The 72,089-nt window shown below is 42.7% G+C and overlaps 1 long non-coding RNA gene across 3 annotated transcripts; it reads left to right on the forward strand.

The window, feature by feature from the left end:
* Positions 1–22,753: 22,753 nt before the first annotated feature.
* Positions 22,754–58,481, forward strand: LOC134911689 (uncharacterized). Of its 3 annotated transcripts, none has more exons than XR_010176768.1 (5): positions 22,972–23,196; positions 24,859–24,921; positions 54,313–54,392; positions 54,486–54,522; positions 57,939–58,481. It is a non-coding gene; the product is annotated as an uncharacterized LOC134911689 (long non-coding RNA). The 3 variants fall into 3 exon arrangements; XR_010176766.1 differs by lacking the exons at positions 54,313–54,392; positions 54,486–54,522; positions 57,939–58,481 and adding exons at positions 24,998–25,055; positions 25,238–25,374; positions 35,820–36,028; XR_010176767.1 differs by lacking the exons at positions 22,972–23,196; positions 54,313–54,392; positions 54,486–54,522; positions 57,939–58,481 and adding exons at positions 22,754–22,851; positions 24,998–25,055; positions 25,238–25,494.
* The last annotated feature ends 13,608 nt before the right edge of the window (positions 58,482–72,089 follow it).

Here is a 72,089-nt window from a genome sequence, read left to right on the forward strand (position 1 = left end):
GGTCTTACGCAGAAACAAATATAAGGCGGAGCCGCGTAGTGATTCGGTGAGGCCGATGATGTACAAATTGTTCTCCAGGTCATCCAGCTTAGGCCACATCTGGGCATCAGTTTTCTGGAGCTTCTCAGTGGTATCCTTTAAGTCAGCAATATCTTGAAAATTAACACCAACTGTGTGTTCTATTTGTGTAATTTGCTTATCCAGATGTAGTGTGCTGGGATGAGGAGACACATGCGGGTCAGCATCTGAGGAAGCAGTGGTGGCCATCTTTGGACCAGCAGGGCGCTCTGAGGCAGAACGGGAGTGGGGATTTTTTCCAGCCATTCCTGCTGTTAGGTAGTGGCCCATGCGCCATGGAGCGTGGGTGTTGCTGAGGGGGTTGCAGAGAGAGATTGGGGTTGAGCAGGGTCGCCCTGGTAGGGCAATTAGCAGGGTTTATGGCAGCTGGCACCGGAGCTCTGGCGGGACATGGCTACTCCATGCAGCACCGAACTGGTTTTGCCTTTTAAATAATTGCCACAGACTTATCAGAACTGCACCCTTGTCTGTATTTTGCAAGCTATTACATAAGCCCCTTAGTTCTAAGTATGCAAAGCAGGAACTATTGCAATTGACTTGATTAGATCTCTGCATTGGCTTCTTCACAGTAATAAGTTCCAACAAAAAAACAGATTAAAATACTTAAATCTGGATAGTGATCTTCATCAGCATATGAGTGGTAATAATTGCAGCAGTTTTGCAGTACAGGTATGATATACTGTAGTGGTTTTGCTTTTCAAAAAAGTTTGCAATAACACATGCAGCCTATTTTTTTTTAACTTGTACTACTGCATGCTAAATAGAAAAGGAATGCATACATGCTTATTTTTTGTCTGCAAGGTTGGAGGTGCAGGGGGAGGGGGTAGGGTGTGGTGTAGAGAAGTGGGCAATGCCAGGAAATGGTGCTGCTATTGCATCATCATGACCTCTCCCCCTATTATTAATTGCTGTGATTATAGGCATTGGACCACAATGACCCGATTCTGCATAAATTTCATTATCAAACCCACCCAACCACCCACTTCTGTTGAACTCCATAATGAGTTTGTAAGGGAAGTGAACATGCTTACTTCTTTGATGTGCAGTGCTGCTTATATATGGATCTGTGCCTTGACATTTCACACAAGAATTTTAATCAGTTACTACAGTAACAACCAGACAGTCAGATAGTACAGATGGAGCCACGCTAATTGTGGCTCCATCTGCATCATAGACCTCCCCCCCAGTGTGGCCAATAGTACCAATGGCATCACCAGAGATACTGGGCTGCCCCCATGGACTTGTGCCTGCAATGCCAGCTCCTTCTCAGTGACAGGAGCCGGTTGCTGCAGGATAATGTCACACTACAGTACCCGGCTCCTGTCACTGCACGGAAGCTGGCACTTTGGTGTCACCCCCTACAAGGCTGACACCCTGGAGAGCCCCTTCCACCACCCTTGTGATGCCTGTGGCATAACCAATACTAAAGTTAAGATAGTACTTATGATATTGAATCCTATGGCTGCCCTGGATTTCTGCACTAGCAAGTCACTTGCTCTGCTTCCTTTATTTAGCAAATTGGTGGCTCCATGGAGTTATATATATTTTCTGTCTTGGGCTGCTGCAAAATGTATTGCTTGCTTACAAGTTACTTGGAGCTGCTGGTACTAAGTAACTTGTGGTTTTTCAGAATTATAAACCTTAGTCTGTGCAATGAAAATAAAGTGACTAAACCAAAGAAGTTTCTTTCAAAAATGACACTTAGATAAAAACATTGTGAAAATATGCACATTGCCACAAAGTCATTTTGGCAGCCTCCTCTGTATTTTACAAGCTAATTTACAGCATTAAGAATTATCCAGCCATATGCTGTGCATATAATTTTTAATGTGTTTGCCAAATCGAAAGTGCTTAATTTCAAACATTGAAACATTCTTCATGCTTCTTTGAGCAGTTGCAAATTAACTTTTGAAGGAGAATACACAAGAAGAAAAAGTATTTTCATTAAATTCTTATAGCAAAAAACGGATGCAGCGTAATTCACCATAACAAAAATAACACAAAACATACTGTAACAAATATTAGACAAGTAATAATCAATGACTCTTTGGATCTACTGTAACATCAACTAAGGCATCTGTGTGAAGTGGAAATGGCTGCCAAATATTGCAATTTATAGATATTTAAGTAATCCTCTCAATATAGACTATAGCAGAGGTTCTCAAACTCGGTCCTCGTGACCCCACACAGTGCATGTTTTGCAGGTAACCCAGCAGGTGCACAGGTGTATTAATTAATCACTGACACATTTTAAAAGGTCCACAGGTGGAGTTAATTATGTCACTTGTGATTCTGTGAGGAGACCTGCAAAACGTGCACCGTGTGGGGTCCTGAGGACCGAGTTTGAGAACCAGTGGACTATAGTATCAATGTAATCAGGAGCTGGTTTACTGGAGCCTACATGGGGAATGGATTCATTTCTACAAGTCAATCTGCTAACCTGAACAAATTTATACTGTATGTATAGGTATTTACCGACCCTGATGTTACTGTACCTGTTTGTAGCATTTCATCAGGGATTCAATAAGGTCATCGATCATTTGTTTTACCCCTTCCGGTGTGATTTGCAACAGGGTAGACACACCGGGAGGGGTAAAACAAGTGATTGATGACCTAGCTAGGCTTGAGAAATGGTCAAGAATGTGGCAACTACAGTTTAATGCTAAAACATTTAAAATCATGCACTTGGGTCTCAAAAACCCAAAGACTAAATATAGTATCAAGGGTACTATAATGGAAACTACTGAGGAGGAAAGGGATTTAGGAGTCACTATTTCAAGTGACTTAAAGGCAGGAATGCAATGCAACAAAGCAATGTGAAAGGCAAGTCAAATGCTTGGTTGCATAGCAAATGGAATCATTAGCAGGAAAAAAGAAGTAATAATGCCACTGTATAGGTCATTGGTACGGCCTCATCTGGAATACTGTGTCCAGTTCTGGAGACCATATCTCCATAAAAATATAAATACATTAGAGAGTGTACAAAGAAGGGCAACTAAAATGGTGCATGGCCCACATCACAAGAGTGACCCGGAAAGGCTAAAAGATCTTAATATGTATAGTTTGGAGGAGAGAAGGGAAAAGGGGTACATGATAGAAACTTTCAAATATACCAACGGTTTTAACAAAGTTCAGGAGGGAAACATTCTTCAAAGGAAGAGGAGTATTAGAACTCGAGGACACATACTGAAACTGGAGGGAGGCAGGTTCAGGGGAAATTTAATAAAAAGTACTTCACAGAAAGGGTAATGGACAAGTGAAATAGCCTCCATCAGAGGTGGTAGAGGCTAAGACTGTACAGCAATTTAAACATGCTTGGGATAGGCATATGAATATCATTACAAAGAGTTAAGGTTCAAAAGGGGATGAGATTACCTACAGGATTAAAAAAATGGGCAGACTAGATGGGCCAAGTGGTACTTATCTGCCGTCAAATTCTATGTTTCTATGTTTCTATGTTAAATGAATATTCTGGTACTCATTGTGGAAATGAGAATATGCTCATTTGTTCTTACTCTCATTCTTGCTTATGACGCCTTCCAATCCACAGGAGAGGGGCAAGGGTACCCATCTGCAATCATAATAAATGTACAACCAGCAAATTAGTTACTTTTACTTTATAGAAGTTGAACCCATAAGGATGGATAAACTTGGCCACTTTATTTAAATAGGTATTTAATAGGTATTCTCTTGGTATTGAGTTTCAACGAAGTTTTAAACAACTGCTTCAAAAACATGTACAGTAATGATCAGTAAACATAAATTCATGCTTGCTTTAACAATTATTATTAACAATATAACTATTTTTACATGGAAATGTACCCACAATTATTCCAAAACAATGCAGACTTATGCTCCCCCTATCAACTTAATAACTATTAGCTTATGAGGGAATTTAAAATTCTACAATCCAACTAATTCTGAATAATACTGTACTTGAAGTCCAACAAACTAGCATGATGGATGCATAATAAGGAATATGTCTCTTCAGAAATGCTTAAAAAACACTCTGATGTCATAGGAACCCCCTGTATCTGACTTTATGTTGGAAATCCTCGTTGCTTAAGAGTCTTTGTGTGCATACCGTTTTACATTATTACTGCTTTAAAACATTGGGCAGGCTCAATGGAATTGTGCTGATGCCTGCATCCCGAAGGTTATTACATCCGTCCTCCCTGTCTTTTAACAACTTGTATGGTCATACTCCTGCACCTACAATATTAAGGAGTCTATCAGGGAAAGCTCTAATACTTCAGCATCTGAAAGCGTTTAGTACCTGCTGAGGTAAAGTACTTAATTGGAGTATAAGAAATGGAGATGTGCGCCAGAACATTTTTGCTGGTTTTGGTTTTGATTCTAATTCATCATCTGGTCTTGGTTCTGGATTTCAGCCATGACTGGTTTTGAATTTTTTCCAATCATTGGCAAAAAAAAGCTAAAATCACATAATTTGGTCCTTTTTTTGGTTCCTAGGATACTAATAACCTAAATAAAATTAATTTCCAATCATTTCCCATAAATTTTGACCACCTCACAGCTCACAATATTGTATTTATCTGCTTTAGGCCAAAGGCTGCACAGCGAGCTGGATGATTACTAAGTGATAGAGCAGTGGCACAAGGCAGTTTATAGCACTTCTATGAAAAATTGCCACAGCTTAATAGAGAACAGTGCATAGAACAGTACAAACAACAGATCGAGCGATCAATCGATTGATCTCTCTCTCTCTCTCTCTCTATCTATCATGTTTATTTTTTTAACTCACATCTCGGTCCACACATTGTGGAGTCACAGTGCTTTGAACAAAGCACACTGGGGTAAAGCCACAAAAACAGTGCAATCAATAGATCTACCTATCTATCCTAAATATATAGTGGCACCCACTTTAAAGAAAAGTACTGCTATATATATATATATATATATATATATATATATTTAACTTGCAGCTCCGATCAAACAGCGAGAGTCACAGTACTTATATATGCACTGGAACAAAGTGCAGTAGGGTAAAGCACACCAAACTGTACAAACAATAGAAAAATATCAGAGAGTGAGTCACACATTACAGATGGACAAGGCACAGCCAATTTACAGCACAGTGCAGCGTGCCCCCTGTACACTGACTGTATACAGAGCATAGCCACTTGTAAGTCTGGAATCTTGCAAATCAGCGTGCCCCCTGTACACTGACTGTATACAGAGCATAGCCACTTGTAAGTCTGGAATCTGGCAAAGCACAACCAATACAGCAGAGAACAGTGCAGCATACAGCGGCGTGCCTGAGAGTGAAATGGCTCCGAGTCCCGGTCGTGGTGCCTTACATAGAATCTCAAACCTGTGAGAATCTGAAGCCAGGAGGATGACATTTTGCCTTGGAGTGGAATCCATGTCTGGTGAGAAAGCCTGAGCTGCATCTCAGGAAGACATAGATCCTGGAAGTACGGACTGATTCGGATTTCATAGAATCCAAACTGCTAATCTCTAATAGGAATACCCCCTTTAAAGAAAAGTACTGCTAATATCAAATACTTAGGTGGAGTAAAGTCTGAGGAGAGCTAAGGATCCATAAAGAAACTTTGACATACACACTTAGGGCCAGATTCAGGTCCTGACGCAAGTGGCTCATTGGATGCAAAGTTCTGATGTTTGGTAGATCCATACTGCAGTTCCTGTGTCATCAGATGTACTGCAGCTGCAAATATCAGGTGATTGAAGTAAACAGCTGTTTGGGGGAGGGGGCAGCATAGCAATGGCAGACTCTGGTTTATCGAAGTGCCAAGGCAATGATCTTCTCCCAACGAAGATTACCTGGCCTCTTGGATGGAGCTGAGGAGTCACTCTGTTAGCTGATGGTGTTGCAAGTGGTCCAATGCTGCATCCTCGGATGTAGCACTGGATCACACATGTATGCAGGAGGCCTCTACATATACCACATGCATCCTGCTGCATCAACATATTTGAGCATTGCTGCTGCTTCCAGCAGTGATGCTCACTCCATCACACATCTGAATCAGACTCTTAAAGCAGCATCCAACAGGTCTGCAATGTTTATATTCTAACAGTTCTGTTAGAATTAGAAGACATCTCCGACAGATAACAAGACTTGGCTAGTCAATTATACAGTGAACCCATCAGGGCATCAATTAACTGCTGGAATTACAAAGGTCAATAAGTAATATATAGAAATACATAAATGTAATTGATATACCACAAAATTAAATAGCAACAAGCAGTTCCCTGCAAAGGAGTTACTATTTACCTAAATTAGGGACAGTTATTGATACAGATATCTTCTATTTATATACATACTAACTGGAGTACCCGGCATTGCCCAGGATTTTAAGAATGTCTGTTTACAAAAATAAATGTAAATATTAAACACACAGTATAAATAACATTGTAGATAGCTGAATACCCGTGCTTTGCTACGGGATGAGGATGGTAAATGCAAATGATAGTTGTTTGTTAATTTACGTTGGTTGGAGATCTAGTATATAATAGCGATGAGCGGGTTCGGTTTCTCGGAAACCGAACCCCCCCGAACTTCACCTTGTTTACACGGGTCCGAGGCAGGTTCAAACCTTCCCGCCTTGCTCGGCTAACCCGAGCGCGCAGAACGTCATCATCCCGCTGTCGGATTCTCGCGAGATTCGGATTCTATATAAGCAGCCGCATTGGAGATGATAGGGAGAGGACGTGGCTGGCGTCCTCTCCGTTTATTGTAGAAGACAGTTGATTGGTTGTTTATTGCTTAATTGTGGGGAGGATTGGGGAGCAGCTGTTAGGAGTACAGTGCAGAGTTTTGCTGATAAGTGACCACCAGTTTTTATCCGTTCTCTGCCTGAAAAAAACGCTCCATACCATATCTGTGCTCAGTGTGCTGCATAATATATCTGTGCTGAGTGCTCACACTGCTTAATTGTGGGGACTGGGGAGCAGCTATAGCAGGAGTACAGTGCAGAGTTTTGCTGACAGTGACCACCAGTATACATTGTTTGAAAAACACTCCATATCTGTGCTCAGTGTGCTGCTTTATTGTGGGGACTGGGGACCACCAGTATAATTAATATTATATAGGATGAGTACAGTGCAGAGTGCACTGCTGTACCTACCTCTGTGTCATCATCCATTAAGTATACTATCCATCTACATTCTATACCTGTGGTGCATTTTAGTTTTGCAGTTTGCTGACAGTGTCCACCAGTATACTATATATAGCAGTACGGTAGGCCACTGCTGTGTACACACCTCTGTGTCGTCACTCGTCATCCATTAAGTATACTATCCATCTATATTCTATACCTGTGGTGCATTTTAGTTTTGCAGTTTGCTGACAGTGTCCACCAGTATACTATATATAGCAGTACGGTAGGCCACTGCTGTACCTACCTCAGTGTCGTCACTCGTCATCCATTAAGTATACTATCCATCTACATTCTATACCTGTGGTGCATTTTAGTTTTGCAGTTTGCTGACAGTGTCCACCAGTATACTATATATAGCAGTACGTTAGGCCACTGCTGTACCTACCTCTGTGTCGTCACTCGTCATCCATTAAGTATACTATCCATCTACATTCTATACCTGTGGTGCATTTTAGTTTTGCAGTTTGCAGTGTCCACCAGTATACTATATATAGCAGTACGGTAGGCAACTGCTGTGTACCAACCTCTGTGTCGTCACTCATCATCCATTAAGTATACTATCCATCTACATTCTATACCTGTGGTGCATTTTAGTTTTGCAGTTTGCTGACAGTGTCCACCAGTATACTATATATAGCAGTACGGTAGGCCACTGCTGTACCTACCTCTGTGTCGTCATCCATTAAGTATACTATCCATCTACATTCTATACCTGTGGTGCATTTTAGTTTTGCAGTTTGCTGACAGTGTCCACCAGTATACTATATATAGCAGTACGGTAGGCCACTGCTGTACCTACCTCTGTGTCGTCACTCGTCATCCATTAAGTATACTATCCATCTACATTCTATACCTGTGGTGCATTTTAGTTTTGCAGTTTGCTGACAGTGTCCACCAGTATACTTTATATAGCAGTACGGTAGGCCACTGCTGTGTACACACCTCTGTGTCGTCACTCGTCATCCATTAAGTATACTATCCATCTATATTCTATACCTGTGGTGCATTTTAGTTTTGCAGTTTGCTGACAGTGTCCACCAGTATACTATATATAGCAGTACGGTAGGCCACTGCTGTACCTACCTCAGTGTCGTCACTCGTCATCCATTAAGTATACTATCCATCTACATTCTATACCTGTGGTGCATTTTAGTTTTGCAGTTTGCTGACAGTGTCCACCAGTATACTATATATAGCAGTACGTTAGGCCACTGCTGTACCTACCTCTGTGTCGTCACTCGTCATCCATTAAGTATACTATCCATCTACATTCTATACCTGTGGTGCATTTTAGTTTTGCAGTTTGCAGACAGTGTCCACCAGTATACTATATATAGCAGTACGGTAGGCCACTGCTGTGTACCAACCTCTGTGTCGTCACTCATCATCCATTAAGTATACTATCCATCTACATTCTATACCTGTGGTGCATTTTAGTTTTGCAGTTTGCTGACAGTGTCCACCAGTATACTATATATAGCAGTACGGTAGGCCACTGCTGTACCTACCTCTGTGTCGTCATCCATTAAGTATACTATCCATCTACATTCTATACCTGTGGTGCATTTTAGTTTTGCAGTTTGCTGACAGTGTCCACCAGTATACTATATATAGCAGTACGGTAGGCCACTGCTGTACCTACCTCTGTGTCGTCACTCGTCATCCATTAAGTATACTATCCATCTACATTCTATACCTGTGGTGCATTTTAGTTTTGCAGTTTGCTGACAGTGTCCACCAGTATACTATATATAGCAGTACGGTAGGCCACTGCTGTGTACCTACCTCGGTGTCGTCACTCGTCATCCATTAAGTATACTATCCATCTACATTCTATACCTGTGGTGCATTTTAGTTTTGCAGTTTGCTGACAGTGTCCACCAGTATACTATATATAGCAGTATGGTAGGCCACTGCTGTGTACCTACCTCTGTGTCATCATCCATTAAGTATACTATCCATCTACATTCTATACCTGTGGTGCATTTTAGTTTTGCAGTTTGCTGACAGTGTCCACCAGTATACTATATATAGCAGTACGGTAGGCCACTGCTGTACCTACCTCTGTGTCGTCACTCGTCATCCATTAAGTATACTATCCATCTACATTCTATACCTGTGGTGCATTTTAGTTTTGCGCAGTAAATATAGTAGTAGGCCATTGCTATTGATAAGGGCATATAATTCCACACATTAAAAAATGGAGAACAAAAATGTGGAGGTTAAAATAGGGAAAGATCAAGATCCACTTCCATCTCGTGCTGAAGCTGCTGCCACTAGTCATGGCCGAGACGTTGAAATGCCATCAACGTCGTCTGCCAAGGCCGATGCCCAATGTCATAGTAGAGAGCATGTAAAATCCAAAACACAAAAGTTCAGTAAAATGACCCAAAAATCAAAATTAAAAGCGTCTGAGGAGAAGCGTAAACTTGCCAATATGCAATATGCATATTTACGACACGGAGTGGCAAGGAACGGCTGAGGCCCTGGCCTATGTTCATGGCTAGTGGTTCAGCTTCACATGAGGATGGAAGCACTCATCCTCTCGCTAGAAAAAAGAAAAGACAAGCTGGCAAAAGCACAGCAAAGAACTGTGCGTTCTTCTAAATCACAAATCCCCAAGGAGAGTCCAATTGTGTCGGTTGCGATGCCTGACCTTCCCAACACTGGACGGGAAGAGCTTGCGCCTTCCACCATTTGCACGCCCCCTGCAAGTGCTGGAAGGAGCACCCGCAGTCCAGTTCCTGATAGTCAAATTGAAGATGTCACTGTTGAAGTACACCAGGATGAGGATATGGGTGTTGCTGGCGCTGGGGAGGAAATTGACAAGGAGGATTCTGATGGTGAGGTGGTTTGTTTAAGTCAGGCACCCGGGGAGACACCTGTAGCCCGTGGGAGGAATATGGCCATTGACATGCCTGTTCAAAATACAAAAAAAATTAGCTCTTCGGTGTGGAATTATTTCAACACAAATGCAGACAACAAGTGTCAAGCCGTGTGTTGCCTTTGTCAAGCTGTAATAAGTAGGGGTAAGGACGTTAACTACCTCGGAACATCCTTCCTTATACGTCACCTGCAGCGCATTCATCATAAGTCAGTGACAAGTTCAAAAACTTTGGGTGACAGCGGAAGCAGTCCACTGACCAGTAAATCCCTTCCTCTTGTAACCAAGCTCCTGCAAACCACACCACCAACTCCCTCAGTGTCAATATCCACCTTACCCAGGAAAGCCAATAGTCCTGCAGGCCATGTCACTGGCAAGTCTGATGAGTCCTCTCCTGCCTGGGATTCCTCCGATGCATCCTTGAGTGTTACGCCTACTGCTGCTGGCGCTGCTGTTGTTGCTGCTAGGAGTCGATCGTCATCCCAGAGGGGAAGTCGGAAGACCACTTGTACTACTTCCAGTAAGCAATTGACTGTCCAACAGTCCTTTGCGAGGAAGATGAAATATCACAGCAGTCATCCTGCTGCAAAGCAGATAACTCAGGCTTTGGCAGCCTGGGCGGTGAGAAACGTGGTTCCGGTATCCATCGTTAATTCAGAGGCAACTATAGACTTGATTGAGGTACTGTGCCCCCGGTACCAAATACCATCTAGGTTCCATTTCTCTAGGCAGGCAATACCGAAAATGTACACAGACCTCAGAAAAAGACTCACCAGTGTCCTAAAAAATGCAGTTGTACCCAATGTCCACTTAACCACGGACATGTGGACAAGTGGAGCAGGGCAGACTCAGGACTATATGACTGTGACAGCCCACTGGGTAGATGTATTGCCTCCCGCAGCAAGAACAGCAGCGGTGGCACCAGTAGCAGCATCTCGCAAACGCCAACTCGTTCCTAGGCAGGCTACGCTTTGTATCACCGCTTTCCAGAATAGGCACACAGCTGACAATCTCTTACGGCAACTGAGGAAGATCATCGCAGAATGGCTTACCCCAATTGGACTCTCCTGGGGATTTGTGACATCGGACAACGCCAGCAATATTGTGCGTGCATTACATCTGGGCAAATTCCATCACGTCCCATGTTTTGCACATACCTTGAATTTGGTGGTGCAGAATTATTTAAAAAAACGACAGGGGCATGCAAGAGATGCTGTCGGGGGCCCGAAGAATTGCGGGCCACTTTCGGCATTCAGGTACCGTGTACAGAAGACTGGAGCACCACCAAACATTCCTGAACCTGCCCTGCCATCATCTGAAGCAAGAGGTGGTAACGAGGTGGAATTCAAACCTCTATATGCTTCAGAGGATGGAGGAGCAGCAAAAGGCCATTCAAGCCTATACATCTGGCCACGACATAGGCAAAGTAGGTGGAATACACCTGACTCAAGCGCAGTGGAAAATGATTTCAACGTTGTGCAAGGTTCTGCAACCCTTTGAACTTGCCACACGTGAAGTCAGTTCAGACACTGCCAGCCTGAGTCAGGTCATTCCCCTCATCAGGCTTTTGCAGAAGAAGCTGGAGACATTGAAGGAGGAGCTAAAACAGAGCGATTCCGCTAGGCATGTGGGACTTGTGGATGGAGCCCTTAATTCGCTTAACCAGGATTCACGGGTGGTCAATCTGTTGAAATCAGAGCACTACATTTTGGCCACCGTGCTCGATCCTAGATTTAAAACCTACGTTGTATCTCTCTTTCCGGCAGACACAAGTCTGCAGAGGTTCAAAGACCTGCTGGTGAGAAAATTGTCAAGTCAAGCAGAACGTGACCCGTCACCATCTCCTCCTTCACATTCTCCCGCAACTGGGGGTGCGAGGAAAAGGCTAAGAATTCCGAGCCCACCCACTGGCGGTGATGCAGGGCAGTCTGCAGCGAGTGCTGACATCTGGTCCGGACTGAAGGACCTGCCAACGATTACTGACATGTCGTCTACTGTCACTGCATATGATTCTGTCACCATTGAAAGAATGGTGGAGGATTATATGAGTGACCGCATCCAAGGAGGCACGTCAGACAGTCCGTACGTATACTGGCAGGAAAAAGAGACAATTTGGAGGCCCTTGCACAAACTGGCTTTATTCTACCTAAGTTGCCCTCCCTCCAGTGTGTACTCCGAAAGAGTGTTTAGTGCAGCCGCTCACCTTGTCAGCAATCGGCGTACGAGGTTACTTCCAGAAAATGTGGAGAAGATGATGTTCATTAAAATGAATTATAATCAATTCCTCCGTGGAGACATTCACCAGCAGCAATTGCCTCCAGAAAGTACACGGGGACCTGAGATGGTAGATTCCAGTGGGGACGAATTAATAATCTGTGAGGAGGGGGATGTACACAGTGAAAGGGGTGAGGAATCGGAGGATGATGATGAGGTGGACATCTTGCCTCTGTAGAGCCAGTTTGTGCAAGGAGAGATTGATTGCTTCTTTTTTGGTGGGGGCCCAAACCAACCAGTCATTTCAGTCACAGTCGTGTGGCAGACCCTGTCACTGAAATAATGGGTTCGTTAAAGTGTGCATGTCCTGTTTATACAACATAAGGCTGGGTAGGAGGGCCCAAGGACAATTCCATCTTGCACCTCTTTTTTCTTTCATTTTTCTTTGCATCATGTGCTGTTTGGGGACTATTTTTTTGAAGTGCCATCCTGTCTGACACTGCAGTGCCACTCCTAGATGGGCCAGGTGTTTGTGTCGGCCACTTGTGTCGCTTAGCTTAGTCACACAGCGACCTTGGTGCGCCTCTTTTTTTCTTTGCATCATGTGCTGTTTGGGGACTATTTTTTTGAAGTGCTATCCTGCCTGACACTGCAGTGCCACTCCTAGATGGGCCAGGTGTTTGTGTCGGCCACTTGTGTCGCTTAGCTTAGTCACACAGCGACCTTGGTGCGCCTCTTTTTTTCTTTGCATCATGTGCTGTTTGGGGACTATTTTTTTGAAGTGCTATCCTGCCTGACACTGCAGTGCCACTCCTAGATGGGCCAGGTGTTTGTGTCGGCCACTTGTGTCGCTTAGCTTAGTCACACAGCGACCTTGGTGTGCCTCTTTTTTTTCTTTGCATCATGTGCTGTTTGGGGACAATTTTTTTGAAGGGCCATCCTGTCTGACACTGCAGTGCCACTCCTAGATGGGCCAGGTGTTTGTGTCGGCCACTTGTGTCGCTTAGCTTAGCCATCCAGCGACCTCGGTGCAAATTTTAGGACTAAAAATAATATTGTGAGGTGTTAGGTGTTCAGAATAGACTGGAAATGAGTGGAAATTATGGTTATTGAGGTTAATAATACTATGGGATCAAAATGACCCCCAAATTCTATGATTTAAGCTGTTCTTTAGGGTTTTTTTAAAAAAACACCCGAATCCAAAACACACCCGAATCCGACAAAACATTTTCGGTGAGGTTTTGCCAAAACGCATCCGAATCCAAAACACGCCTGCGGAACCGAACCCAAAACCAAAACACAAAACCCGAAAAATTTCCGGTGCACATCACTAGTATATAAGCATATCTTGCTTCCCTGTCGCACTATGTGTAGTGGCCGGTCCCGTTTTTGGTCCCCCAAGGGACCCTGCTCTTCCCACTATACAACTCTCAGTCTGTGGCTTCCTGCTGCCTCCATTCCCCTCCTCACATCATGTCAATGCCCCTGTGAAATGTGTGCTAGGGGTGTCTAACACCCACAGAGTTTGTTCCCAGATTGTAAGTAAGATGTGTACCAAGTTTGGTGTAAAGTACTACAGGCCTTCCACAGTTATGCTGTCTGCATACATACTCTGTGCTGCTGCCTCCCCCCCAGGGGTGCTAGGGGTGTCTCACCCCCACAGTGTTTGTTTCTTGAGTAAAAGTCATATGTGTACCAAGTTTGGTGTAAACTGCTGCAGGCATTCCAGAGTTATGCTGTCTGCTGAAGTACTCAGTGCTGCTGCCTCACCCCTAGAGGTGCTAGGGGTGTCTTCTCCCCACAGTGTTTGTTTCCAGAGTGTAAGGCAGATGTGTACCAATTTTTGAGTACATGGGTCTAACAATTCCGGAGTTTAGCTGTCTCCTGATATACTCTGTGCTGCTGTCCTACCCCCTAGGAGTGCTAGGGATTTATATTTGTTTTAGTTGCCTCCGGCGTGTTTTAATATGCTTGTATGTCAAATTTCACGATCTTCACTTGTAAACTGTGGATTTGTATAGAAAGACAGACAGAAGGACAAATTTTCACTTTTATATGGTAGCTTAGATGTCATACAAGCTTCAGCAAAAAGCAAACAAACATGGGTTTGCACCATTCAAATGTTCCCCATAGCAATGTCACCTGTTACTGCTAATACTCAACTTTTGTAAATACCTGGGAAAAGAAATAAACAATATGTGCACCAATGATTTAAGAATACCTGGTCAGTAGGTAATACTTTCTGTAAGGGAACTAATATTGTGCAGCATTTATCTTAATTTTTAATTAACCTTCTGTGACCATAGCTTTCTCATGTACCCCTTCTAAGCTCATTTACTTTAAACCTGTGTCAGCTGCTTCTGTGGTTGCAATTTAGAAACTGTGTTGGTGACTGTCTCACCTTTAAAAGCCATAACTTAGGGGGTAATTCCAAGTTGATCGCAGCAGGAATTTTGTTAGCAGTTGGACAAAACCATGGTGGTCATTCCGAGTTGTTCGCTCGCAAGCTGCTTTTAGCAGCTTTGCACACGCTAAGCCGCCGCCTACTGGGAGTGAATCTTAGCTTATCAAAATTGCGAACGAAAGATTAGCAAAATTGCGAATAGACACTTCTTAGCAGTTTCTGAGTAGCTTCAAACTTACTCGGCATCTGCGATCAGTTCAGTGCTTGTCGTTCCTGGTTTGACGTCATAAACACACCCAGCGTTCGCCCAGACACTCCTCCGTTTCTCCAGCCACTCCCGCGTTTTTCCCAGAAACTGTAGCGTTTTTTCACACACTCCCATAAAACGGCCTGTTTCCGCCCAGAAACATCCACTTCCTGTCAATCACACTCAGATCACCAGAACGAAGAAAAAAACCTCATAATGCCGTGAGTAAAATACCTAACTGCATAGCAAATTTACTTGGCGCAGACGCAGTGCGAACATTGCGCATGCGCAGTTAGCGGAAAATCGCTGCGATGCGAAGAAAAATACAGAGCGAACAACTCGGAATGAGCACCCATGTGCACTGCAGGGGAGGCAGATTTAACATGTGCAGAGAGAATTAGATTTGGGTGTGGTGTGTTCAATCTGCAATCTAAATTGCAGTGTAAAAATAAAGCAGCCAGTATTTACCCTGCACAGAAATAAAATAACCCACCCAAATTGAACTCTTTCTGCACATGTTATATCTGCCTCCCCTGCAGTGCACATGGTTTTGCCCAACTGCTAACAAAATTCCTGCTGTGATCAACTTGGACTTACCCCCTAAGTTGGCAGGTGAGCTTTAAACCTGGAAGCATATTTTCAATTTAACTCTGATTTGATAGCAGTCCTCAACTTAACACTGCTATATATCACCAAACGGGGTGTCACATTTGTAAATTTTTTATGGTGAGTGGCACTTTGATATTTATTATGTTATCATTGTATAACTAGGATCAATTGGTTGGCACACATGAGATTGTGTGTATTATTTTAAAGTCAGTGCATTTTCATTTTGATGTGTCCCTGATGAAAGCAACACATTGTTGTAACAGTGGAATATTCTCCTTGGATATATTTGTGAGTCATTAGACTTAGTGCCACCTATTCTTTCTCTGTGCTAGTATTTTGTTGTTTTAATAATTATTACCTGATACAAAGCCTGAGTAGGAAATAACTCTCTACTAGCAACATAACTATATACACCTGTAGAAAGGGGCTACTCAACAAGACATTGGCCCTCATTCCGAGTTGATTGCTCACTGCCAATTTTCGCAGTGCAGTGATCAGGTATAAAAACGGCAAAACTGCGCATGCGTACGGGCCGCAGGGCGCACGCGCGACGTACTTTCACACAAAACTATGCAGTTTTACACAAGGTCTAGCGACTCTTTTTCGTCGCTCTGTTGATCAGTGAGTGATTGACAGGAAGTGGGTGTTTCTGGGTGGTAACTGTCCGTTTTCCGGGAGAGTGCTAAAAAACGCAGGCGTGTCAGGTGAAAACGCAGGCGTGCCTGGGGAAACGGGGGAGTGGCTGGCCGAACGCAGGGCATGTTTGTGACGTCAAAGCAGGAACTAAACAGACTGAAGTGATCGCAAGGAAGGAGTAAGTTTCGAGCTGCTCAGAAAATACACAATCTTTTATGTAGCAGTTCTGCTGTCCTTTCGTTCGCACTTCTGTTAAGCTAAGATACACTCCCAGAGAGCAGCGGCCTAGCATTTGCACTGCTGCTAAAAGCAGCTAGCGAGCAATCAACTCGGAAAGAGGGCCCTTAATACATACAATAAGCAGAGGCAGAACTCTGGGAGGCAACGGAATCATCTGCCACCGGGCTCCTGCTCTAGAGGGGGGCACCTCTCCTCCCATTCTGTGACACCAGTGAATTCAGTTAATTGATATCTGTCGCTGTCTTTTCAGTGGCCGACTTCCTCACTGGTTCCTGCACCTTACAAATCACACCCTCTTTATTATACTAAATATACACATTTTACAAGTGTCATACCCAGGATTAGAAACCACAACCTATTACACTGGAAGCAGACACCTTACTGATGAAGCTGTTTGCTCCTGTATAGGAAATATGAGATTTCTAACTACTTGAAGTTACTTCTCTGACAATTACACATAACTTCATATAGTTAGAATTCTCATGCTTCCTCTACAGGAGCAAATAACTCCATCAGTAAAGTGTCTGCTGTTAGTGTAATAGGTCATGGGTTCTAATCCTGGGTATGACTGCTAAGAAATGTGTGATTTAAAATAAAAGACAATGAAATGTATAAATACAGTATATCATTTTTTTCAGAACACTCCATACATACAGATTATATATATATATATATATATATATATATATATATATACACACGCACACACATACATACATATATTTATCTTAATATAGGAAATAGGGGGGCACCAATATTTATCTTGCCTCCGGGCAACTGTGACGAACTTACGCCACTGACAATAAGAGTTATTTGGAAGGGGAAGTGTGGTTGTAGAGTGTCTATTTATATCTATATATATTATTGGAGACAGAGCAGAACTATCAGTTTCCACTCTGTGGAACACTGCTGCAAGAAACAAGCCTTGCCAATCAACAAGGTATGCTGTGAGGCTGCACTGAATTTTTTCAGCTAGGTATATTTATGTCCAGATTTTGAAGTTACTATTTTTTAAAGCTCCTAATTAATTACTTAAAGTTCCTAATTACTGTATTCAAATAAAAAAAAAAAAACTAAGTTTCAGACAATGGACCTTCCTTCTCCACCCATAATGGGCATGCAGAGGGTGATGGGGAGAGACAGTGGGTTAAAAGGGGAAGTAGAAGGGTGGGTGATGGGTTGAGGCAGGTGGTGACAAGGAGACAGGCAGTGGGTGACTGGGAGAGATAGAGGGTGACTGGGGGAGAACAAGGAAAGGCAATGGATGATGGGGAGAGGCAGGGGTGATGCAGAGGGGACAGGAAAAGTCAGTGGATAATGGGGAGAGGCAGAAGGTGACAGGGAGAGGACAGAGAGAGGCAGTTTCTTATTGATAGAGGCAGAGGGTAGTGAGACGTTAGAGGGTGATCGGGAGTGAACAGAGAGAGGCAGAGGGTGACGGAGAGAGGCAGAGGGTGACGGAGAGAAGCTTTGGGTGACAAGGAAAGGTAGATCATATATATCTGTACTGTACCCCTGACAATATAAGACTGTATTGGAGCACCCCAAGAGTACACTTAGACTATGTCTGGTCTTTGGTGGTTGCTTCCAATTCTGGCAAAGACAAGCTTTATAGCTTCAGTAAATATCCCTTCAGTACACAAGCATTACAGCAACAGCTCAGCAATGTCTGGTTCCCCCAAATGGGCTGACCTCTTTTGCTGCTGGAGCTTCATTACCCTGAGTGACTCCAAAGTAAGACTAGCTCAGAAAGGAGGCACTGACTGGCAGAGATGAAGTCACAAAGATACTGAGAGAGATAAGGTGGCGCCTCTTCCTCCTCTCCTCTGGCCGGCCTGTCTCCCTTTTTTGTTGCAGCCCATAGTGCAGCATGGTGGCATGCTACAATGAATCAGTTTGATGCAAATACTGTAGCCAGCCATGGGCCCCCTTATTTCAGGCAGGCCCATGTTCATTGAACCAGCTGCACCACTAGCACTTCCACTTTTGGTTTTAGGTCAACATAGCCAACCATATAATTTAGGTACTGGCTCTATTTCAAGATTTTCAATGCCCCCCTCAAGCTATGACCCGTTGGCAAGGTGTATGCACAATTATTGCATTATAGTAGAAATATATAGCATACTTCTAATCTCAAACAAAATTTGTATCAGCAGAGAATCTTGCACCTCCTGTCCTCTCTCACAGACCGATACAAAGATAAACATGACTGCCACACACATTTTAATTATTTTTTTGTTGTTGTTGCAGATTGTGCTACAGCAACAGTTACTTGTTGAAAATTACTGTATGCACATTTTCCAATCTAATTACAGCCACTTTCATAATAAATGATTAATGAAAACAAAGTGCAGAATGTTCCTGACAGATTACAACTGTTCGCATCTTTTGATATTCAAAACATTAATTTTTATCCTGATTTCATAGTTTTGTTGCTTCAAGAAGTAAAAATTAAGGTTAGCATGACCCCCCGTCCTTGACAAACTCCAGTGTTACATACAGTACAATGGGCAAAAGCTACAAAAGGGATCTCCCTGAAATCATGAAAATCACCCCAGACCACTCAGAACAGCTCTAAAAAAGAGTAGCATGCCGCCCTCCCAAATGTCTGTGAGCCTAGAGCTGAAAAGTACTAGACCTTTCCTGATTCCGCCTGGAGTCAGAGCCGTATTAAGGGGGGGGCCCAGGGGGTACATTACCCTGGGCCCCGCTGTCTTAGGGGCCCCCATCCCTGCTGTCCCCTACAGGCAGTTTGAATGCATGTTTTTTTTAAATGAAGTTAGCTGCTAAGGGTCCCTCAGCATATATCCGCCCATGCACAGCTGAGCACCCAGCGCTATGGTCACCGATCTACTGTATAGCTGCCATCGGAGACCATCACATGCAGAGAAGCAGTAGCCTCACAGAATGCAGCGGCACCATAGCAAGAGACTCTCCTGTTGGACCCGTCCTGTGCCACCTATACCCGGCGGGCTCAGATGGTGCCTGCTGCAAGGTAGAGGTTTTTTTTGTAAGTTGCAATTGTAAAGGGGGCGTGGTCAAATGGTCCAGATTAGGCCACTCCTCCAACTTTACCGGGATTCGTCTTATCCTTTTGTGTCTGGCTCCTGTGGTCTTGCCAGCATTCTGCAGCGACTTCAGACTTGGAGGTGAGGGGTAACTACTTTAGGGGGAGGAGGGAGGAAGGTGTGTGTGTGTGTGTGTGTGTGTATGTGTTGCAATGTACAGTACTCTTGTGTTTGTGTGTGTTAACCAAATGTGTGTGTGTGTGTGTGTGTGTGTGTATGATCCAAAGATACATGTTACCAAGGGACTTAAATTGACATCACCAAATAGTATTTGTCATATATATATATATATATATATATATATATACATACATACATACATACATACAAGTAGATCCTGCACCTTCATCTCATTGGTTCACACGTGGCGGGTGCTCCTAATAACAATGACAGTCGACAGGAAATAACAATGTTCTCCACGAAGTGGAAGGTGCACTCACGCGAATATATAAACCAGTCCAAATATAAAAGCATAAGCTTTATTGTGATCAATAGATAGCCTCAATGTCGACGTTTCGGTTCAGTTGCGAACCTTTCTGAAGACCAGCAATACATGATCATAGTATCAACATCAAATTTTCATAGGCTTGAAAAACTGTATAACAAGAACAAAAAAATGCATATTAGGAGACTCAGTCTCCCAGGCCTTATAACACTCAAATCATACCATGCCATCTATGTGTGAGACATATGCATGCTAGTATCCACATCCTAGCCCATCACCACCTACGTCAGTGGTGAAAAACTGTAAAACCAACATGGTGACACACCACCTCCACCTGCGGTAATCAATTCGCCTCCATGGGGCCTGACTCACCTAAGGTAGACATGACCACAATAAGAAGAAGGTAAAATAAGTTGATGTGTGTTCCAAACCAATCTCATACTTAGAAGGTATACATATATGTCTAGAACAATGGAGACAATAGAATTAACTTAATGACTGAGAATGGTATAATGTGGGGTCAAATCACTTTATAGTGCTCACACATCACATACCTCTAAGTCCAGCTGCGATTACCCAGATGCAGCAACAGGGTATAAACCGATGCATACACTAAATAATCAATGCAAAAACATGGTAAACATCTGCTTCAAATGGATAAACCATGCCCCTTAAGGGTATTACTTACTGTGCTATAGAGGATCTGTGGCGTCCCTGTGCTGCATACCTGTTGCCAGCCACAGGGTCTCTATTTAAAGCTCCCGGACCGGAAATAGCCGGAAATCCTGGGAGCACCCAAAAAAATAGTGTATTCTAAACCTTTGTACATAAATAGATGTAATGGCCAATGTACCAACTCAGCCTCTAATCGAACACAATGGGGTCGATTAGCCCACCGAAGATACTCCCCCCGCATATAGCGGTGAAGGAGCTAGCGCCGCTGCTGCCGGTCCAGAGCCGCATGCGTTCCACCAGACCAGAAGTCATGCGTTCCACCGGACCGGAAGTCACAGGCGCGCGGACGAGGACCTAGTAGTTAGTAGGGAATACGACAGGGTATCTTGAACTCACACATAATGTACCTATGGGTCACCAAACCATAGGTACCTATCAAAGCCACCTCCATAAGAACAAATGGGGTCCCTAATAATACAGTAACCGTGTGGAGGAGCTGTGCGTTCCATTAGGCCAAAAAAAGAGGCGGGGTATGCATTTCACAAGCAGGGAAAGCCTCTCAAGGTGAGGCAATGTGTGGTGGGTGATGTCGCCACAGTAACATAAATACTTATATACTATTAGTAATGTTTAGGGTGAGAGGGGTCGTATTAGTCAAAATATTGATGTGGATATCTGGAAAGCACGCTGTTATATGTATTCAACAAGGCTCTGGAGTTCATATATCTGAATAAATGCATGTCCTCAAGGACAACTAACGTGAATACTACTCATATATTATCCGTGTTATTCATGGATATAGGGTGTCTAGGCCTGGGAGATAGCTCACCTGCGTATCAGTCATGAACAAATATGGGCTACATAATGATAAACCTGTATAGAGACACATGTTCTTTTAATCCATGTGCCTCCAGTACAGACCTATCAGACAATGTTACAAAATAAATAAAATACAAAACATTAAACAAATAATAGTGCACAAAAAATAAAAAACAAAACATAATCATCAAGGATATAATTGACAAAAGATGCCAAACAAGTATATGGTAAACCACACCAAATCTGTGATCTGGTGACTTGCCAACACCCAAAAATGGGTGGGATAACCCTTTTTCAAGATTAGAGAAAAACATTGAATGGGTTAGACTTGTTGAGCCCTCTTGGTGCCACCGTATCCATCCGGTATATCCAGTAACTTTCTCGTCTTTTTAACAAAAGTGACCGGTCCCCCGGGGGTATCCAGTCAATTAATTTGCACTTTAAACTAGCGACTTGATGCTTAGCTGCTACGAAATGTCTTGCCACTGGTTTATCAGATCACAGATCTGGTGTGGATTACCATATACTTGTTTGGCATCTTTTGTCAATTATATCCTTGATGATTATGTTTTGTTTTTTATTTTTTGTGCACTATTATTTGTTTAATGTTTTGTATTTTATTTATTTTGTAACATTGTCTGATAGGTCTGTACTGGAGGCACATGGATTAAAAGAACATGTGTCTCTATACAGGTTTATCATTATGTAGCCCATATTTGTTCGTGACTGATACACAGGTGAGCTATCTCCCAGGCCTAAACACCCTATATCCGTGAATAACATGGATAATATATGAGTAGTATTCACGTTAGTTGTCCATGAGGACATGCATTTATTCAGATATATGTACTCCAGAGCCTTGTTGAATACATATAACAGCGTGCTTTCCAGATATCCACATCAATATTTTGACTAATACAACCCCTCTCACCCTAAGCATCACTAATAGTATATAAGTATTTATGTTACTGTGGCGACATCACCCACCACACATTGCCTCACCTTGAGAGGCTTTCTCTGCTTGTGGAATGCATACCCCGCCCCTTTTTTGGCCTAATGGAACGCACAGCTCCTCCACACGGTTACTGTGTTATTAGGGACCCCATTTGTTCTTATGGAGGTGGCTTTGATAGGTACCTATGGTTTGGTGACCCAAAGGTACATTATGTGTGAGTTCAAGATACCCTGTCGTATTCCCTACTAACTACTAGGTCCTCGTCCGCGTGCCTGTGACTTCCGGTCCGGTGGAACGCATGACTTCCGGTCTGGTGGAACGCATGCGGCTCTGGACCGGCGGCAGCGGCGCTAGCTCCTACACCGCTATATGCGGGGGGAGTATCTTCGGTGGGCTAATCGACCCCATTGTGTTCGATTAGAGGCTGAGTTGGTACATTGGCCATTACATCTATTTATGTACAAAGGTTTAGAATACACAATTTTTTTGGGTGCTCCCAGGATTTCCGGCTATTTCCGGTCCGGGAGCTTTAAATAGAGACCCTGTGGCTAGCAACCATAGTTGCCAATTCAGCTTATAACAAGCGGAATTGGGCTTGTTTTTTCTTCTGGTTGCTTATTTTTTTGGGTGGTTGCTTGTTGCTTGTTTTTGGGCTTATATTTTTTTATGCTGCTTGTTTTTGGGCTTCTTTTGTTTTTAGGTATCACTGACACCGACTTTTAGAGATAATTAGTCATTCATCCATATAACACAGATCCTCACACAGACATACTGTAGGTGAGACGTTGTGGATGAATAGAGTCTTAAAGAAATGATAATGAGTCATTCATTATGTCTATTGTTGCCGACTGCCGGTTGTGTGTATTCAGTAGGGCTAATTTGTTTTTAACAATGACAACAACAAAGACACTGACCAGACACACAACAGTGAAGCAATTCAGGACCACTTTATGTGGTATTCTTTATGTCAGATATGGTTTAAGACGCTTGGGTATTTGTTGCAAGGATTTTAAACCAACTACCAATATGCTTCAGCGCTTCAACTCAGGAATGTATAACATGGAAGCTTCTATAGACAATAGAGACAGCTCAGATGAATTTGCTTATATCCATTTTACATAAAACCTTTGTAATTCAGTGTGCTATGTACTTTACCTCACAGTATGCCATCTGCAATGCACTTTACTTCACACAGTGTGCCATGCACTTTACCTCACACAGTGGGGGTCATTCCGAGTTGTTCGCTCGCTAGCTGCTTTTAGCAGCATTGCACACGCTAGGCCGCCGCCCTCTGGGAGTGTATCTTCGCTTAGCAGAATTGCGAATGAAAGATTAGCAGAATTGCGAATAAATAATTCTTAGCAGTTTCTGAGTAGCTCGAGACTTACTCCTACACTGCGAATAGCTCAGCCCGTTTCGTTCCTGGTTTGAAGTCACAAACACGCCCTGCGTTCGGCCAGCCACTCCCCCGTTTCTCCAGACACTCCTGCGTTTTATCCTGGCACGCCTGCGTTTTTCCGCACACTCCCAGAAAACTGTAAATTTCCGCCCAGAAACACCCACTTCCTGTCAATCACACTCCGATCACTTCAACGATGAAAATTCTTCGTTCGGACGTGAGTAAATCTACTAAGTTTTGTGCTAAATTACTTAGCGCATGCGCACTGCGTACCATGCGCATGCGCATTTTTGCCTTAATCGCTCCGTTGCGAAAATCGGCAACGAGCGAACAACTCGGAATGACCCCCAGTGTGCTATCTGCAATGCACTATACTTCACACAGTGTGCCATGCACTTTACCTCACATAGTATGCCATCTGCAATGCACTTTGCTTCACACAGTGTGCCATGCACTTTACCTCACAGTGTGCCATCTGCAATGCACTTTACCTCTCAGTAATTCCTTTGTTATTTATTGAATTGAGTTACTATTTAATATTTATATATGCATTTATTATTTTGAATTGTCTTAATAATCTTTTGTTTTTGTTACCTTGATTTGGCCTCTTTATTTATTTAATAGAAGTACAAAGTTGGATGTTGTAAGATTATTTGTTTTATCTTTCCATCGAATAAATATTTCACAGTGAATACAAATGACCACAGATACAGTATATACAGTTGGCAATTTTCACTTGAGATTTTTCTTTAGAGGAAACATGAAAGTATAGTATCTTAAATTCACAACTCTAACTATAATATTTATAAAAATTCCAGTATTCTTTAAAAGCCAGTTTTGTGCTGATAAGTATCATTGTAAAGACCTTAAAGGCAGATTATATAAATAATTATATGTATTTTAATAAGACAAACAATAATGTTTGTTTTTATATAAAAAAAAAAAAACTTGAGTTGGGCTTTTTTTTGGGCTTTTTAGGATTGGTTTGGGCTTGTTTTGGGCTTATTTTTCAGTCATCGGTTGCTTGTTTTTCATTTCAGAGTTGGCAACACTGCTAGCAACAGGTATGCAGCACAGGGACGCCACAGATCCTCTATAGCACAGTAAGTAATACCCTTAAGGGGTATGGTTTATCCATTTGAAGCAGATGTTTACCATGTTTTTGCATTGATTATTTAGTGTACGCATCGGTTTATACCCTGTTGCTGCATCTCGGTAATCGCAGCTGGACTTAGAGGTATGTGATATGTGAGCACTATAAGGTGATTTGACCCCACATTATACCATTCTCGGTCATTAGGTTGACTATATGGTCTCCATTGTTCTAGACATATATGTATACCTTCTAAGTATGAGATTGGTTTGGAGCACACATCAGCTTATTTTACCTTCTTCTTATTGTGGTCATGTCTACCTTAGGTGAGTCAGGCCCCATGGAGGCGAATTGATTACCGCAGGTGGAGATGGTGTGTCACCATGTTGGTTTTACAGTTTTTCACCACTGACGTAGGTGGTGGGATGTGGATACGAGCATGCATATGTCTCACACATAAATGGTATGGTATGATTTGAGTTTTATAAGGCCTGGGAGACTGAGTCTCCTAATATGCATTTTTTTGTTCTTGTTATACATTTTTTCAAGCCTATGAAAATTTGATGTTGATACTATGATCATGTATTGCCGGTCTTCAGAAAGGTTCGCAACTAAACCGAAACGTCGACATTGAGGCTATCTATTGATCACAATAAAGCTTATGCTTTTATATTTGGACTGATTTATATATTCGCGTGAGTGCACCTTCCACTTCGTGGAAAACATTGTTAAATATATATATATATATATATTTCACATACATCCCCACCGAATCTGTGAGTGCCGCTCATCTTTGTATCTGTTAAATATATATATATGTATATACAGCAGAAGAAAACGGGTGGCACTCCTCAGGAATTTCCCAATAATGAAAACAGCAGACAGCTTGTATTAACTTCAACGTTTCAGGCGCTCTTTATTGGCGCCTTTCGTCAGGACAAAGAACCATTAACAGACACATACCTTTATAGTAGTCAGTGCAATATCCCCCTCCCGGCATCTCCCGCATTTCCGGACCTAAACGTCATCACGTTACACCTTGCCCTACGAGCGGACGGGCTGGAGGGGCGGGACCGGCAACCATGGTGACTATGCACCAATCACTGCAAGCATGCACTGGTGTCCGTGTCTTAGCCAATCCAGTGCGGGTAGGCGGGATAGTATCCTTAACAACCCGTGATACCAAAACAATAGCGCACATACAAACATATATCAAATGCCACGTTACCTACCTAATGCAAGTATAGATTAACTGAATGCTGATCTATTAGACCTATGCAGACTTCCTTTAAGCATAGTGTAGAGTCAATCCTTACCACTTTTAAGCACTTTTTGACAGTAGCAGACGTATTATAAATCGGCATATAGATAAAATCTGTACCATATAGATAAACAACCAGTTCGACTACCAAATCTGAAACCTGATGTCTATATATTACAAATTACCAGATATACGTAACAATCTGATAAAAATATTGCACAAAGCCAGAAACCTACATCTAATGCAATTTACATAATGCTAAGTTTTGATTAACCAACCACTATACACTCATACCATCTTTTGGCAAACTACAGAAAGCAAGTTAAAGAAACATTTTCATTCAACCCAGCTGGGGAAACAGTGTTCATATCAAAAATCCATTTGGATTCGAGCTGAATTAATTTCTTGTTTCTATCGCCACCTCTACTCAGGGGTGGAACATGGTCCACCAGTTTATAACGCAATGTCGCCATCGAGTGGCCCGCTTCCTTAAAATGTCTCGCCACAGGCTGATCAATCGCTTTCCCTTCATGTGCATGTCTGACGGCCGACCTATGTTGAGCTGGTCTCTCTCTAAATGAACACGTCGTTTTCCCGATGTATGCTAGTCCACAAGGACACTTGATGACATAGATAACATATTTCGTCGTACATGTAAGAACATGTCTAATCTTGATCTTTTTCCCAGAAAAAGCGAAGGGAAAGCGATTGATTACGTATATCAGGTAATTTGTAATATATAGACATCAGGTTTCAGATTTGGTAGTCGAACTGGTTGTTTATCTATATGGTAAAGATTTTATCTATATGCAGATTTATAGTACGTCTGCTATTGTCAAAAAGTGCTTAAAAGTGGTAAGGATTGACTCTACACTATGCTTAAAGGTAGTCTGTATTAGAGATGAGCGGGTTCGGTTCCTCGGAATCCGAACCCCCCCGAACTTCAGCCTTTTTACACGGGTCCGAGGCAGACTCGGATCTTCCCGCCTTGCTCGGGTAACCCGAGCGCGCCCGAACGTCATCATCCCGCTGTCGGATTCTCGCGAGGCTCGTATTCTATCGCGAGACTCGGATTCTATATAAGGAGCCGCGCGTCGCCGCCATTTTCACACGTGCATTGAGATTGATAGGGAGAGGACGTTGCTGGCGTCCTCTCCGTTAGAATAGATAGAGACACTTGAGTTGATTTACTACTAACTTAGTAATTTTGGGGAGCATTAGGAGTACTCAGAGTGCAGAGTTTTGCTGATAGTTACTAGTGACCACCACCAGTTTTATTTATTATTTAATATAATCCGTTCTCTGCCTGAAAAAAAACGATACACAGTCACATACCATATCTGTGCTCAGCCTCAGTGTGCTGCATGATAATATCATCTATGTATATCTGACTGTGCTGAGTGCTCACTGCTCACACAGCTGAATTGTGGGGGAGACTGGGGTGCAGTTATAGCAGGAGTACAGTGCACACTTTTGCTGCCAGTGTGACTGACCAGTGACCACCAGTATATTGTCTGCCTGAAAAAGTTAAACACTCCTGTGGTGTTTTTTATTTTTATTCTATAAACGCATTCTGCTGACAGTGTCCAGCAGGTCCGTCATTCATTATATTATATAAATATTTACCTGCAGTAGTGTTATATTTTTTTTTGTTCATCTCTATCATCTTTATCATCTCTATACTAGCAGACGCAGTACGGTAGTCCACGGCTGTAGCTACCTCTGTGTCGTCAGTGCTCGTCCATAATTGTATACCTTCCTGTGGTGGGGTTTTTTTTTCTATCTTCTTCATACTAGTAGTTTAGGAGTCTGCTGACAGTGTCCAGCAGGTCCGTCATTATATTATATATACCTGCAGTAGTGATATATATATATTTTTTATATCATTATCATCTCTATACTAGCAGACGCAGTACGGTAGTCCACGGCTGAAGCTACCTCTGTGTCGTCAGTGCTTGTCCATAATTGTAAACCTACCTGTGGTGGGTTTTTTTTTTCTATCTTCTTCATACTAGTAGTTTAGGAGTCTGCTGACAGTGTCCAGCAGGTCCGTCATTATATTATATATACCTGCAGTAGTGATATATATATATTTTTTATATCATTATCTCTATACTAGCAGACGCAGTACGGTAGTCCACGGCTGTAGCTACCTCTGTGTCGTCAGTGCTCGTCCATAATTGTATACCTACCTGTGGTGGGTTTTTTTTTTTCTATCTTCTTCATACTAGTAGTTTAGGAGTCTGCTGACAGTGTCCAGCAGGTCCGTCATTATATTATATATACCTGCAGTAGTGATATATATATATTTTTTATATCATTATCATCTCTATACTAGCAGACGCAGTACGGTAGTCCACGGCTGTAGCTACCTCTGTGTCGTCAGTGCTTGTCCATAATTGTAAACCTACCTGTGGTGGGTTTTTTTTTTCTATCTTCTTCATACTAGTAGTTTAGGAGTCTGCTGACAGTGTCCAGCAGGTCCGTCATTATATTATATATACCTGCAGTAGTGATATATATATATTTTTTATATCATTATCTCTATACTAGCAGACGCAGTACGGTAGTCCACGGCTGTAGCTACCTCTGTGTCGTCAGTGCTCGTCCATAATTGTATACCTACCTGTGGTGGTTTTTTTTTTTTCTATCTTCTTCATACTAGTAGTTTAGGAGTCTGCTGACAGTGTCCAGCAGGTCCGTCATTATATTATATATACCTGCAGTAGTGATATATATATATATTTTTTATATCATTATCATCTCTATACTAGCAGACGCAGTACGGTAGTCCACGGCTGTAGCTACCTCTGTGTCGTCAGTGCTCGTCCATAATTGTATACCTACCTGTGGTGGTTTTTTTTTTTCTATCTTCTTCATACTAGTAGTTTAGGAGTCTGCTGACAGTGTCCAGCAGGTCCGTCATTATATTATATATACCTGCAGTAGTGATATATATATATTTTTTATATCATTATCATCTCTATACTAGCAGACGCAGTACGGTAGTCCACGGCTGTAGCTACCTCTGTGTCGTCAGTGCTCGTCCATAATTGTATACCTTCCTGTGGTGGGGTTTTTTTTTCTATCTTCTTCATACTAGTAGTTTAGGAGTCTGCTGACAGTGTCCAGCAGGTCCGTCATTATATTATATATACCTGCAGTAGTGATATATATATATTTTTTATATCATTATCATCTCTATACTAGCAGACGCAGTACGGTAGTCCACGGCTGTAGCTACCTCTGTGTCGTCAGTTCTCGTCCATAATTGTATACCTACCTGTGGTGGGTTTTTTTTTTCTATCTTCTTCATACTAGTAGTTTAGGAGTCTGCTGACAGTGTCCAGCAGGTCCGTCATTATATATATATATATATATATATATATACAGAAAGTTATATATATATAGATGGGCCAGGTGTTTGTGTCGGCCACTAGGGTCGCTTATCTTAGTCACACAGCTACCTCATTGCGCCTCTTTTTTTTCTTCTTTGCGTCATGTGCTGTTTGGAGAGTATTTTTTGGAAGGGCCATCCTGCGTGACACTGCAGTGCCACTCCTAGATGGGCCAGGTGTTTGTGTCGGCCACTAGGGTCACTTATCTTAGTCACACAGCTACCTCATTGCGCCTCTTTTTTTTCTTCTTTGCGTCATGTGCTGTTTGTGGAGTATTTTTTGGAAGGGCCATCCGGCCTGACACTGCAGTGCCACTCCTAGATGGGCCAGGTGTTTGTGTCGGCCACTAGGGTCGCTTAGCTTACTCACACAGCTACCTCATTGCGCCTCTTTTTTTTCTTTGCGTCATGTGCTGTTTGGGGAGTGTTTTTGGAAGGGCCATCCTGCGTGACACTGCAGTGCCACTCCTAGATGGGCCAGGTGTTTGTGTCGGCCACTTGGGTCGCTGAGCTTAGTCACACAGTTACCTCATTGCGCCTCTTTTTTTTCTTTGCATCATGTGCTGTTTGGGGAGTGTTTTTTGGAAGGGCCATCCTGCGTGACACTGCAGTGCCACTCCTAGATGGGCCAGGTGTTTGTGTCGGCCACTTGGGTCGCTGAGCTTAGTCATCCAGCGACCTCGGTGCAAATTTTAGGACTAAAAATAATATTGTGAGGTGTGAGGTGTTCAGAATAGACTGAAAATGAGTGGAAATTATGGTTATTGAGGTTAATAATACTTTGGGATCAAAATGACCCCCAAATTCTATGATTTAAGCTGTTTTTTAGGGTTTTTTGAAAAAAACACCCGAATCCAAAACACACCCGAATCCGACAAAAAAAATTCGGTGAGGTTTTGCAAAAACGCGTTCGAACCCAAAACACGGCCACGGAACCGAACCCAAAACCAAAACACAAAACCCGAAAAAATTCCGGCGCACATCTCTAGTCTGTATAGGTCTAATAGATCAGAATTCAGTTAATCTATACTTGCAATAGGTAGGCAACGTGGCATTTGAAATATGTTTGTATTTGCGCTATTGTTTTGGTATCACGGGTTGTTATGGATACTATCCTGCCTACCCGCACCGGATTGGCTAAGACACGGACACCAGTGCATGCTTGCAGATTGATTGCTGGAGACGGAGAGAGGCAGTGATTGGTGCATAGTCACCATGGTTGCCGGTCCCACCCCTCCAGCCCGTCCGCTCGTAGGGCAAGGTGTAACGTGATGACGTTTAGGTCCGTAAATGCGGGAGATGCCGGGAGGGGGATATTGCACTGACTACTATAAAGGTATGTGTCTGTTAATGGTTCATTGTCCTGACGAAAGGCGCCAATAAAGAGTGCCTGAAACGTTGAAGTTAATACAAGCTGTCCGCTGTTTTCATTATTGGGAAATTCCTGAGGAGTGCCACCCATTTTCTTCTGCTGTACATAGTCCCTCACAGGTCATTGAGAGGGCACCCAGGTGCTATTTTCTTTATTTGTGGAGTGCCGGTCAAAATACGTTTCTATGTATAATATATTTAAATATATATATATATATATATATATATATATATATATATATATATATATATATATATATATATATATATATATCAAACAGACCGGTACCCTCCTTCCTATAATGCATCTGCCATGGTGCAATACATGATCATAGCTACCAAATTCCAAAGGATTGCACCCAACGGACTTCACAAGGAGAGACTGAATGACACCAGCACAGTGTAGCTAAGCTACACTATGCTGGTGTCATTCAGTCTCTCCTTGTGAAGTCCGTTTGGTGCAATCCTTTGGAATTTGATATATATATATATATATATATATATATATATATATATATATATATATATATATATATATATATATATATATACACATATATATACACATCCTTTATTTTAGTCCATAGGGAGCCCCCTGCTCTTTAGTGCCCCAGGCCTCCCGGGGCCTTAATCCGACTCTGCCTTGAGTGACAACTTTAATACAGTATAATGGGAAAAGGGCCCTAAAAACCCTGTACAATATACTAGAAGAGTACAAATAAGTCACATGATTTTATCAAAATAGTAAAATTAAGAACCATTGCTTTACCAAAGCCCTATACACAGTATATTTGTCTTCATAAAAGAGGTTATACTCTGAAACGCTGCATCAGCTGTAACTTATTCATTCTTTGGGTCTCTGAGTGCTTTTTATACCTGGTCATATATAAGTCCCAAGTTGTCTGACACTCACAATACTACAGATAGCCAGCTCTGTGCCTGTACTATAGCATATGTATATATCCCGAAAACGGAATGGCACTCCAGGTCTCATTCACAAATAAATTAAAAGTGACACTATCTGTACAGTACAGAGTCACCTGCTTAGTAGCATTCACCACCTCAAAATGACCAAAGCAGGAAAAAAAAGCAAGCTTTTGCTAGAGTAGCAGCTTGTGATTGTCTGGCATTGAAAGTGAGCTCTAGGGACTTCTGGCTTTAAGTCATTGTGTCACTCAACCCAACTGTCATAGGTAAGGGTATGGTTCGGTCCATACCCAGCATCTACAATAGATATCCTACTGCACTCCATACTGTACTGTATCTCTCCAGCAGAAAGAAAACCTAATCTGTAAATACAGCTTTGGATATAGTTAAACTCATGTATATTGCCATTTTGAATCTTTAAAACAAATTCAACAAGAAACTGTGCTCATAGTGAAAATGTTTGGATGATACTGCCTGGAGCATTTGACAGTTATACTTAGTGTTATCTAAGTAATTTGTCCATCTTGCTAAAATGTAATGCCAATGCAATAAGTTCTGACGTTATGTTAGTGTTTTATCTCTTTGTGTTTGCCAAAAACGTCCATGTTTTCTGATCTGCAATTACTATTGAAGCAGTAAGCAATCAGAGTTTTTGCTGGAGAATTTGTAGTAACCTTTATATACATTTTCCATTGACATTGGAGACCAGCAGAAACCTGAGAATGACATTCAGGGTTTACAGTTACTGTATATAATTCCCCTGAAACTAAAGGGGGCAAAAGAAAGTACATACAGAATCAGTACTCATCATTAAATCATGGGGCCACATAGCAACAATTTAACGCCTTTGCCAGTGAGGCTTTGTTTTCACTTAATAAACCTTGTTTATTTTTTATCAGAAGATGTGCGTCGGGCACTTTTCGTGTTTCGTGTTTTGGTTTTGGATCTGGATCCCCTCTTGTGTTTTGGATCTGGATTGGTTTTGCCAAAACCACCCTTTCAGGGTTTTGGTTTTGGATCTGGATGATTAAAAAAAACAAACATAAAAACAGTTAAAATCACAGAACTTGGGGGTAATTTTGATCCTACGGTATAATTAACCTCAATAACATTAATTTCCACTCATTTCCAGTCTATTCTGAACACCTCATACCTCACAATATTGTTTCTAGGCCAAAAGGTTGCACCAAGGTCGCTGGATGACTAAGCTAAACGACCAAAGTGGGCGGCACAAACACCTGGCCCATCTCGGAGTGGCACTGCAGTGGCAGACAGGATGGCAGATTTAAAAAATAGGCCCCAAACAGCAAATCATGCAAAAAAGAAAAAGAGGTGCAATGTGGTAGCTGTATGACTAAGCTAAGCGACACAAGTGTGCGGCACAAACACCTGGCCCATCTAGGAGGGGCACTGCAGTGTCAGACAGGATGGCACTTAAAAAATCTAGTCTCCAAACAGCACATGATGCAAAGAAGAAAAAGAGGTGCACCGAGGTTGCTGTATGACTAAGCTAAGCGACACAAGTGTGCGGCACAAGCACCTGGCCCATCTAGGAGTGGCACGCAGTGGCTGAATGTCGAAAGTGGCCCACAATTTTTTGGGACACAGACAGCATCTCCTGCATGCCCCTGTCATTTCTCAAAAAATTCTGCACCGCCAAATTAATTGTATGTGCAAAACATGGGACGTGCTGAAATTTGCCCAGATGTAATATATGCACAATATTGATGGCATAGGAGAGTGTACCCCTAAACCACACACACGGCAAAGCCTGTAAAAATAATTTGGATAATAATAACCCTTTTATTTGGACGGAGTTATATAACAATATGCGGCACAGAAGAGCATATCCCTAAACCACACACACATGACAAAGCCTGTAAAAATAATTTGGATAATGATAACCCTTTTATTTGGACGGAGTTATATAACAATATGCGGCACAGAAGAGTGTACCCCTAAACCCCACAGGTCAAACCCTGTAAAAATTATTTGATTTAAATATTTTTCCTTGGTAGGTGATGTGGATAGTCCAAAAAACGACGGATACTGCAGTGGAAGTGTCCCAAATTTGCATAGGAGTGACCAATAATCGCCAGTGATAGTGGTGGAGTCCAGACAGGTATGTCGAGATAGCGCAATGTGTTTTGCTGGTATGCTTAACCCAGCTTCCTCAGGAGCATGTAAAGAGTGGCTGGTAAGAATCCTTTTTATACCTGGTTTAAGTGGCATGATTCATTGCACCTGACAGGCATCATAATGAATTGAAAAAACAAGCCGTTCGTAAATTCTATTAAAATATATAGTTAGAGAGTCACAATTGGACCCCAAAATACATGGACAATAAATAGCATTAAAACTATTATGTAAACTGTAATATACATAACATATATAACATAAATAAACATGTTTAATTACAGTTTACATAATCGTTTTAATGCTATTTATTGTCTATGTATTTTGGAGACCAATTGTGAGCTATCTCCACATACCTGTCTGGACTCCACCGCTATCACTGGCGATTATTGGTCACTCATATGCAAATTTGGGACACTTCTACTGCAGTATCCACCGTTTTTTGGACTATCCACATCACCTACCAAGGAAAAGTTCATCAGCTGCTAACAAGGTGGACATTATCTTCATCTGGATCACTGGTAAATACTGTACCTCATAATTGCAACTATCAGATTTATGCCAAACAACTGATTATTGATGGTCTTAGCCAGTGACACTAACCCTTTCTGAGTGAATCCTAGCCAGCATTGTGGAATTTTAATCAGTGAAACTAATCATTCCATACAGGCATTTATGTGGCTACCTTTAATTATTTTATAACTATTTTACTATATTTCACTAATATATGTTATTAATTAATGTTTTTTTTTTAAACAAGCCTTTCATATATACATATTTACTCTATTCTCTTGATCAGCCAGCGCTGGTAAATTTTTTCTTTTCCATGATTTGCCTCTACTGTTCATCATACCAGGCTGTGTGGAGGGAGATGAGACTCTAAAACATTATATGAGTCACACTCTGTGTAGTTAAAACTATGAGCAGTTCCAAATATATAGCGTACCCAAGGACAGGTATAGTAGTCAAATTCCTGACTTAGGGCATATTCATTCTGACTATTGGGGGGAACATCATCTAAATAAGGCCATGTAGAAAGGAAGGCGGCATCCTTTATTCCTACCAATTGCTTGAACCACTGGCAACCCCCCTACTGGCCGTCGTATTAATTCCCTATTGGATATTTTATCCCAATAAGATTAGTTTGACAAGAAACTTCTGGAAAACAGACACCCACTTTAATATTACTTCTTTTAGCATGTAGCAAAATCACCAGATAAAGTAACTGAGATGATCAAAGCCTGTAAAAAAACACTCAAGGCTCTATTTTTTAAGTGATAGGTTTTCCAAGAAGCTGATTTTCCTTGAGATTTGAAAAGGCAATAATATTAAATGTAATGGTTATACAATGAATATTAATGTCATTTTTAAACTCGCGGAATGGCGGCTTTAAAAACTCAACACCTATTAAATATAATCCTTGACCTGCAACCATGTCACCTAATATATATATATCACATACAGTAGGTATGGTAGTGGGACTTAGTTATTTTCACAGGTTTTTGTTCAATACTGTACAGAACATAGGAAATACAGTACTTGATCATTGTGCTTTACCAACAACAGATGAATTGTTTAGCATGCTGTAATTCTAGCATTTTTGTTTTTTTGTAATATAAACCCAACATCAGTACTTGTGAATATAATTTACTGTAATGTATACTATTATTTATGTATTTTTAAATAATGTTTTCTACCTTGTTATGTCGACATTACTTTTCTTTTTAATAGACTAATTTATTTTTCTCACATTTCTAGTATTCATATTTTTTCTCTCACTCATATTCTCATTCTTTTTCCTTGTTAAATCTGGCAGATACTTTCTTTTATGCATACTGATTAAAACAAGTCTCACAGTCTTAGCAAGTTGGGAATAAACAGTGTGGCCTATAAAACTCAGTCTTACATTGGAAGGACAATTTAAATTATCAACATTCATCATGTTCTTTCCAGCTTCATGGCAAATTATTTAGTACTGCACCTTCTCACTTCCAGTTTTAATAAAGTCTTTCATCTTCTGTGAAAGGTTTTGTGCCTCTTATTTTGTGTGATTAAAATCTGAATAGTATGCAATAAGGATGTAACTAACGCCATAGAACACATACAGCCACTAAAGTGCCTTTAAAGGGGTGGATCTACTGTATACTTCATTTTGTATCTGATTTCCATTAAACTTTTCTTATATTTGAATAATTTATTGAAGACAGTGTGTTTTTAAGCTAATTTTTTTAAATCCGGCCAATTGAACTTCTTAGAAGTGCACATGCCTTTTCTGCTGTTATTTATAAAACACTGTAGGCATTTGCATACTTCTGTGGGTGTATGTGTCTATCACAATGTTTGGTAACTTGAACAAGATATGCACTTTGATATAATAATGCTATAATATTGTATGGGGGGGTCTGGTGGGACTGACAGAGATGGGGTTTGGCCCCGCACTTACTGCTCGTACCCTACTATTTCCGGAAAGTGCAATGGGCCCCCGTTCCTACCCATTACTGCTGGCCAGCCACTGCTTCCTACCACCACATAATAACATTTGTTTGGTTTGTTATCTATCATGATGTCACGCCATGCCACTGAAGGGGAAAGGAGCTGTAGCTTGTGAGGAGCAGCCTGACTGGAACAGAAGAAGAAGTTAAGTTTCATATCAATATGGTTTGGACAGGAAATGACAGAGTGCAGGGCTGAAGAGAGTGAGACAGAAAAGGAACACTTGCAAACAAAGTTGTGGATAGATTCTCAGGTGCACCTAGACAGCAGCTCTGCCATGTGCTCCATCACTATAAGGTCACTTCCAACCCTTCATCACTAAACATGCAAGATACAGAAATTTATGACAGTACACACGAGTGAGCGCATTAAATAATGGTAACCTGGTAAATCACTGTATCCTTTCTGGTATCCTCAATGATACATTTTCTCATATAGTGATCCCAGAAAAAAGGAAAAAAAATGTGCATATAGTGAAGCACAATTTTTTTATACAAACATCAATAAAAACACATAAAATGAATGAACAGCATGTTAATCCTTAAGAGTTCCAACAATGGGAAATTACTAGCTGCTGATGAGAACTGTCAGTTCTCACTAGAAGCTGGTAATTTCCCATTGTTGGAACACTGAGAAACCCATGTTTGAAAACTGCATATTTAGTAAACTTGAGTTATCAACCATTTCCAAAGTGAACCAATAGAGCTATAGCACCACTTGAAACATTCAGACATGTGTGGACCAATAGAAATGGAGTCCGTTAGTGGATACAAAAACTTTGTCACATTTATTGATGACCTTATGAAATTACACATAAAATCATCATAGAGGAGAAAGCTGAAGTAGGAAAGAAAATTGCAGATTACAAGAGACTTGTAGTAAACCAAACAGGACGCACTGTATCTCAACAGAGAGTTGGAACAATTCTTGAAAAAATATGGACTAGAACGTCAGTTGACCATTGCTTATAATTGTGAGCAAAACGTAGTTAGTGGAGAAAGTAAGGTGTGTACTAAAGGATGCATACCTAATTAAACAGTTTTGGGTGGAAGCCATATCCACAGTAGTCTCCAAAATTTGCCCTAAAGAACTTATCACCAATTGAGGCCTGGTCAAAAAGAAAGCCAAGTGTAAAGCATCTAAGATCATTTGGAACTACTGCTTGTATCCATATAACAAAATAAAGATGATGCAAGCTGTATTCAAAATCAATAAAGTTCATAATGCTCAGATATTGTCATGAGAGTAAAGGCTATGGATTGTGGAATTCATTTAGAAGAAAGCTTCTCAAGTCAAGGGACAATGTATTTAAAGAGACCATTTAAGTTGCAGAAAAGCTGGACTTTGGCATGCAGAGCAAATATGACTCAGTGGATATGCCAGCAGCTGGGGAAAAATCTGAACCAGAAGACTACCAGCATGAAAGTTCAACCATGACAAAGTTCATTTGCTAGATCAAACACCAGCAAGCCACCTAGAAGATATGATGAGGAGTTCACAAAAACTGCATATTGTGACCCTCAGGAGATTCAAAAGCCAAAGTCAAAGAATGGTTGGTGTGAATAGAAAGAGACTTTTCAAGAAATAGGAGTCCAAACTACAAAATACATCAAGCATCAGACAGTTAAAAAATTGAATCAGTAGACTGTTGCTGAGGCCTATGTTGTCAGAAAGATGGACTTTGCTAAAGTTCCAGTGAAGAAGGTCAAACTAAAGCTGTCTGATATAATGTCTAACTTCACATATTTTACAGGTTACTATGAGAAAGCTTCAATTGAAAGCTTGTGTACTGCACTGCACTGCTACTGTACCTTGTACCAAGAGGTCAGTCACCAGCTGGTGAGCTGTCGACATGTCTGCTTTGCTACAGGCTCTGTTCCATCACTCATCCAGGCAGTGCAACAGTGTGTATTGCTGAAAATTACTTGAGCCAAAACACCACACTGCCTGGTTAAGTCACTGATTATAACCACTGGTGTGTACTCTGATTAACCACAAAACTGCATGCACATTCCCATCATATATGTACCTAGCGGCTGCTCCTTTCTACAGCCACCGGGTATACACAGATGGCAGTGAGCTGCTTGGTTTATACTTCACCCTGAAGCTGTTCCTCTCTGCAGCCACCAGGTATACATAGAGGGACAGGACGCTGCTTGCCTTGTATTTCCCTGGTGGCTGCTCCATTCTGCAGCAGCTGGGTATATATGGGAGGACAGTGCACCACTTGCTTTGCATTTCTCCAGTGGTCGCTATTCTCTGCAGCCAATGGGTGGGGAAACCACCAGCCAAGGTGCCCAATCACTATGACCAGAAGTTATCAGCACATGGTGAGAATCCAAGGGTGCAGAGGGACCATTTTGAGTTCTTGCCATGCCGTGTATTTGATTATATAGTATAGCGTATGGGGTAAAGTTCTAGTGTTTCTATTGTACACGCATATAAGAATGTAAAAAATATATATTTCATGCCTATTTATAATAATTCTGTGTTGTCCTCTTTAAATGATCCTGCAGTAATGGAGCAGTCAATATTATAAGAAATACAGATTGCCGTTAAATTGGCAAAGTCTTGTATATAGCGGTTTAATACAGAGATAGTTTTGTATATATACCTGTATATAAAAATCTTTTATAGAATCATACTAGTGCAGTGGTTACACTTTTCTTGGTATCTTTCAGATATCTAATTTAAAAATTCTACATTTGTAAAAAATGTTGATTGTCTGACAACCAAACTACAGGTAAATAACCATTTGAGTCCTGAAAGTTATTTCAAGAAAAATACAGTACATACTAATTAGAGATGAGCGGGTTCAGTTCTCCGAGAACTGAACCCACCCAAACATTGAGATCCAAGCTTTTCCAGCCAGCCTCGGATACAAAAGCGTGGAAATACGTTATCATCCCGCTGTCGGATTCTCATGCTTTTTGGATTCTATATAAATCCCTGTGCATCTGCGCCCACTTCACTCTGGCATTGGAGATTGTACAATGTACATGTAACACAGTAACATAGTTAATGAGGTTGAAAAGAGCCAAAATGCACATTGGGTTCAACCTGTTATCTGTATTAAGCCGAGATCATTATAATGTCCCAATTGAAATAATGTTTTATGTTTAGTTCTCAACTATAAATCATGTTTCTCCCAGATTAACAATGTCAATATTTTAAATGCTATAACCTTGGATATCTTTTACAGTCAGAAATTTATCCAATCTGTTTTTAAATGCATATACAGGTTGAGTATCCCTTATCCAAAATGCTTGGGACCAAGGTATTTTGGATATGGGATTTTTCCGTATTTTGGAATAATTGCATACCATAATGAGATATCATGGTGATGGGACCCAAGTCTAAGCACAGAATGCATTTATGTTTCATATACACCTTATACACACAGCCTGAAGGTCATTTTAGCCAATATTTTTTATAACTTTGTGCATTAAACAAAGTGTGTGTACATTCACACAATTCATTTATGTTTCTTATACACCTTATACACACAGCCTGAAGGTCATTTAATACAATATTTTTAATAACTTTGTGTATTAAACAAGGTTTGTGTACATTGAGCCATCAAAAAACAAATGTTTCACTATCTCACTCTCCCTCAAAAAAGTCCGTATTTCGGAATATTCCGTATTTTGGATATTTGGATATGGGATACTCAACCTGTATAGAGTCCGTCATTACCACCACCTTTGGCAGGAAATTCCAGATCCTTATTGCCCTAACTGTGAAGAACCCTTTCCTATGTTGCGTATGGAATTTTCTCTCCTCTAGCCTCAGTGAGTGACCTCGTGTCTTACACAGAGTTTTTTAATAAACAATTCCTCTGATATCTTTTTGTAATTTCCCATTATATATATTTTAAGATATTAATAATGTCTCCTCTTAGACGCCTCTTTTCTAGTGTTTACAAATTCAACCTAGCGAGCCTTTCCTCGTACTCCAGTCCCTCTAGCTCTTTAATCAATTTAGTAGCATGCCTATAAACCCTTTTGAGTTCACAGATATCTTTTTTATAATGTGGTGCCCAAAATTGAACACAATATTCCAGGTGCGGACGTACCAATGATTTGTACAGCGGCAGGATTACACTCTCATCCCTTGTCTTAATTCGACGTTTTATGCACGCTAGCACCTTACTTGCCTTCTTTGCAGCACTTTGACATTGTATACGGTTATTAAGCCTATTATCAATGAGTACGCCCAAATCTTTTTCCAGTACAGTTATCCCTAGATTTTCCCCATTTAATATATAGGTTGCAGGATGGTTTTTAGTCCTGAAGTGCATAACTTTGCATTTTTCTATATTGAATCCCATTTTCCATTAAGATGTCCAGTTTTCAAGTTTAGATAAGTCATTCGGTAGAGACTCCACATCTATTTCTGAATTAATTACCTTACACAGTTTAGTTTCATCTGCAAAAATTGACAATGTGCTTTCCAGGCCTATTTCCAGGTCATTGATAAATATGTTGAACAGTAGTGGCCTGAGTATGGACCCTTGTGGTATTCTGCTGACTGCTGGTGCCCAGCTGGAGGATATCCCATTGACCACTACTTGCTGTACCCTGATATTCAGCCAATTACTTATCCATGTACAAATAGTTTTTCCTAGGCCAAGCTCCTTTAATTTGTTGATCAGTCTCCTGTGAGGCACTGTATCGAAGGCTTTTGCAAAATCTAAGTATACCACATCCACCTCTTTTCCCTGGTCAAAATTGTCATTCACTTTCTCATAGAAGCTAACTAAGTTAGTTTGACATGATCTGTCCCTCACAAACCCATGCTGGTTCTTTCTAATAAACTTAGCGGCATGCAGATATTCCTTTATGCTATACCTTAAAATTCCCTCCAATAATTTCCCCACTATAGATGTCAAACTTACTGGTCTGTAGTTACCCAGATGATTTTTAGAGCCCTTTTTAAATAATGGCACTACCTCAGTTATACGCCAGTCCATTGGTACCATCCCTGATCTAATTGAGCTATTGAAAATCAAGTATAGTTGTCTTGCTAGTTGTGACCTAAGCTCCATAAGATCCCTCAGGTGAAGTCCATCTGGGCCAGGTGATTTATTAATCTTAATTTTGCTTAGTCTCTCCCAGACTATTTATTCACTTAAACAAGCATCTAGCCACTAATCATTGCTGTCACTATCCTTATGCACTTCTCCCACCGTCAGTTCTTCTCTGGTGAACACCGAAGAAAAACATTTGTTCAGTATTTAAGCTTTTGTTTTGTCATTTATCAATACTACAAATTCATATTTTATTGGACCTACATTCTCCTTTTTTAACCTTTTTACAGTTTATGTATTTAAAAAACTTTTTAGGATTGGTTTTGCTCTCTATAGCGATTTGCTTTTCGTTTTCAATTGTAGCTGCTCTTATTGCTTTTTTGCATCTTTTATTGCATTCCTTGTAGTACTGAAATCACTCCTCCAGCCCATTAGATTTATATGCTTTGAAAGCATGCTTCTTATTATCCATTTCTCTATCGTCCTAGTGGATGCTGGGGTTCCTGAAAGGACCATGGGGAATAGCGGCTCCGCAGGAGACAGGGCACAAAAAGTAAAGCTTTTCCGATCAGGTGGTGTGCACTGGCTCCTCCCCCTATGACCCTCCTCCAGACTCCAGTTAGATTTTTGTGCCCGGCCGAGAAGGGTGCAATCTAGGTGGCTCTCCTAAAGAGCTGCTTAGAGAAAGTTTAGCTAGGTTTTTTATGTTACAGTGATTCCTGCTGGCAACAGGATCACTGCAGCGAGGGACTGAGGGGAGAAGGAGTCAACTCACCTGCGTGCAGGATGGATTGGCTTCTTGGCTACTGGACATCAAGCTCCAGAGGGACGATCACAGGTACAGCCTGGATGGTCACCGGAGCCGCGCCGCCGGCCCCCTTGCAGATGCTGAAGACAGAAGAGGTCCAGAATCGGCGGCTGAAGACTCCTGCAGTCTTCTAAAGGTAGCGCACAGCACTGCAGCTGTGCGCCATTTTCCTCTCAGCACACTTCACACGGCAGTCACTGAGGGTGCAGGGCGCTGGGAGGGGGGCGCCCTGGGAGGCAAAATGAGTACCTATAAAGGCTAAAAATACCTCACATATAGCCCTAGAGGCTATATGGAGATATTTAACCCCTGCCTGATTTCTCAAAATAGCGGGAGACGAGCCCGCCGGAAAAGGGGCGGGGCCTATCTCCTCAGCACACGGCGCCATTTCCTCTCACAGCTCCGCTGGTCAGGACGGCTCCCAGGTCTCTCCCCTGCACTGCACTACAGAAACAGGGTAAAACAGAGAGGGGGGGCAAATTTATGGCGATATTTTTATATAACAAAGCAGCTATAGGGGAGCACTTATTATAAGGCTATCCCTGATATATATATAGCGCTTTTGGTGTGTGCTGGCAAACTCTCCCTCTGTCTCCCCAAAGGGCTAGTGGGTCCTGTCTTCATTAGGAGCATTCCCTGTGTGTCTGCTGTGTGTCGGTACGTGTGTGTCGACATGTATGAGGACGATATTGGTGTGGAGGCGGAGCAATTGCCAAATATGGGGATGTCACCTCCTAGGGGGTCGACACCAGAATGGATGCCTTTATTTATGGAACTACGGGATAGTGTCAACACGCTAAAGCAGTCGTTTGACGACATGAGACGGCCGGACAATCAATTAGTGCCTGTCCAGGCGACTCAAACACCGTCAGGGGCTGTGAAACGCCCTTTGCCTCAGTCGGTCGACACAGACCCAGACACAGGCGATGACTCCAGTGGTGACGGTGACGAATCAACCGTATTTTCCAGTAGGGCCACACGTTATATGATTTTGGCAATGAAGGAGGCGTTACATTTAGCTGATACTACAGGTACCACTAAACAGGGTATTATGTGGGGTATGAAAAAACTACCTATAGTTTTTCCTGAATCAGAAGAACTAAATGACGTGTGTAATGAAGCGTGGGTTGCCCCTGATAAAAAGCTGATAATTTCAAAGAAATTATTGGCATTATACCCTTTCCCGCCAGAGGTTAGGGAGCGCTGGGAAACACCTCCTAGGGTGGACAAGGCGCTAACACGCTTATCTAAACAAGTGGCGTTACCCTCTCCTGAGACGGCCGCACTTAAAGATCCATCAGATAGGAGGATGGAAAATATCCAAAAAAGTATATACACACATGCAGGTGTTATACTACGACCAGCTGTAGCAACTGCCTGGATGGGCAGTGCGGGGGTAGTTTGGTCAGAATCCCTGATTGAAAATATTGATACCCTGGACAGGGACAATATTCTACTGTCGTTAGAACAAATAAAGGATGCATTTCTTTATATGCGTGATGCACAGAGGGATATATGCACACTGGCATCACGGGTAAGTGCTATGTCCATTTCGGCCAGAAGAGCTTTATGGACGCGACAGTGGACAGGCGATGCGGATTCAAAACGGCATATGGAAGTTTTGCCGTATAAGGGGGAGGAGTTATTTGGAGTCGGTCTATCAGATTTGGTGGCCACGGCTACAGCCGGGAAATCCACCTTTCTACCTCAAGTCACTCCCCAACAGAAAAAGGCACCGACTTTTCAACCGCAGCCCTTTCGTTCCTTTAAAAATAAGAGAGCAAAGGGCTATTCATATTTGCCACGAGGCAAAGGTCGAGGGAAGAGACAGCAACACGCAGCTCCTTCCCAGGATCAGAAGCCCTCCCCGGCTTCTACAAAAGCCTCAGCATGACGCTGGGGCTTCTCAAGCGGACTCGGGGACGGTGGGCGGTCGTCTCAAAAATTACAGCGCGCAGTGGGCTCACTCGCAAGTAGATCCCTGGATCCTGCAGATAATATCTCAGGGATACAGGTTGGAATTAGAGACAGATCCACCTCGCCGTTTCCTGAGGTCTGCTTTACCAACGTCCCCCTCCGAAAGGGAGACGGTGTTGGAAGCCATTCACAAGCTGTACTCTCAGCAGGTGATAGTCAAGGTACCTCTTCTGCAACAAGGGAAGGGGTATTATTCCACTCTTTTTGTGGTACCGAAGCCGGATGGCTCGGTAAGGCCTATTCTAAATCTGAAGTCCTTGAACCTGTACATAAAGAAGTTCAAGTTCAAAATGGAGTCACTCAGAGCAGTGATAGCGAACCTGGAAGAGGGGAACTTTATGGTATCCTTGGACATCAAGGATGCGTATCTCCACGTTCCAATTTACCCCTCACACCAGGGGTACCTCAGGTTCGTTGTACAAAACTGTCACTATCAGTTTCAGACGCTGCCGTTCGGATTGTCCACGGCACCTCGGATCTTTACAAAGGTAATGGCCGAGATGATGATTCTTCTTCGAAGAAAAGGCGTATTAATTATCCCATACTTGGACGATCTCCTAATAAGGGCGAGGTCCAGAGAACAGCTAGAGATGGGATTAGCACTGTCTCAAGAAGTGCTAAAACAGCACGGGTGGATTCTGAATATTCCAAAATCCCAGTTAATGCCGACAACTCGTCTGCTGTTCCTAGGGATGATTCTGGACACGGTTCAGAAAAAGGTTTTTCTCCCGGAGGAAAAAGCCAAGGAGTTATCCGAGCTTGTCAGGAACCTCCTAAAACCAGGAAAGGTGTCTGTACATCAATGCACAAGAGTCCTGGGAAAAATGGTGGCTTCTTACGAAGCGATTCCATTCGGCAGATTCCACGCAAGAATTTTCCAAAGGGATCTGTTGGACAAATGGTCAGGGTCGCATCTTCAGATGCACCTACGGATAACCCTGTCTCCAAGGACAAGGGTGTCTCTTCTGTGGTGGTTGCAGAGTGCTCATCTATTGGAGGGCCGCAGATTCGGCATACAGGATTGGATCCTGGTGACCACGGACGCCAGCCTGAGAGGCTGGGGAGCAGTCACACAAGGAAGAAACTTCCAGGGAGTATGGACGAGCCTGGAAACGTCTCTTCACATAAACATTCTGGAACTAAGAGCAATATACAATGCTCTAAACCAGGCAGAACCTCTGCTTCAGGGAAAACCGGTATTGATCCAGTCGGACAACATCACGGCAGTCGCCCATGTGAACAGACAGGGCGGCACAAGAAGCAGGAGGGCAATGGCAGAAGCTGCAAGGATTCTTCGCTGGGCAGAGAATCATGTGATAGCACTGTCAGCAGTGTTCATCCCGGGAGTGGACAACTGGGAAGCAGACTTCCTCAGCAGACACGATCTTCACCCGGGAGAGTGGGGACTTCATCCAGAAGTCTTCCACATGCTGGTAACCCGTTGGGAAAGACCAATGGTGGACATGATGGCGTCTCGCCTCAACAAAAAACTGGACAGGTATTGCGCCAGGTCAAGAGATCCGCAGGCAATAGCTGTGGACGCGCTGGTAACGCCTTGGGTGTACCAGTCGGTGTATGTGTTTCCTCCTCTGCCTCTCATACCAAAAGTATTGAGAATTATACGGCAAAGAGGCGTAAGAACGATACTAGTGGTTCCGGATTGGCCAAGGAGGACTTGGTACCCGGAACTTCAAGAGATGATCACGGAAGATCCGTGGCCTCTACCTCTAAGGAGGGACTTGCTTCAGCAGGGTCCCTGTCTGTTTCAAGACTTACCGCGGCTGCGTTTGACGGCATGGCGGTTGAACGCCGGATCCTAAAGGAAAGAGGCATGCCGGAAGAAGTCATTCCTACTTTGATTAAAGCAAGGAAGGAAGTAACCGTGCAACATTATCACCGAATTTGGCGAAAATATGTTGCGTGGTGCGAAGATCGGAGTGCTCCGACGGAGGAATTTCAACTGGGTCGATTCCTACATTTCCTGCAATCAGGATTGTCAATGGGTCTCAAATTGGGATCTATTAAGGTTCAAATTTCGGCCCTGTCGATTTTCTTTCAAAAAGAATTGGCTTCAGTCCCTGAAGTCCAGACCTTTGTTAAGGGAGTGCTGCATATACAGCCTCCTGTGGTGCCTCCAGTGGCACCGTGGGATCTAAATGTGGTTTTGGACTTCCTAAAATCTCATTGGTTTGAACCACTAAAAAAGGTGGATTTGAAATATCTCACATGGAAAGTGACCATGCTTCTAGCCCTGGCTTCTGCCAGGAGAGTGTCAGAATTGGCAGCTTTATCTTACAAAAGCCCATATCTGATTTTCCATTCGGACAGGGCAGAACTGCGAACTCGTCCGCATTTTCTCCCTAAGGTGGTGTCAGCATTTCATCTGAACCAGCCTATTGTAGTGCCTGCGGCTACAAGTGACTTGGAGGACTCCAAGTTACTGGACGTTGTCAGAGCATTAAAAATATATATTGCAAGGACAGCTGGAGTCAGAAAATCTGACTCGTTGTTTATATTGTATGCACCCAACAAGATGGGTGCTCCTGCGTCTAAGCAGACGATTGCTCGTTGGATCTGTAGCACAATCCAACTTGCACATTCTGTGGCAGGCTTGCCACAGCCTAAATCTGTAAAGGCCCACTCCACAAGGAAGGTGGGCTCATCTTGGGCGGCTGCCCGAGGGGTCTCGGCATTACAACTTTGCCGAGCAGCTACGTGGTCAGGGGAGAACACGTTTGTAAAATTTTACAAATTTGATACTCTGGCTAAGGAGGACCTGGAGTTCTCTCATTCGGTGCTGCAGAGTCATCCGCACTCTCCCGCCCGTTTGGGAGCTTTGGTATAATCCCCATGGTCCTTTCAGGAACCCCAGCATCCACTAGGACGATAGAGAAAATAAGATTTTACTTACCGATAAATCTATTTCTCGGAGTCCGTAGTGGATGCTGGGCGCCCATCCCAAGTGCGGATTATCTGCTTAAGTTGTACATAGTTATTGTTAACTAATTCGGGTTATTGTTAAAGGAAGCCATCTTTCAGAGGCTCCGCTGTTCTCATACTGTTAACTGGGTTTAGATCACAAGTTGTACGGTGTGATTGGTGTGGCTGGTATGAGTCTTACCCGGGATTCAAAATCCTCCCTTATTGTGTACGCTCGTCCGGGCACAGTACCTAACTGGAGTCTGGAGGAGGGTCATAGGGGGAGGAGCCAGTGCACACCACCTGATCGGAAAAGCTTTACTTTTTGTGCCCTGTCTCCTGCGGAGCCGCTATTCCCCATGGTCCTTTCAGGAACCCCAGCATCCACTACGGACTCCGAGAAATAGATTTATCGGTAAGTAAAATCTTATTTTCTTCCTTGACCACCTTATTAAGCATCAGTTTGAGTTTGGTACTCCTGCGTTTGCTGCCCATGGGAATGAATTTGTGAATATTGTTATCTAGCAACCATTTTAACGCATCCCACATTTCTGCAGTGTTCTTGCCATGAAAAAAATCTACCCAGTCAATGTCATTTAGTGCATTTCTCAGCATACTGAAGTTAGCCTTTCTAAAGTTATATGTTTTGGTTGATCCCTTATAGCTATGTTTCTTGAAACTGATTTAGAATGTGATCATATAGTGATCACTGTTCCCCAAAGTCTCCCCAACTTTAGTGTTTGATATAATTTCCTGACTGTCTGTGCTGTGCTTTGTGCTATTCTTTAAGGGGGGGGGGGGGGGGGGGCTGTCTGAACGTAAGAAAGGGGCTGCTGTGGTACTCTGGTTTAAACAAGGGGCTGCTTTGGAGTCCATAAACTGGGGCTGTACCATGTACATGTGTTACCTGTCAGTGCTGTACTGTGCTGTGTGCTATTTTTTAACAGGCTGTCTGAAGGAAGGGGCTGCTGTAGTACTCTTGTGTACACTAGGGACTTCTTCAGGGGTGCTCTGTCCATAAACTGGGGCTGTCTGACTGAAAAGTGCTGCTCTGTCTTCCCAGGCTGTGTCCTCCAGGGGTGCAGTTTGGGATATGAAAAATAATAATACATATTTCTGACTCATTTGTGTGACACTGTCAGTGAAGCTAAACCGCAGTGTGCAATAACTACAATCTATATATTTGGCTCATTTGTGGAACACTGTAACCACCGGTGTGATATAAAATATAATACATATTTGTTACTCATTTGTGCAACACTGTCGGTGAAGCTAAACCATAGTGTGTAATAATATATATTTCTGACTCATTTGTGAGACACTGTAACCGCTGGTGTGTGATATATTAAATTAATAATACATATTTCTGACTCATTTGTGCGACACTGTCTGTGAAGCTAAACCACAGGGTGTAACAATATATATTTCTGACTAATTTGTGATATAAAAAAGAATAATGCATATTTCTGACTAATTTGTGCGACACTGTCGGTGAAGTTAAACCGCAGTGTGTAAAAATATATATTTCTGACTCATTTGTGCGACACTGTAACCACAGTGTGTGATATAAAAAATAATATATATTTCTGACTCATTTGTGTGACACTGTAACAGTAGAGTATGATATAAAAATAATATATATATATATATTTTTTATTTTTATTTAAATTCATATTTTGTTCTGTCAGTCCACCCAAAATAAAAGACATATTTTTTGTTATATTTTGTGCCGTATCCTCCCAGTACACATCCAGGCATGCTCCATCCATTTCAGGGTGCTGTGTCCATAGCTCATATTCTTATGTTATAACTTATTGTCCTGCTTTCATAATTCATCTTATCACAACATTGTGATTCATTCAAATTAATATAATTAATAATAATTATAATTTAACTAAATTTAAATCAAATTAATATAACTAAACTCTACACCAATGGTGGCCAACCAGTGGCTCTTGAGCCTCATGCGGCTCTTTCTTTATTCAAATGTGGCTCCCGACACTCAAAATCACATAACCACAACAGATCCTGAAACTGCTCAACTCCAGCCAGACACGCAGCAGCACTATGGGGACTGAGAACTGAGGGAGCCGGATACTAGAGGTGAGACACTCACCAGCAAACAGTGGACACATTAGGGGCTGCTGCAATGGCATGAGTTGCAAGGGTCTGTAGTGACACATGAGGGTGGGCTGGAGTGACACAAGGGGGAACTGACTAGAATAACACAGGAGAGTCCAGGCAGGAGTGACTCAGCAGGTTGCTGGCTGGAGTGACACATGGGAGAGCTGGTTGGAGTGACACAGGATGGTGCTGGCAGGAGTGACGCTTCGGGAGCTGGCTGGAGTGACATACAGTAGGAGTGTGATAGCAGAAGTGATATATGGGGATGCTGGCTGGAGTGACAGGAGGGTGTTGGCTGGAGTGACACATGGGGGAGCTGAAGTGCATTATATGAATCTACCTTTTTCAATTATTTTATGTGGAAGTTAATTTTTCAATGTATTTTATGTTGGTTCTGGCTTTAAAATTTGTATTTTATGTGGTTCTGGATTTTTCAATGTATTTTATACCAGGGGCATGGTCTAGCAGGCACAGGGCCACATCCCATTTTTACATGCGCTCATTCGGATCGATGTCGGCTCTTTGACGTGCCTAACAACATTTTTTGTCTCTTTGACTCTGAATGTTTGGTCACCCCTGCTCTACACACTTGAATAGTGAACCTCCTGAATTTCGAAGATTTCCTTCAGCAACAGAATAACTTGATCCTTTTTTATTCTTCTATGCCTAATTCATCTTTTTGTGAACTGAAATCTTGAGCCTTGCCTAATGCGTTGTTTTTTTAAATACATTATTTTTAAAAATATTTTGTGCTGTGTCCATCCTCCCAGTATATTCATCCAAGGGCTGCTACTGCTCCATCCATCTAGGGGTGTTCTGTCCATCCATCCAGGGGCTTTGGCCCAGTTTTAAAGAAAGAAAGTAAATATTTTGTGCTGTACCCCAGTATACTATACATCAAGGGGCTGCTGCTTTGCCTTCTGTGTTCTGTCCATTCATCCATCGAGGCTCTGCCCCAGTGTTTAAAAAATGTAAAAGTATTTTTATTAATAATATAAAAAAATATATTGTATTTTGTGCTGTACACCAGTATACAGCTCATCCAGGTTCTTGATTGTGTTGAAAACTTTTTCTTAGTGCACACTGGAGGGTGGGCAACTTAAGTAAAGCAAAGTCAGTTTTTGCAAGGACCTCCAAATTAGCTTTTTTTCCTGCCAGTACTGGAACAGACTGTCTGACATGTCTATTTGGAATGCTGTGACTAAAATAATAATCAACCATTTTTTCAATGATGACCATATCATATGCACTCACAGTAGACATGTCAGTAATAATTGTAGGCAGTTCCTTCAGTCCAGATCAGATGTCAATGTTTTTCCTGAATTATCTGCATCACTGCCAATGGGTTTTTTAGAAAAATTTGCAGAATGGCAAAAATGTCCCGAAGTATTCTAGCCTCAGGGCCGGTGCAAGGTTTTTCGGCACCCTAGGCAAAATGTCTTCCTACTGCCCCCCCCCCCCCCTTGCCCAAACCCACAAACTGCCCCTCCAAAAATATATGGAAGAAAAACCACACTATGTGTGACATATTGCGGTGATCCAGGCAGGTAGTAGTGGTGTATGGGGGAGGAAAGGGGGAACACAACTCAGCAGGATATGTACTGTAGATAGATACATACATGCATACATTACATACATAGACAGACAGATATGTGTGCAGGAACTGGGGGGTATATTCAGATTTTTATATGGAGATATGTATATATATATATATATATATATATATATATATATATATATATATTTTATAGGGATGTAGTTATGTGACCGTGGTCACGAGACTGCCGATCACAGTACCGACGGCTACATCCCGCCCCCCTCTTAATCCTGTCAGGCTAGCAGGGACTATTCCCACTTGCGGCGAGTTGTGTGTGTGTGTGTGTGTGTGTGTGTGTATACAGTGGTCGAAGTGGAAATTTTGAAGTGGGGGTATGCAAAAGTCAAGGATGCAATTATGTGTGCGCCAAAGGCGCCCGCGCTCCAGGAAAAGGGGGCGTGGTCACCTAAAATGGGGCGTGTCCAGTGTAGTAGAACCCCTTATACCAGGCATGTCCAAACTGCAGCCCCCCAGCTGTTGAGAAACTACACATCCCAGCACGCCCTGACATAGCTTTAGCATTCTCCGACAACAAAACTGTGTCAGGGCATGCTGGGATATGTAGTTTCACAACAGCTGGAGGGCCGCAGTTTGGACATGCCTGCCTTATACTATCTAGTACTGGTGCCCCTTTCACCTTATAGCACACGGTACGAGCTGAAATTCACATTATAGCACACGGTACGACCTGAAATTCACATTATAGCACACGGTACGAGACTAAATTCACATAATAGCACACTGACTGAGCCGATAGTCACATTGTAGCACACTGACTGAGCCGAAATTCACATTATAGCACACTGACTGAGCCGATAGTCACATTGTAGCACACTGACTGAGCCGAAATTCACATTATAGCACACTGACTGAGCCGATAGTCACATTGTAGCACACTGACTGAGCCGATAGTCACATTGTAGCACACTGGCTGAGCCGACAGTCACATTGTAGCACACTGACTGAGCCGACAGTCACATTGTAGCACACTGACTGAGTCGACAGTCACATTGTAGCACACTGAATGAGCCGACAGTCACATTGTAGCACACTGACTGAGCCGATAGTCACATTGTAGCACACTGAATGAGCCGACAGTCACATTGTAGCACACTGACTGAGCCGATAGTCACATTGTAGCACACTGACTGAGCCGACAGTCACATTGTAGCACACTGAATGAGCCGAAAATCTCATTATAGCACGCTGAATGAGCCGAAGTTCACATTGTAGCACACTGAATGAGCCGAAATTCACATTGTAGCACACTGAATGAGCCGAAATTCACATTGTAGCACACTGAATGAGCCGACATTCACATTGTAGTACACTGAATGAGACGAAAATCACATTATAGCACACTGAATGAGCTGAAATTGTGACAGCAGTGACAGCCAGAGTGACAGCAGGGACAGGGAGAGAGAGAGGGACGACAGGGAGAGAGAGAGTGACGACAGGGAGAGAGAGAGTGATGACAGGAAGAGAGAGAGTGACGACAGTGACAGCAGGGAAAGAGAGAGTGACGACAGTGACAGCAGGGAGAGAGAGTGACGACAGTGATAGCAGGGAGAGAGAGAGTGACAGTAGGGACAGTAACGACAGGAAGAGAGGGTGACAGCAGGGGAACATTAACTGACTGTGGTCGGCGGAGGCACCCATGGGCAGCGGCAGTGATAAGGAGGCCTTTGGTGGGTTAGGTCCCTCTGACCGACATTTGTTGCGGGTGAGCGGCTGGAGGTGGTGAGCAGCGGGCGGCTGTTGGCTGGTGGCGGTGAGCGGCTGACGGCGGTGAGCAGCTGGTGGCTGGCAGCGGTGAGCGGCTGGTGGCGGACGGCCAGAGACTAAAAAGATCATATTGCCCCCCCACTCGGTCCAGTTCAGGTATACACACAAAACCACATATACACGCATACACACACTTACATATATAAAAATACACACCCAGCCACATTTACACACAGCCATATACACACACACACACACACACACACACACACACACACACACACACACACACACACACATTATATCACTTATACACACATAGCCACATATCTACATACTCACAGTCACACACACGCAGCCAGATTTACACACACACACACACACACACACATCACAGACACATCACAGACACATCACAGACACACACACACACACACATGTCCCCACACTGACACTCTCTTACATCAGTTCCAGACTGAGCTGGACAGCTGCGCTGTCAGGGTGGCGGGAGCCAGGCTGGCGGCGGCTGTGCAGCTTTGAGCCGTGGAGTGTCACGCGTGAGCCGGACTGGCGGCGGCGGGTGGAGGGCGGCTGGGCGGCTGTGAGCTACAACAGCACTCTACACAGCCGCTGGCCATCGAGCAGGGACAGGAGCACAATGTGCAGCAGGATGGCGACTTCCCTCGCCTCATGCTGCACATTTTCATTTCCTGGTCAGTGGAAGAAGTGGCGGCATACCATACCACTGTATACTGCCCCACTTCGACCACTGTGTGTATGTATATGTATGTGTGTATGTATAAGTATGTATGTATATATATATATATATATATATATATATATATATATATATATATATAGAGAGAGAGAGAGCTGTGGGGATATACTGTACATTATATATATATATATATATATATATATATATATATATATATATATAATGTGTGTGTACAGTATATCCCCACAGCTCTATATATATGTATATATATATTACACCCAAAATCACTACAATCAGCCCATGAAAATGTATAGTGGGGGCCAGGCCAAGGAGAACAGATTGCAGGCTGCAGGAGTTGGTGATCCACGCATGGAACAACAACAGCAGGAGGCCGCCTGCAGTCTCCTCTGTAGCCGCTGTCTCTCACTTACCGAGAGCAGCTCAAGCTGATCACCCCCTCCGGAGATGTTACCAGCGGGACGCAGAGACGGGCGGCAGCAGGCGAACACGGACAGCGGCACCCGGGAAAGCGTGAGTGGAGCAGCCCAGAGCAGATTACAGGGGCTCTTAACTCACACGGCAGAGGCGGCGCTTGAGGGACTTCCCTTCAGTTACTGGAGTAGAGCGGGAGCTGGCGGAGCTGACGGAAAATGTGACCGTCACATTTGCCGGGGAGGCCGCTCACTCATACTTAATTTTTTTTCACAGACAGCCACATGCCCCAGCGACAGCGACCCGCCCCCTCAGGTTCTGGCGCCCATAGGCAGCTGCCTAAAGCTGCCTAATGGAAGCGCCGGCCCTGTCTAGCCTCATGACAAAAAAGGTTTGTAATTTGTTTTAGCATGTTTAGATGGGCCAACTAGTACTTAATGGCTGTCAAATTCTTTCTAAGCTAATCCTTTATTTCTTTATGTTACAGGAATTTCAGGAATTTTGAAATGGAGAATGTTCGCTATTTGAGGCGGGGGAGTTTAGTTGCCTCAGCCAGCTTTAATCACAGTATGTACCATGTAAACATATGTATGTGTTTGACCAATATACACAACTAATTTTTGTATTAATTAAATATATTTCCTTTCCACTTTATTGCAGACATCCTGGACAAAGGACATGACTTGCAAGATCCGACGTATGGATGACGTTTTGGTTTTTATTTAGAATCAGAGTCTGGTAGCAAAACACAAGCCGTCACACATATCTCTAGACCAGGGGTGGGCAATTATTTCAGCCGAGGGGCCACTTGACATTTCCTGTCAGTATCCGAGGGCCACATACAAAATAGCAGCTCGCCTCACTTGCCAAAAATATAGGGACGTGGCTTCATGTGGAAGGGGTGTGGGCAAAAAATAATACAGATTCATATTAGGCTGCACAATAGTCTCCATTATTCAAATTGCGCCACACAGCGCCACTTACACACATTACACCAGGTAGAGCCCCTTTTACACACATTTCGGCAGGTAGAGAGCCTTTTTACACATTAACATTTTATTTAGGATAATTATTGTGCAGCAAGCAAATTATCCAGTGTCTTATGGCCCCTGGGGAAACGTGTGACACGGTGACAGAACACGGTGGGGGTGACACGGTGACAGAACACGGTGGGGGTGACACGGTGACAGAACACGGTGGGGGTGACAGAACACGGGGGGGTGACACAGTGACAGAACACGGTGCGGGTGACACGGTGACAGAACATGGGCGGTGTGACACGGTGACAGGACACGGGGAGGGGGGGTGACAGTGACAGAACACGGGTGTGTGACGTGACAGAACACGGTGGGGGTGACACGGTGACAGAACACGGGGAGGGGTGGTGACAGTGACAGAACACGGGTGTGTGACACAGTGACAGAAAACGGTGGGGGTGACACAGTGACAGAACACGGGGAGGGGGGTAACAGTGACAGAACACGGATGTGTGACACGGTGACAGAACACGGGGGGTGTGACACAGTGAAAGAACACGGGGAGAGGGGGGGACAGTGACAGAACATGGAGGGGGTGACACGGTGACAGAACACGGGGAGGGGGGGTGACAGTGACAGAACACGGGGGGGTGACACAGTGACAGAACACAGTGGGGGTGACAGTGACCGAACACGGATGTGTGACACGGTGACAGAACACGGGGGGGGGGGGGGGGTGACACAGTGAAAGAACACGGGGAGGGGGGGTGACAGAACACGGTGGAGGTGACAGTGACAGAACACGGGGGTGTGACATGGTGACAGAACATGGTGGGGTTGACAGCAACAGAACACGGGGAGGTGACACAGTGACAGAACACGGGGGGTGTGACACAGTGACAGAACACGGGGAGGTGACATAGTGACAGAACACGGGGGTGTGACATAGTGACAGAACACGGGGGGTGTGACATAGTGACAGAACATGGGGGGGTGACAGTGACAGAACACGGGGGTTGTGACACAGTGACTGAACACGTGGGGGTGACATAGTGACAGAACATGGGGGTGACATGGTGACAGAACACGGGAGGGGTTGGTACAGCGAGAGCTAAAGATCTCTCCCCCAAACCTAAAAACAGTCTGATGCCACTGCCCGCACACACAAATATATGCACACTATCACACACACACACACACACACACACACACACACACACACACACACTTTCTTTCACTTTTCCCATTAACTTACTGATCTGGCTGGCAGTGGCAGGAAGGATGGATCTGTAGCAGTCTGGCTCTTGTCCCGTGTAGCCCCGCCCCTCATCGTCACGTAGCCCCGCCCCCTTCTCTGCTGAACACAGCCGTTGTCACTGGGGACTCTGGAGGAGGCTGCTACAACGCAGCAGCAGGAGCAGCAGGGGAGAGAGGCGCCGCTGGCAGCTTGGAGGTACTGCTGTGCAGAGCAATGACAAGCAGCTCAGCCGGTCGGGCCGCTTGTCATTGCTCGCTGGTGGGAGGCAGTGGGCCAGGCAGGATCGGTTTGCGGGCCGCATCCGGCCCGCGGGCCGTATTTTGCCCACCCCTACTCTAGACCATACTCCCTCATAAATTTGCTTAGGAATAAAAATAATATTAAATTTATTATAATCAATCCTTCCTTCCTTTGCCTGCCTTTCACTACAAACATACTTCAACTCCTATGGGCCTCTAATCTAGTTATTATTTATTGATTAATGAAAGCTTTCTTGATTACTTTCTATGGGGTCTTATAGTTTATTAAACTGCCTGCCACCCTGTCTGCCACTGCAGTGCCACTCTGTTTCCTAGATGAGCCATGTTGGAATTTTAAGTGCCACATGTTCAGGCCGCTCACTGCTCGCTTAGCTTAGTTATCCAGCTACCTCGGTGCTACCTTTTGGCCTAAACTGGATAAAAACAATATTGTGAGCTATGAGGTGGTAAAAACCGACTGGAAATGAATGTTATTGAGGTTACTAATGCTGTAGGAACAAAAACAACCCCAAATTCTGTTATTTTAGTTGTTTTTAGGAAAAAAATACAGATCCAAAACCAAAACCCGCAAGGGCAGTTTTGGCAAAACCAATCCAGATCCAAAACACGAAGGAGAAAAAGATCAAAAACCTAATATTTGGCCCGGTGCACACCCATAATAAATGAGTGATAATGTCTGACGTTTTAAGATAAAAAGAATCTTAATTATCATAATACAAATATCATTGGTAAAGAAAAGAGTGCCAGCAAATGGACTAGTAAGTTGCTAAATTTGACCAACAGAAGGTTTTTTACCAAGTGCAAGATTTTACATCACAGCGCTTCCTGAGACATGATCGCACAGTAATACACCACATTCTTATTATAATTTAAATGTTAGTCTTCCAGTCACACACTAAAAACACTATTACATTGACCCAGTGAAACTTAACCTTGTCTTGAAGTTGGATGTGCACTGCTGATTGCTGCGTGAGGTTGACATTGCCTTAAAAACCTAGACAAGCTTTCATTTTGCAGTCCACTAGAAAACCAAATAAATGGAGGTTCAAAGGTAGAGCAAAGAGGTTAAATCGATCTTCTGGTGACTGAATCCAGTGTAATTGCCAAAATCTTATTTCTTGGTATGACATTTTCTGTCTTTTATTATCAAAGTGCAGTTTTTTTTTACATGGATACACATAGAATATAAACAATATCTTTTACTAAAACTGTTAATTTTGGAAGTGAGGCAGGGTTGAAAGTAATTACACATTTGTTCTCCAAAGAAGTGTACATGGAAAGAATACACACACCTGCAGAGTTCTATACATCCTTCAATGCTCCGGTCCCCTACGTATACATATGGTTTAGTACTAGTCATCATCAACAGTGCACACTTGCTATTAACTTAAACTACAGTAGGTGCAAAATGTATGTCTTCTAGCAGATGTATTTATGCTTATATCCAACTCTGCATAGAGCACAAATAACACTCAGGGAACTTTGCTTATGTGAGAACATCTTCCTCTTTTAACAGCTGTGATCCCCAACCACCACCCACCAGACTTAAGTATACTGATTTGTAATGAATATTTTATTTCAGTTGGAATGCTATTTAATGATGTTTTCCTTCCAACAGGTTGGATGCATCTAGGCAGAAAGCAGTGTTCCTCGACAGCCTATAATAGTGCAATTGAAGTTGAATGGCATTCCACCTTTGAGAAGAGCAAGATTGTCTCTACTTCAGGGGAGGACCTGGTATCATTTGAGGGAAGGACCAGTGTTATACCAATTAAGGGGGAGGGGTTCCGATCAATTCGGTTTGTGATGGGGTGGTTTTCTCAACTTAATTTATTTAAATATCATTATTAGGCTGTTGCCGAGGTCACCTTGCATTTCTTAATTACTCTTATTCTTAATACTTTCTTAATTTCTATATTAATAATTCAGTACATAAATTTGTCTGTGATTTCTTTAATCGCATTACAGTTGTCCATATCATTATTTTCAGTTAGTTGTTAAGTTAGCTTTTCATGGAATAATAAAAACATTGAGTTACTTAAAATACTATGCAAAAGTTTTAAGCAGGTGTCGAAAGAACTGCTCCAAAGTAAGAAATCTTTTAGAAATACAAGTGTTAATAATTTATTTTCATCAATTAACAAAATGCAAAGTGACTGAACAGAATGGAAATCTAAATGAAATCAGTCAATATTTGGTGTGAATACCCTTTGCCTTCAAAACAGCATCAATTCTTCTAGGTACAGGTGTATGATTAACCAATCATACCAAACAAGTGACAATGATCATCATCATTTTTATATGTAGTTTGAAACACAGTCATTAACTGAAACAGAAACAGCTGTGTAGGAAGCTTAAAACTGGGTAAGGAACAGCCAAATTCTGCAACAATGGTGAGGTTGTGGATGACCGTTACATGCCACAGGTCATACACCAATGAAAGACTGAGCACAGCAACAAGACACAAGGTAGTTATACTGCATCAGCAAGGTCTCTCCCAGGCAAATATTTCAAAGCAGACAGGAGTTTCAAGATGTACTGTTCAAGCTCTTTTGAAAAAGCACAAAGAAACGGGCAATGTTGAAGACCGATGAAGTGGTCAGCCAAGAAAACTTAGTGCATCAGATGAAAGACACAGCATGCTTTCAACCCTTTGAAACCAGAAGCAGTGCCATCAGCTCAGAACTGACAGAAACCAGTGGGACCGAGGTACACCCATCTACGGATAAGTTTGTCCAGAAGTGGTCTTTGTGGAAGAATTGTGGCCAAAAAGCTATTTCTTCGACGTGGAAACAAGGCCAAGTGACTCAATTATGCACAAAAACATAGCAACGGAGGTGCAGAAAAATGACAGCTATGAGTTAAAGTTGGAAACAATTGCAACAGAAGGCAGTTTGTTTGTCGAAGGGCTGGAGACAAGTAAAATTATGAGTGTCTGCAGGCAACAGTGAAGCTTGCTGAAGGTTCCTTGCAAGTTTTAGGCTGCATTTCAGCAAATGGAGTTGGGGATTTGGTAAGGATTAATGTTGTCCTCAATGCTGAAAAATATGGGCAGAGAGGCATCTGATTGACTCCAAATGTATTCTGCAGCAGGACAATGACCCCAAACATTCAGTCAATGTCATTAATAACTATTTTTAGTGTAAAGAAGAACAAGGAAACCTAGAAGTCATGATATGGCCCCCACAGAGCGCTGATCTCAACATCATCGAGTCTGTGTGGGATTATATGAAGACACAGAAGGAATGTCCAGAAGTGGTCTTTGTGGAATAATTGTGGCCAAAAAGCTATTTCTTCAACGTAGAAACAAGGCCAAGTAACTTAATTATGCACAAAAACATAGCAACCGAGGTGCAGAAATATGGCAGCTGATGAGTTAAAGTTGGAAACAATTGTAACAGAAGGCAGTTTGTTTGTCGAAGGGCTGGAGACAGGTAAAATTATTAGTGTCTGCAGGCAACAGTGAAGCTTGCTGAAGGTTCCTTGCAAGTTTTGGGCAGCATTTCAGCAAATGGAGTTGGGGATTTGGTCAGGATTAATGGTGTCCTCAATGTTGAAAAATACAGGCAGAGAGGCATCTGATTAACTCCAAATTTATTCTGCAGCAGGACAATGACCCCAAACATTCAGGCAATGTCATTAAGAACTATTTTTAGCATAAAGAAGGACAAGGAATCCTGGAAGTCATGATATGGCCCCCACAGAGCGCTGATCTCAACATCATCGAGTCTGTGTGGGATTATGTGAAGACACAGAAGGAATTGATCAAGCCTACATGCACAGAAGATCTGTGGTTAGTTTTCCAAGATGTTTGGAACAACCTCCCTGCTGAGTTTCTTCAAAAACCTTGTTCTAGTGTACCTAGAAGAATTGATGCTGTTTTCAAGGCAAAGGGTGGTCACACCAAATATTTATTTGATTTAGATTTCCCTTCTGTTTATTCACTTTGCATTTTGTTTATTGACCAAAAGAAACTATTAACACTTATATTTTTGAAAGCATTCTTACTTTGCAGCATTTTTTCCACACCTGCCTAAAACTTTTGCACTACTGTGTGTATGTGCTGTTTCCACACTGTCATCTCTGCAGAGCACTGTGGTCCTTCCAAGTAAACCATAATAATGCTGATGATGATGATGATGATAATAATAATATAGATTAAAATGATGTTATTAATGGAAGTAGATGATTGTCAGTATCATTCTGAAAGAGTCAGTCACCTGAAGTAAAAATGTTTTTGTTTTTTTATGTAATGGAAACTATAGGAGATTATTTGTTATTATAGGTAAAAGAAGCAAGTCCATTTTTTTCTGTTCCGATTTGTGTTAAAAATTTCATAATGAAGACAAAAAACAATTTATCTATAAGACAGAGAATGGCTTGAATAGCTTATCCACCAATACATTGTTTAATGAAGTGTATGCAGGGTGTTCAGTGAGGTGAAAGTGTAGGAATTTATAGTGGGCTGTCTATTATCCATTTTGAAGTATTGTGTAAATAATGGTACATACAAAGATACTTCTGAAAATAATAGCTTGAGACTATTACCAATCACACAAATCCAATTAACTTTGCAAAAACAAGTAATGTTATTACCCTGTCAACATGACTTATTGTATTGCTTATTATTTCCTAGAGAGATGCAATAGCATATGTATTATGAAGTAGTTGTTGAATGACAAATATTCACCGTGGGTCTGTCAGGTTCTCATTTAGGAACAAAATTTGTTAGCCTACTACTTGGAATTCTTATTCTTACAAAAATAATGTTTTTGATATAACAACGTTGTTTGCAGACTTGAATTACTAGAAAACAAATGCTTTTAAGTTCTTTTTATGTCTATTTAAATTTATCTACTGTATGCTGTTTTTAGGGGGTCACACCGACCCGATCGCATGCTGCAGTTTTTCGCAGCGGTGCGATTGGGTTAGAACTGCACATGCTCGGCACATGCCAGACAGCCGACGGCCATCATTGCCTAGCGATTGCCTCTGCCTGATTGACAGTCGCTGGGTGGGAGGGGGCGGCACTGCGGCATTTGGCCGCCATTTTCAGGGCGCAGTCATGCCAACGCAGGTGTGGCTGGACCATGCAGGGGGCGGCTCGCAGCAGCTGCGTGACGTCACACGCAGCCGCTGCGACCCTGGCAGCGACAAGTAACTTCCAGACAGCCGCAGGAGCTGTGCTGGCTGGGAGTTACTCTGCAAGTACAAAAGCACTTTTGTACTTGTGCGGTGGGGCCGGTCCAGACATGCGGGACGGACTAGCCCTGTGCTGGGCATCCCCCCGCATGTCTGTGTCAGTAATACGATCTGGTCGGAATCACCCCCTTAGTTCAAGTTATTGTGTATGCATATTAAATCAATTAACCTGTTAGATTACTTGTCTTTTAAAGTCAGAGCTATCAAATAAGTTTTTCATGACCTCTTGGGTCATGACATGGGAGGAGAGGTGATAGTGGAAGATGGTGGTGATGAAAGAGGGGGAAGACACAACAGCATATATGTCATCCATAACTTAATTGAAATTAAGCAACAATATCTATAACTTAACGATCTTATCACTAAAAATAACCACACTGCCACAGACCACTTTGGGTTAAAGGTTATAACTTGTATTTGTTAAAGTTATGACCCTGCGCTTTCACTTAAGTTTGTCGGTGGGGAAGGGGGAGGAGGGCAAAAAAGTATGCTACAAACACTCAGCTCCAGCCCTATGAGTCTAAACTAAATTAGGAGGCAACTGATATACCCAGCTGTAACAAATGTAAGCTGAGCTGCAAAGGCTTAGAACCCCTTACTAATGGATAGTAAGAGTGTGTCCACAGAGACCGACGCACAAAGTCCTTCCACAGATGTAGGTCTTACTAGCTGCTATTCAAAAGGATACTGTATGTGCTCCACAATGGCTCCTTACACATTATGTGGCTGCTGGCTTGTAGTACCTTCTAGCACAGTAGCACCTTATAAATGAAGAGATTGTAAAAACAGAAAATATAAATGAAGAGAAAATGGGGAGGGAGGGACAACATGGATGCCAGACTCACCAGCAGCCTTGTAAAGCACACACATAGCAACTCCTTAAAGTTCCCTGATAGGCCAATCCTGAATTCCTTTAACCAGTTACTAAAATCAAAGGACTCTTCAATAGCCTTTATATATATATATATATATATATATATATATATATATATATATATATAAAAAATCAGAGGGGCAGTATCCCGCCCAAGGTGCACATCTCAAATGGTTTTAACCTAATCCTTAATATCATCCCGTCTGCTGGTGATCCATCCTACGTGGATAATGGGCCTGACCCACTGACTGAGCAAACCAAGCCCACTGAGAATGAATGCACACCAGGTATGCACCCACTAATTTGCAGATCTGTTGCCCCTTTTTGCCAAGTCAGCATCATTAGACTCACACAAGTCTATCCAAAACTAGCAGAGGAAAAAGGAAGCATGCAGAGTCCAAACCACTTCCATCATTCTAATTTGATTGGACAGCACAGCTACAGTAGAAGCAACCATATTAACCACAGCAGAGGTGTGGAGGCAGACCAGCACCCTAGACTGCCCTGCCTTTGTGTTTATGTTTATTTAGACCTAATGGTAGATTTACTAAAGCTTCTAAAAATGAAAAGTGGTGTTGTTGCCCATAGCAACCAATCAAATTCTGTCTATCATTTTCTAGGATGCAATATAGAAATGATAGCTACAGTAGAATCTGATTGATGTGGGCAACACCTCCATTTTCCATTTTTATTAGATTTAGTAAATCTAACCCCTAGTCTGACTTCTGTCATCAATCAATATATAGTTTTGATTTAATTTATCGTTTCCATTATGTACCTAAAATATATTGCACCAGGCTCTTAGACTGGTCCTGGTTCCAAAAATATGGGGAAAAGGATGTAGGGGTCCCGTGTATTTTTGAAACCAGCACCAGGCTCCACTAATTAAAAAGATAATGCCACAGCCAGGGAATACATTTACATAGATCCCTGAGGCTGTGGCATTGTCCCCCAACTAATCTTCCCTGAACGGGGTTTCCTGGATGGGTGGTCACCCCCTCCAGGCATCCAAGGGCCAGGGATGAAGCCCGAGGCTGTCCTCAGAACCCGTGGGTAGAGGGTGGTGGGTACTGGACTGATAGCCATTAAGTGTTCAATGAGAATTAAATATTGTCTTTTACAGTGCAACTATAGGTCCCACCAAACCTCCCTGGCATGCTGGTACTTGGAGAACCACAAGTACCAGCATTAAAGGGCCCATTGGTACCTGTAGCTCTACTGTAAAATAAATATTATCATAAAGACTACACACACACACACACACACACACACACACACACACACACACACACACACACACACACACACACACACCATATACAGTAAAACTTTAATAAAACATACAGTACATGCAGCTTCCTGATTGGCTTTGCTCTCTCAGGGCTCACCCTATCGCTGTTTGCTCATAGGAGTGAATGGAGACACTCTGCTCCATTCATTCCTATGGTGGGAAACAATTAATTAGAAAAACCACAAGGGTCATCTCCAATTCACCTTTTGGTTAGAAACCACAAGGTCAATTGGGGATGACTCTAAATAAATGGTTGCAGTTGATGTGCAGGGATACCCCAGCAAAACTGCTGTGATGCCAATTTTCTGCCTAGTCTAATGCAAAAAAAGTTGTATGTACAGTAAGTTAGTTATATGAACTTTACCCTGAGCCCACTAAAGAGGACTTGCACATGTGGCATACTGTACAATAAACTCTCAAACACGGAAAGTAGAAAATTATGTAGTATTTATTTTGGATATAATACTGTATGTGCTTATTCTTCTAAATCTCTCTGCTGCTTTTGACACTGTTGACCATTCTCTTCTCATGCAAATACTACAATCCCTAAGTCTTCAAGACACAGTCCTCTCTTGGTTCCTATCCTACCTATCTAATCACTCCTTCAGTGTTTGCTTCTCTGAATTCACCTCCTCTTCGCTGCCTCTTTAGGTCCTCTGCTTTTCTCAATCTATACCTCATCTCTTGGTAAACTAATCAGCTCTTTTGGATTTCAGTATCATCTGTATGCAGATGATACTCAAATCTATCTCTCCTCCCCCGATTTGTCACCATCTGTATTGGTCAGTGTCACTGAATGCCTGTCTGCTGTTTCATCTTGGATGTCATCTCACCACCTCAAACTTAATATTTCCAAAACAGAGTTACTTATATTTCCACCGGCCTCCCTGGCTCTGTCCACTTCCAGTCCAGCTCTCCCTGTCAGGCATTTATGAGTCTCGCGGCAGAGATGCAGTACCCTCATCAGTCTGGCGCTTTATGCAGCTGTGTACTCTGCCTAATGGTAGAACTGGACCTGCATACATATATGTCACTGCCTGTCTGGGCTTCTAACACTCTGACTTTCAGGGTGATGCTGCCTGCTGCCATAGACCAGTGAGGGGTAGAAGTGCTGGCCTGTCAATGGCAGCTAGCAGACAGATGAAAGTGATAATTTCTATGGCCACACATACTTTTACTTGAATTACTGCACTCACCCTGATGTTCTCCTCCTGGGACTGTGCACCCCCCCCCCCCCCCCCCCAACACATAGACCTTCTTCAGCACAAAAAAGAGGTGTCAACCACTTAGACAGACAGACATGGAGAGAGAGAGAGAGAGAGAGAGGGAGAGAGAGAGAGAGAGGGGCAAGGAGAAAGACATGTGAAGATAAAGACAGACATGAGGAGAGGGAGACAGAGACATAGAGAGAGAGAGAGAGAGAGAGACATTGGAGACAGACATATTGGAGGGAGAAAGACAGAGACATTGGGAGATAGGGGGACATGGAGAGGAAGATAGAGAGACAGACATAGGGAGGAAAGACAGTGGTAGCCCACCGGCCAACTATTAATGATGCACCAAGACAACCCCCTCCCCCATGCCGGCACCCCCAGGCAGGCAAGACACAAACCTGCTTCAGACTCGAGTCTCACTCTCACCCAGACAGATCTGTGTCAAAAGCCCATAGTAAATGCAGCATGCCCAAGAGGAGCTACGTGCTGCAGCTCCCCTACATACAGCCAGCCAAGCCTCTCCCTGTAAATATAAGGTGACTGCAGCTTCAGCACGGCATTACAGACACAGCCCTCAGAGTGAGGCTGAGCTCCTCCATTTCACAACGCCATGGACAAGCAGGCGGGCAGGCCAGGGTGAGGGGTTTCCAAGTACTCGGACTCCCCCCCCCCCCACTGTGTGCACAATATGGTTGCTTGCATGTAGCTGCCAGAGCGCCATCTATGTGTGGCTCCCTACATGGCTGCATAATACGTGTAATTATAGAACTAGCCCCATTATAATAGATGAGAGATATTTTATAGAGATTCGTATAAGCAGAGATTGCATGATATGTCACAATCACATTAAAATCATAAACTCAAATATATGATTTACAGTAGTACAGTAGTTGGATGTAGTTTTACACAAAAATTACATTAAAATAATGTATCTATAAACTAAGCATGAAATATACATTTGTGCAACTGTAGAAATGTAATTAAAAATACAAGGCATTAACATAAAGATTTATTGCTTTCAGATGGTTTTGATATTACAGTTAACAGAAAAACTTTATTGTAAGTCTTTAATTTTCATCTTTTCTTCATTTAACAGTAGTGTTATACTTCTAATTGATGGAAAATCAATTAATACATACATTAATACATTACTCAATGAAACACATATTAAATATTAACAGAACTGAGTCTAAAGCTGGGTATGCACTAAGCGATGTGTACCCAGTGCGATTTTGGCGGCGACGGACCCAGCTGGGGTGCCAGCATTGGCAAGTGCATACACACTTTCCGATGTCAGCAGCGACGGAGCGGCAGAGGGGGGAGGAGCAGGGCCATGCTGCATTCGGCTGCATGGCATTGCAAGCAAATCCCCAGATGACGGAGGATGATGCTAGCAACCTGTGTGAGCACGCATCATTAATGACGTAGTGCAAACACTGGACGATAAAACAAATTTGTCAGAATGAATGGTCATTATTGGAAAATTAATTTAAGAAGTCATCTAGTGTGTACTCCATTTACAATACCTGTTTATTATATTTTCATGGTGTAACCCTACTTCTCTGTTGGCATGCCTCCACCCAAGCATATACACCCCGGCTCGCTTGGGAAAAGCCGTCCCTTAATAGGATATTGGGTGTCACTAGTTAAACTCTTAGATGATGACAGAGGTTACAGACAATAATAGGACATTAAGACAATAATATGATAAGTAATGTAAACATCTCACTTTAGTAATCCCGTACATTCATCTGTTTCTTGTCGTAGATTACAGAACTCCCTCAACAAGAATTTCTGGATGCCCAATACCAACTTTAACAGGTAAGTAACTTTATTTTACTAAAACTCAATATCTTTCCACAGAGCCCTCAATATATAAGTGTTACCAATTAAACAATCTCACATGACTATAACCCAATTTTACAGTAATAGTGCATGCATTACAAAAAAAGTTTATACCACCACAGCCGATACGACTATAGACCCGGGATTTAATCATACCCTTATACCTCCTGCGCAGTACACACTCTACCTATCCTAAGTGATCACTGTAAAAATAGTTTAGTTTATGTGGCCACAAAGTCTGTGATTATTTCTACAAATGATACGGAAATTATAGCAGTAGGTTATGTAGGTTATAATCCCATATTGTTGCAGTTGTTGTAAAGGCCGGAGTTGTTTAATATAAGAAACTTCCTCAGAGTCAGCAATATCTGAATATGACGGCTGGCATATTTTGAAAACTATCTGTAATCCTGACTTCCCTTACTCTGGGCGCAGCGATACTTCCCTGGCTCCACTCTGATGTCTCAGTATCACTTGTCTTTTACTGGATACTTGTCTGTCTTTACTGTGAAGAATTTAATCTATGAGAGAGTTGATTTGGCTGTTTCAACAGGGTATTAGCTGAGCTATTTATGGACAATCAATTAATGCCTTGATGATACACATGTGCTTAACTTCCACAGAATCACTTTCCAATGCTTTATATGTGGAACAGTCAGGAAGCCTAGGACGGTCCCGTGCAATGTACTATACACCATATAATCCTTGAACAGTTAATATTAGTCACAATGTATTCATCACAGGATGCCCCTGTCTTAAAGTGATCCCACTGTTTTCTGCGGTGGAGACACTGTAGTCATTAAGGCTGAAATAGCTACTCTACCATTAATGGGAGTCTATACCACTGTACCAAGTGGGAACTGCTGGCGGGTTATAAGTACTTACTCCCTTCCGCTGCCGACTGGATCACTAGACTACTGGAAACCATCAGTCTAGTGTTAATCATGCAATCACTTGGCTTAGAAATCAGAACAGTCTTAGCAATTACTCTGAAGTAATGAATGAATGGATTTCTTTAGTCCTTTAGTTATCTTTCCACTGATGGTCGGACTAAGGCAGGTCTCTTTCTATTCTGCACTGATACAGTGTATTTACAGCTGACCTTTGGTGGATGGTTAGTTTATGGTAAAAGGAGCCTTTAATAGTGACTTTATTTCTACCTTGGTATAGGATCCGCCCCACTAACATTACTGTCCACCTTTCCTATTATACAGGGGTCAACTCTGCCTCCCTGATTACACCCGCTGAGACTGTCAGTTGCTGTTACTCCTATGCCTCTGCTTCTTCTCACTCTGTAGCTAGGAGCGCTGTGCAGCAGTCACTCACGCAACAGGCTTATCCCCTAGGCGGGTCTTATTTGACTTGTCCCTGTCCCAGACAATATGACAGACTGGTGTATAGGCTCCCCGTCACTCACGGCCTTGTTACCTCCTCCTTCCGCATCACTGTGACTCACAAGAGGGCGGCCACCGGCTCTCAGCTACAATCTGCTCCTCTCTCTGCTCTCTCCAGGAGCTCGGCACAATAGATGGCGTCTCTGCTTGGCAGTGAATGGTAAGTTCCCCGCTTCTCCTGTATCGTCTGCTCTGGGTGATTTCATAGTTTCGGAGCTCACCGATCCTTTCCTCCGCTTGTCATCACCATCGCTGCCTGCTTACACCTCCTCCGTCCTTTCCGCTGCACACGCACCAACTGTCTCTCCTCGCTCCCTCAACCGTTTTTTCTGTTTCTCCTTGAGAAATCCCCTGCCACTCAGCATGAGGGGCTCCAGAAGTTTCCATCCCCATTCACCATCAATGTTATTGAACATATGTGTACATATACAAACATTTATGTACATTTTACAACATTTGTTAGAATGGTGATCATTACTATATATATATCTCTACCATTAATTGGTTTGAGTTTCTTATTGAATATATAACACTCTATGAATAACATATATATATATATATATATATATATATATATATATATATATATATATGTGTTTACAATTGTCTTCTCTCATTTGCTCTCAACTGTGTGCCCCCTTATAACCCATCCTGTAAGGGGCTACACTCTCCCCCTGGGGATTCCACAATCTAACATATACTACTGTGGAACTTCCCATATACCCTAAGCCCTCTTACAGTACATTGTCTAAAGCATGTATCTGTGTATCTTATCCTACATTACAGTCCCAAAGTATGGCCACGACCATATGATACTCGGATGCACTATCAAGGGCACCTCAGTAGGACTCCCTAATTGCTTATACGTGAGTATTCTTGGGGGTTTCCGTTCCCTTTGCGGTCTGGGAACTGCTATATTTTCATTTTCCCTTGTAATTACTTCTCTATTCACCTCATCATTAACAGAGGATTCTGGTTCTATCCCCATCTCCCACCACTCTTCTCCATCACAAGATGGTCCTTCAGTCTGTATAACTGAACTCGTTAGCTCCATACTGGGTGTATTGATCGGCTTTCTCTGCCGTTCTTCCAGAACATTTGACCTTTTATCACAATAATAATACCCAGATCCATATTCAGCTGCTTCAATCCCGGTCATATCTGGGAATTCCTCAACTTCTACATACTGCGGCGTCCCCGTCAGTTCTTTGTTACTAATCTTGATTTGTTCTTCCTTCACTTCATCCCATCGTACGTCTTGAGTTACCGGTAAAAGGTGTTGTCTATGGTACGTCACCACAGGTCCTAACCCTGTTTCCGGGCCCAATTGATATACCGGAATGTTGGACAGTTGTCTCTGGACAATGTAAAGTCCTGTCTTCCATCTGTTAGCCAACTTGTGTTTTCTGGGACATCCTAAATTACGTATCGACACCCGATCTCCTGGCCTCAACACATGTTGTTTTACTTGTCGGTCATGTCGTGTTTTGTTCTTGTCCCCTATTTTCTGTGCTTCCAGCTGAGCTAGAGTGTAGGCATCCTTTAATTGTTGTTGAAGTCTACTAACGTACTGAGAATGCGATGACATCGAAGAATTGGCGGACATAGTCCCTAGACAGATATCAATGGGTAAACAGGCTTCTCTGCCGAACATCAAAAAGTATCGGGAATATCCTGTAGCCTCATTCTTTGTACAATTGTAGGCATGTACTAAGTGAGCGATATGTTGATTCCACTGAAGCTTATTTTTACTACCCAATGTCCCTAACATGTTTAATAACGTACGATTAAACCGTTCTGGCTGCGGGTCTCCTTGTGGGTGGTACGGGGTGGTCCGAAATTTTTTTATGCCACAGCACTCACATAATTCCTTGATTAGCCGACTTTCGAAGTCCCTACCCTGATCAGAATGTATCCTAGCTGGAAGCCCATAATGGGTAAAGAACTTCTCCCATAAGGTGGTAGCCACAGTAATCGCTCGCTGATTTCGTGTCACGTAGGCTTGAGCATACCTAGTAAAATGATCTGTAACAATCAGAATGTTACTGTCCTTTCCATTGGGTCCTTCAAACGATAGGAAATCTATGCATATCAGCTCCATGGGGCCCGAACTACTTATATTAGTCAAGGGTGCTACAGTAGAGCTAGGCAAGGTCTTCCTCATTATGCAATTTCCGCAAGTCCGACAAAATTGATCAATCTCTCTGTTCATAAACGGCCAATAGAAGCGATCCACAATTAATCCTTGAGTCTTTTCGTAACCCAGATGACCGTGATTATCATGCAGGGCTTCCATTAATAACGGCTTATATTTATCAGGTAATACCAGTTGTAATTTGTATTCCCCATTCGGCATTCGAGTACGTCGGTATAGGACCCCATGCTGTAGAGTCAGTTTAGGGCGCTGTTTCAATAACACCTTGGAAGCATTGGTAAGGTGCAATTTACTATTCCCTCCGTTCAGATCAGTGATAATCTGTATGACTGGGGATATAATCCTATCCTCCCTTTGTTCAGATGCCATCTGCTTATTTCCAACTTTGTCCATGCCCTTCAGATCAACCTGATTCAACCAACAATAAAGCGGTGGTAATGCTTGATCAGATACCCCTAAGGAAGTAATAAGGGCGTGCTCCGAATTGTGTCCCACACATATCTGATGACATAACCCTCGTACATCTGTTGCCGGAACTTCTATCCAATCATCTGTTGTCTCTGTTTCCGAGGTATGCGGTAATCGTGACAACGCATCGGCATCTTGGTGCACCAGACCCGGTCGATATTTAATGGTAAAGTCGTAATTCGACAAGGCAGCTAGCCATCTGTGCCCAGTGGCATCTAATCTAGCCGTTGTTTGAATATATGTTAGGGGATTATTATCAGTTCGTACTGTAAAAAATACTCCATATAAATAGTCGTGGAATTTCTCCACAACGGCCCATTTTAGCGCCAAAAACTCCAGTTTATGCACTGGATATTTACTTTCACTATGCGATAACCCACGACTAACATAGGAGACAGGTCGTAGCTGGTTATTCTGTAACTGATACAAAACTCCCCCAATTCCATCCATAGACGCATCAACATGGACTTAATACGGGAGCTCCGGATTTGCATACGCCAACACGGGGGCATGGGTTAAACAATGTTTCAGTTGTATAAATGCTTCCTCACATTTGTTGTCCCACCTATTTCCAAACGAGTCTTGAGGTCTGTAATACTGTACTTTACTGCTTACTCGATTGTGCCCCTTAATATTAGGAGGGGGATATCCCTTGGTGAGCTCCGTCAATGGCCGGGAAATCCTTGAATAATGCCGTACAAACTTTCTGTAATAGCCACAGAATCCTAAAAAAGATTGCATATCCTTCAGATTATTAGGCCGTGGCCATTTCTGTACAGCCTCTAGCTTGGTTGGATCAGTGGCAATACCCTCTCGACTGACAGTATGACCTAAATATTTCACAGTTTGTTGACAAAACTTACATTTGTCTATTGACAACATTAATCCCCTCTCTTGCAAGCGGTCCAATACCTTGAGTAGCCTTTCGTTATGCTCCTCTATGTTTTTTCCAAATGCGATGATATCATCCAGGTAGACAAGTACTTCTCGGTAGCACATGTCACCTACTGTGTTTTCCATGGCCCTCTGGAATGTAGCCGGTGCACCCTTTACTCCCTGCGGCATCTTAAGGAACTCATAAAATCCGATAGGGCAAATAAAAGCAGTCTTTTGTTGATCTTGTACACTCATTGGGATCTGATAGTATCCACACCTTAGATCTAACACTGAGAACCACTGACTGCCTTGTAGACAGTTTAGGGCCTCATCAACTCTGGGAACCATATATTGATCGGGAATGGTGCGACTATTCAGCGTCCGATAGTCAATACACAAGCGCACTTCCCCATTTTTCTTCCTTGCCACTACTATTGGGGACGCATATGG

Source organism: Pseudophryne corroboree, chromosome 4 (assembly GCF_028390025.1).
Source record: "Pseudophryne corroboree isolate aPseCor3 chromosome 4, aPseCor3.hap2, whole genome shotgun sequence".
Lineage (NCBI taxonomy): Eukaryota > Metazoa > Chordata > Amphibia > Anura > Myobatrachidae > Pseudophryne > Pseudophryne corroboree.